Consider the following 51,140-nt stretch of genomic DNA (forward strand, 5'->3'; position numbering starts at 1 on the left):
TAGGTTTGTATTCAGTGAGCATATCTGCAATGTATTGAGGTCCTATTTAGTGATTTATAGACAAGTGAAAATATTTTAAAATCTATTCTGAATGTAACTGGGAGCCAGTGTAAAGACCTGAGGACAGGTGTGATGTGCTCAGATTTTATGGTTCTGGTCAGAATCCTGGCCGCAGCACTCTGGATGAGCTGTAACTGTCTGACTGTCTTTTTGGGAAGGCCGGTGAGGAGGCCGTTACAGTAATCCACCCTGCTGCTGATAAAAGCATGAACAAGTTTCTCTAAGTCTTCACTGGAAACAAAGCGTCAGATTCTTGCAATGTTTTAGGGATGATAGTATGCGGATTTAGTTACTGCTTTGACATGACTACTAAAAAACTACTAAAAAATTCTCAGACATTAGAACTATACACTAAAAGCCAGAACAAACCCTGCAGAAACATGTTTACTGGACTGTTTTTGATGTGAACTAATAAATGGGTATCAAGACGAAGGTTAGTGGGATTTTACCAAGTTGGACATGTTCCTGGATTAACATCTATGTTGATCCTGGAACAATATTTCAACCGGCCAATCAGAATTAAGAGATACGTTTACAGTTTATGTTAAATTTAGGTTTACAGTTAGGGTTTTATACTTCTACATGATTGTTATCCAACTATTATTCCCCTCTGATTTTGGGAATAACTTACAGTTAGGTTTGGGTTTAGGGGTAACATCAAAAAACGACGTTCCAAGATCAACATGAATGATAATCTAGGATTGTACTTGGCAAAATCACACCCACTAAGTAAAATGGAGTCATTAAACAGATGAAAGAGCACATGGCTCAATGAAGCATATTTAACATATTATTCTAACATATTTTTTATGCAGCGGATGCTCTTCCAGCTGCAGCCCAGTACTGGGAAACACCCATAAACTCTCACATTCACAAACGCACTCATGCACTACTGCCAATTTTGCTTACCCAATTCACCTATAGCACATGTCTCTGGGGGAAACCGGAAACCCCACACAGAAATGCCAACTGGCCCAGCTAGGACTCAAACCAGCGTCCTTCTGTGAGGCAACAGTGCTAACCACTGAGCCACTGTGCAGCCAGCCATGTTTATGGTTTTTTAAACTACTAACATTTAGACAAACCAAGCTATTTTTTTTCCTGGTACCTCACTCTCATGTTCAAACCTATAAAAGGTAACGATCCTATTTAAATCCTGCTAGCTTACACCAAATATTTTTTTTGTTTGTCTTTTTTTAGGCTCACAATGGTACTGTTGACTCCACATATGCTGAAGTTCTCACTGTGACCAAGCAGGATAATACGATCTCTGATGTTCAAAGTTTTTGTAAGAATGACCACAATACAGAGGAAGATTCAGCAGAAGATGAACATGAACAAGGTTCAGATGTAGTATATACGCAAGTGAATGTGCTACTCAAAAACACACAACCCATCAATGTTCAATGTGAAAGCATTTATGCTCAGGTGAAAATATAAATAGTACTTCTTTTATGTACCCAAAGCTGTAACTGGGGTGGTACTCTTTCAAAAGGCACACATTTGTACCTAAACACGTTCATATTGATACCTTAAGGGTATATAATAGTACCTAAACAGTACTAATATGTGCATTTAAAGGGCTCCTATTTTGGTATTTTTACAAGATATATATTTTACAAGAAAATAAGTTTTTTTGTGTCTACAGAATGTGTCTGTGAAAGTTCATATCAAAATACCCATCAGATCATTTAATTTGACCTGTTGAAAGTGTCGATTTTTGGGTCAGATGGAATTGTAGCTGCTTTGCACCAATGCCTTTAAATGCAAATGAGCTGGTTCTCTCCACCCACTCTGTGAACATGTCACTTCAGAGAATGATAACTAGGGTCGGCGTCAAATAAACAGCACAATGAGGGACAGCAACCCAGACATGAAGAAGCAGAGACCCACAGTAACAAATACCAAAGTGAAGACTGAACCACAAAGCTTTCCAATAGTTATTTGATCTAGTTGTTGTGGAGTTTATTCAGCCTTCATTCAACAATGAATGAGCCACACATAACGCAGTTACAATGTTTAAATGTCATATAAAATGGATGCGTGTCATGTTTGAGTTTTTGGAACGAAAAGTTTTATTAAGATTTTTTTTTAGATTTTTTATTTCATCTGTGGTAGTAAAATTATTATATATCAATTTGTTTATAATATAAATAAATATATATATATATATATATATATATATATATATATATATATATATATATATATATATATATATATATATATATATATATATATATATATATATGAAGAAGAAGAAAGAGCTTTATTGCCAGGTATGTTCACACATACTAGGAATTTGTTTTGGTGACAGAGTCTCTACAGTGCAACAGCATTACAGAGACAGGGCAAAAAACAGATAATAAATATACTTTTAAAAATAGAAGTAAGTAGTGAGTGCAAATATACAGATTGACAAGTGTATGTACATGTTTATTACTATATACAACGTTATATGTGCAGCTGTTATGTGCAAATTGGCATGTAAAGTGTGTTGTTAAATAAGTGTATATGTGTATAAAAGTGTATAGCAAGTAGTGATGTTGGTGTCGCAATTATTATCATCAAATATATATATATATATATATATATATATATATATATTAATTTGTATTATATGCTGGATTTTAGATAACAACTTCCTTTTTTGATCTGCTTTTCTGTTTGTTTCTATATTTATTTTTCCATCCTTGTTATTACACGTGTTAGATTTGTGGTAAGGCAATAAACCGTGTTTCTGGAGGTGTTTGTGTGGTTTATTGTTTCAGTTTGACAGAAAGTAAATAAGGTGTTATTTTGTGATGAGGTCAAATAAGAAGAACATTTATTTTTCTGTAATTTATTTGTTAAAATAAAGAGAAAAAGTGATAGATTTGTGGAACAGAGAAAAAAAAGACTCTTCCTGACTGTACCCATGGCTGCTTTTCCTGTTGCAGCCCAGCCGTACAAGCCCTTATGGTGCAACAGCCATACTGTATACACTCTCTCATTCAGACAAATTTTACCATAGTTGCTAAGCATTTTAAAACTATATTTATTGAAGACACGAATGTCAATTGTTCATTCTGTTTGTTACAACCAGAAACCTATTAACATTTATGTACATATAATATAGGAAAATGGCCAGCTTTAAATTTGTCACATATATTAAAAACCTATATTAAAACATATATGTATATTTGCCATAGTTAAATTCCATAACATGCCAATTACATGTAATACCAATTTCAAGTGATCGCACATACATACGTTTTTTGCATTTTTTTAGTTCTTATTTATTGCCTTGACAATAGAAAATATGAGCTAGGCATCATGCCAAAGTGAGATATGAGCTATATAGGAGACATATCTTGTATATAGGGCTTATACGTGGATATAAAGAAGCAATAAAGGAGACCTATATGGCTTGTATATATGCACTTCAATTTTGCTTATATGTGCCATACGGATATATGCAACACATATATTATCATATATATGCATATATACTGCGTATATGTTTCATTTATGCGCATATATACTCATATAGGTTCTTTCCATGTGGGAAATGATAAAGTGTTGTCTAAATTTCTTTTACTGTATGAACGTAATATTTGGTGTTTCGAACTATAAGAATTAATGCTTTAGGTTATTAATCTTTAGATCAGAAAACTTTAATTATATATATATATATGGCGTCAGCAAAAAGGTCACTGGCTGTGTGGAGTTTGTATGTTCTCCCCGTGATCGCGTGGATTTCTTCCGGGTGGTCCGGTTTCCCCCACAGTCCAAAGACATGCTATAGGTGAATACATGTGATTTTTCAGGTTTTTTATTTTTAATAAATTTAATTATAGGGTATTGTGCGTAGAATTTGGAGGAAATAACAAATGTGGAAAAGGTGAAGCGCTATGAATACTTTCCGGATGCACTCTATCCATCTATCTATCTATCTATCTATCTATCTATCTATCTATCTATCTATCTATCTATCTATCTATCCATCCATCCATCCATCCATCCATCCATCCATCCATCCATCCATCCATCCATCCATCCATCCATCCATCCATCCATCCATCCATCCATCCATCTATCTATCTATCTATCTATCTATCTATCTATCTATCTATCTATCTATCTATCTATCTATCTAAATAAAATAAATAAATAAAAATGTGAAAATTTGAAGCATGAATGTTTTTATTAACACATTAGTGGTTAAGACGTGACATTACGTGATATGCATCATCAGCTAAAGAAGCAAAAATAAAACCAAGAGAAGTTTTGCAAGATTACGCAACTATTGAAAATGATACAACCTCAACAACGAGAAGAATAAAAGTAACACAACGGAGACAGGATTGTGCTCTCAGTAATAGCGGTGATTCAAAATCATATGAGCGAGTGCTGATGACGTCAGGCGCCTCAGTGGCTTTTTACAACATTACCACACATGTCCACCAGGGGGCGTACAAATCTAACACAAAGGTTGAGGTTGAGCAAGCCTAGAGCGCTATTCTGAAACTATTTTCACGTAGAGCATTATACTTCTTCTATAATCCGTATATTTCGATATTTCTCTGTAAACCTCATGCAGAACAATTTATCACATTGAGGCCAAAACAATCAGTGTAACAGTTTGATTACGACAGCCTGTTTTGCGGAAAATGTAACATTAAACTCCAAGATATATAAAATATATATAAAAACGAGCACGTAGAAGCAATACTTCAGGTTTTTTGGTTTGTTCCTCCATAGATGAAAAGTGAAGAACAGCAACGTTACATATGTGATGAGCACAGGAAGGAAACAATCAGTCACACTTTAATTTAGGTGGCCTTGCATGTACTTAATCAACTGATACAGCGTACATATCATGTACATACATGTCGCTACATGTAATAATTACATTTAGACGTGAATTTTATTAACATGGCCGTTTCATTGTTAATTTTAGTCCTAACCCAATCCTTAATCTTAAAGGGACAGTTCGCCAAAACATTCACTCGGACTTTAATTGTGACAAACCCATTTGGTGACCACCATAGATATATACATTAGATGTCGCCTATGCTATTGTTGTCTATTGCAAAAAAAAAAAAAAAAAAGCATCAATTGAGCCGCCATTTTAGTACAGACTAGCGCACCTGTGGGACCAAGGTGTAGCGGAAGACTGGCCATCTGGAGCCAGAGGCCAGAGATATACACATATATCTATGATCTGGAGTTTTCCCGGTGGTCAGTATGCACATTTTATTATAATTATAATTTTACATCACTTTTCTACATCGATAGATAAGTGATCACATGGGCATTTCCGACAAAGAGCGAGTGTTTGTGTTTATGCAAATGTATTATCCTCTCTCCCTGTTAAATTTGATCCAATCTGTGTCTTAAAACACACCCCCCTCTCCTGCTTTAACTTCTAAATCTAACGGTGCGATTCGTTTGTAAATGAATCCCCATTATGAACGACTCGTTCACTTAGCCAACAATAATATAAGTTTCTAGCACCGCAGCATCTTGTTATCATATTTCATTTACACTGTTTACTTATTTTATTTAAGCAAACTAGCATAAGCCTAGAATTAAGCATGAGTTGGTGCTACTTTGCCTTATGGTCAGTGCAGTAAGTGACTGTATTATCATCAATACTTGTTTAGCATAAAAGTTCGTAACATAAAATCATAAAAAACTAAATCTTACCTATGAAATGTTCAGCCTTTATGCTTTGATTTCTTTGTTTGCTCATTACTACACCCGTACACAGCGCTAAAGTCCAGCATCTTCACATTGGCTTCAGTCTTGACTAGTGCTGTTGAATGACATTGGTCCTGGGAGCACTGTACAAATGTTAGCGGGCGCTATTGACACATGCTCAGGGTCCGTATGCGATATCTAGTGTATATATCTATGGGTGAACACAAAAGAAGATAATCTGATGACATGATCTGACAAAAGGCAACCATTGACTTAGTATGGATGTTGATGGTTTAAAAATTTCATCTATTCTTTTGAGTTCAACAGAAGAAAGAAACTCATAATGTTTTGGAAACACTCAAGTAAATAGTAAGTATATTTTAATTTTTGGACGAGCTATGATTCTAACTGTAACAAAGCCTAGTTAGCGAAGTGCTATGCAGGTAAACCTCACTCCTCTGACCTCATGAGGTGCTCTAGTGACAGACGCTAGAGGCCTTGGTCTTTAGCCTCCTTGTTAGAGCAACCGACTCCCATGCAAAGAATCGCCGGTTCGATCCCAGCTCAGCGTAGGCTGGGTCCAGTAGGACTGGTGGGTTACATAACCATAATTAAGAAATATGGGAACTTTCCAGAACAACCAGAACTGGTTACATCGTAAATCCTCAGTAGGACTAAAATAAAGTGTGACCAAGTGTTCTTCCAGTACAAGGAAACTACCTGTCCAACAAGTCTGTTGTTCATTTGATCAAGCCATGTGTTTGTAATCGGTTTCGTAATATTGCTATTGTCTGTTCATTATGCCCAACTAGCATACAAATATTCCCGAATACACATGGTATTCTTATTGGTCAGCACGCCTAGTCCCCATACCCTTAACAAAGAAGGTGAATTCAAGGAACTATGTTACTTGGACTAGTACAGTAAATCTCTCACTCACACACATTCATTTTGAAACAAATTGCTGCTAGAAAATATGCAAATACACACATGCAAACAGACACATTCATGATCTCAACATCTGGACTAGCATTACAGCATACTTGCTCAGGGCACCTACATACTGGAGATTAAACTACGTCAAAGAACACTCCAAATACTGTAATGGGGATGGAACTCTGTGGAAACCTGGAGAAAACGAATAGGGTTTGGAGAATCTGATGCTCTTTTGAGGAACCTTAAGTTCTTCAGGCATCAGTTCAGTGATTTTAGCAATAAGATTAGCTTTTTTTTGCATGGTCAGAATACTTCCTAGCCATCAATTATTCTGTTACAGCTTCTCTAATGTGCAAGTGTCCCTGAACACACATACAAACACACACAATAACACTAATCGCTGTCTCTGTCATGATCTTCCACCAGCACCAGCTCGTCTCCTTTCTCCAGCAGCGCTCTCATCTCAGGGCCGTCTTCTGTCTCGTCCTCGTCTTCTTCCACCATCTCTCCACCTTCCATCTCCATCTCTGCGTCTTCCTCTCCCTCCATTACCACATTCTCCCCCTCCTCTGTGTCGCCGCCAACTTCCACCATCTCGGTTCCCTGGATCTCTACTTCTCCTTCACGGATCTTCTTCACATGGAAGGTGAACGGTGGAACCTTGTAGACGGCCGTTTTGGAGCGGGCATAGATGGTGTGGTCAGGAGTAAAAGACTTCATCATCTTCTTCTGTGAAGTCTTCATTTTCTCCTTGCGCTCGGGGTTCACGGACATGCGGGTGCCAAGTTTGCCCATTTTCTTTTCTATGTTGTGACGTGTTTTCTCCAGGTTCTCTCGGGTCTTCTGTTTGGTCTTCTCAAGGTTTTCCTTAGTCTTCTGCCTTGTTTTTTCCAAGTTCTCTTTGGTCTTCATGCGAGTTTTCTCCAGGTTTTCTTTGGTCTTCTGTTTGGTCTTCTCCAAGTTCTCCTTGGTCTTTTGTTTGGTTTTCTCCATATTTCCCTTGGAGAAAACGGTTTTGATGTTCTGGACGCGTTGCAGGCTGCTCCGCTTGATGCGTTCTGCTCGAGACTCCTCAATAGTCTCCTCAATCTCCACCTCCTCTTCATCAGAGGACAGGTCCAGATTAACTTTCTCTTTGTCCTCTCCTCCTTCTTCTGCTGCCGCTTTGAGTTCACCCTCAGCTTCCCCTTCCACAGGCTCTGGAAACTTCATTGACTTGGCCACATTGACTTTCGAAGATACTTTCACTTCGTCCTGCAGACAGACATCAAAATAGTCATGTAAGTTATTGTGATAAGGCAAGGTACACAACACAACTGTAACTTCGCTATAGTTTGCACTTTATTTTTACAGTACAGTTTAGACACTGTACTAACTTTTTTGTAAGCAACTTTCTCACTACATGTAACAAATTTTAATTAGATTTTTGGTTGATTATTTAGTTGTAGGATTAGCAGAGCAAGTTAACGTTGAAGTTGTTTTCAAAATGCATACATTTGTAGATTAAAGATCCATACTAATACCTCAGATGTTCATCACTCATTTTCCCGTCTTCTTAGTTACTTATTTATCATGGGTTGCCAGAGTGGACCGAACAGCCAGTTACTCTGGTATATGTTTTATTTAATGTTTTGATGCACTTAAGCTGGCAAACCAGCACCAAGAGTCCACTAACTCAGGGGTTCCCAAACTTTTCAGTCGGCGACTCTCAAAGTGACTTGCGACTCCCAATATTCACTGAGGTGGTTATAGATATATAATCCTTGCACACAATGGCACACATGTACTGATAGGTCCAAGAATATTTATAATTTAATTTTGGAGAACGCCACTCGTAAACCATCCTCCATGTTTAGTCATGGCCTGTATTTATTTTTAATGTACAGTACATAAATGCCATAAAGGTGTCAGAAAGTTTAACCTGGTGCCATAAAATCAATGTACTGCATCTGACGCTATTGCTGTGTTTTTAATATAACGTAATCACCACAGATGAAACATGGCTGATTTTGCGAAAGCCCCTATCCCTTTTGTCCCGTGACTTTGGGAACCACTCCACTAACTCATGCGCCTCCAATGCCGGAAAATAACAATACACTTTTTCAGTCACACACACTCATACACTACAGCCATTTTAGTTTTGGCCGTAGAAGAACTTGCACAGATACTTCACATATAAATGCCACCTGGCCCAGGCCTCAAACCAGTGACCTTCTTATTGTGAGGTGACAGTGCTAACCACTGAGCCAGCAAATAATTTCAAGAGGTAGACTTGTTTACTTTCTAGGTACTTACTGTTGACCTTTTAAGTACAATATGTGCCTTTTGAAAAGCCGTCCCATTTGCACATCTTGTACCTTTATTTCTTAGAATGTACAGATAGTCTACTAATATTGCTAGTTGACATGTAGTACCAATGATACTAAAGTGAACTATCAAACTAAAGGTTTGCCCAAATTTAATTCATGTATTCATTAATTTTCTTTTCTGATTAGTCCCTTTTCTAGCAGGCACACAACATCAATACGTTAATATTAGGTTAGATATAGGTCATGATGTCATGTGACCAAAGGACAATGTTATTTTGACGTCCAATAACGACGCCAAATTACGTTGATATTTGGTTGATTTTAGGTTGTGTTGGAAAGTGACAAAAATCCAACATCCGATAGCTGTCATAGTGGTAATGTCCAAGGTGTAACATGATTAGATGTTGATATTTGGTTTATTTTAGGTTGATTATAGGTTTGACGTTGGACATAGACGTCGGCCTGATGTTGGGTTCTGACGTCAACCCGATTTTCACTTCCAAACATTATCCAACGTTAGCCAACTTTAGATCTTCATTAAAATATTACATTAGAAATTTAAAGAGTAGGTGACATGGTTAGCACTGTCGCCCCACAGCAAGAAGGTCACTAGTTTGAGTCCCGGCTGGGTCAGTTGGCATTTCTGTGTGGAGTTTGCATGCTCTCCTCATGTTGGCATGGGTTTCCTCCGGGTACTCCAGTTTCCCCCACAGGGACAGGCCATACAGGTGAAATGTAGTGTATGTGTGTGAATGAGTGTGTATAGATGTTCCCCAGTGATGGGTTGCAGATGGAAGGGTATCCACTGTGTAAAACATATGATGAATAAGTTGGTGGTTCATTCCACTGTAGCGACTCCTGATGAACAAAGGGACTAAGCCAAAGGAAAATAAATGAATGAATAAAAGAGTATTCAAGTTTGTTCATCTTTTAATTAGGTCATAACCCAAAACACTCTAACCACATCTTAGCAACACCCTCCCCCATATAATAGCAGTTGCATTGTGGTGGAGAGTTTTCAAAGACTTTCTGTTGAAAGCGCAATCTATTTTGCCCATGTTTGCACATCTCTCTAAGGAAATGAGAAATTAATAAGCTGCCTTAGCCAAAACTGCGTAATGGATCCCCAAACCATGTACTGCCAAACAATCAATGTCCTGTCTTTATTTATCCCGTTTAATGGCCCTATTGTTCAGCATCCGTACTAACATTGATGGTGACCTTACACACATTGACAAAAGCACACCCACCCACACGCTGAATTCATAACAAGAACATTATTAGAAAGAGGATTTTATTTCACTGGGGTCACTGGAATGATTTAATTATGTCCGTAGGGTCACTAAACACTTTACTAAGAAGTAGATAGAAATTGAAAGGTCATTTAATGAAAAAACTTCAGCATCCCTTAATATATGTGCATTTAAGTACTACTATGCTCCCTTATGGTACCATGAACATTTTAGGTACAGCCCTAGTGACAACTTTTATTTCTGTGCCTTTTTTCTGTGAGTGTAATAATAACTATTATTTTACTTTGAATATATTACTAAAAGGGCAACCCAGTGGCGCAGCGGTTAGCAATTTCGCCTCACAGCAAGAAAGTCACTGGTTCGAGTCCTGGCTGGGTCAGTTGGCATTTCTGTGTGGAGTTTGCATGTTCTCTTGTGGGTTTTCTCCAGGTGCTTTGGTTTCCCCCACAGTTCAAAGACATGCGCTATAGGTGAATTGGGTAAGCTAAATTGTCCGTTGTGTATGTATGTAAATGTAAGAGTGTTTGCGTGTTTCCCAGTGATGGGTTGCAGTTGGAAAGGCATTGGCTGCGTAAAGCATATGCTGGATAAGTTGCCGGTTCATTCCTGATGAATAAAGGGACTAAGCTGAAAAGAAAATGAATGAATGAATAAATGAATATTACTAAAAGGGTGTCACAGTGGCGCAGTGGGCAGCACGATTCCCTCACAGCAAGAAGGTCAGTACTTCAACTTTTACCAGAGTTGTTTTAAACTTGAGTATCTGTACTTCTACTTGAGTAAAGGATATGTGTACTTTTGCCATCTCAAACAAGCATGAGCAGATAATGCTAAGGAGCTATTTTAATACATTTAGCAAATGAACTGAGGTCTGCACGTGGAAATCATACACAACTCACAATGCACAGCCAGAGCTGTTTCTCCTATGTTCCTCAACAGAGTTGATGTTTTCTTTCTTCTGTTGTTCTTCCATTCTTTCATCGCCCTTCCCTTCCCTTCCGACCTGTCTCCCACCCACCCTCCTGCCCGACCCTAATTCCCAGCATTCCATCCTGCAAAGCCCCTCGTTCCCAAGCACACTCTTTTTCTACAGCACAATGCTCCGACTTGTTTGTAAAGGAGACATATTTTCCATCAGTGTGATACACTGAGTCATCCCGTTCCTCTCCGCTAATGCCTCTGCCAACATTCCCAGGCCAAATTAACTGATATAAGGATGTCTTGTTGTTTGAGTTGATTTATCTTCTGTCTGCATCTTAGATAAAAGATCTGCGCAGGGAAAACAACAAATGCGCAAGCAAAGTGTTGTGAAAGATGTTTGCATTGTGATTAATTGTACACCCTCTCATTATTTAATTATGCTAATGGCTACTATGCTACACATGGGAATGGATGGATGACAAATTAATACAGTAGTGTCATAATATTGTAGTTGTTCACTACGGATGATGTATTTCTGATTTTATCTAAGCTCAAGAGTTAATTTTGTGTCAAATAGAGAAAGATGCATTAGGCTAAAATGAGAGCAAACTCCAGTTTGTCAATGCCAAAACTGGATTTTTTTACCCCAATATATTTTAGCCTCTCCTTCCACCAAATTTGTGGTTAAAAAAAAGGTTTGCTGTCTATTGTCAGCAGTGGTGTAAAGCAATGAAATAGAAATACTCAAATAACTGTAATTGAGTATTTTTTCAGTAATTGTACTTTACGAAGTAGTTAAAAAATGTGTACTTTTACTTGAGTCCATTTTTAGTGCTGTCCAGTACTTTTACTCTACTATTTTCCTCCAGCCTGCAATCACTACCTTTGTATATTTATTTTTTATTGTCTACGGTGATTGTTTAATGCCAATTTAAAAAAAAAAAAAAATAATAATAATTGAATTCTTAGCATGTATTAACACTAAATATCCTATTTATCATGTATTAACACTAAAAATCTTATTTAACTTGTGTGTTCATTTGTTAGTTGTTCATAATTATATATTTATTATAGAAATGTTCTTGCCATGAAAATAGCCTTGGTTGCTGGCATGGCAATAAATAAAAAGAACACATTAAATTACATTCTAATGGCAATTTTCAAAATAGTCGTGTCACAGATGTTTTCACACTGCATGACTATCTGGGGTAGTGTTCTATTGGTGCTGTGTATACACTGTAGGATAGATCGGCGACAGGGGTTTTTACACTACATGCCTTTAAAATAGGAAGAATCGATGACAACTCTGTCTCGGTCCACGAACTACGTCTCACAACCAAACACACACGAGAAGTGACATGGAAACAACGTGAGCTCATGTGTGTATATTTTGTTATTAAGTACATAATGAGAAAGAAGGCTTTGGTGGGGTAGAAAATCTACATAGTTTGCTTAGTTTTAAAGGGAATTCAACCCAGTTGTGGTATTGCTTAGATTACACGTCAAACACACGGGTGCTCCTGCCAAATTTCCACAAGTTTTTCCCTCATTTCTTGGGTTCAAATAGACCGAAAATAAACCCTTTTAACTTTCCCCCCAACCTTCAGCTGACCTGCAGATACCCATATTAGTGGATGCTGCTCTCTTATTGGCTGTAGGTAATTGACAATGTTATTTTCAATCAGAACACATTTCACACGGCATGATTTTGAATCGCTGAAAGCTCCTGATATTTAGCATGCCAAATATCTCACTAATGCAAGCCAACACAAATCAGTGATTCAGCATGTACATTTAATAATGTTAAAAAGGTTTAATATGTATTATTTAGATAATAAACCTTACCATTTCGTTGGAGTGCAGTAAGTGCACTATTTTGTGCTTCTGAATGGCTGTATTTAAATTTCTGTCATGTTTCGTCTGCTGGTGCAAACCCACTCACCTAATGTTTACATTTGTAATATTACATTCGTAATATTTATATTATTTCCTAATTAGTAACCTAATTTTGAACTCTGAATCGGTGTTTCATTTCAGAGTCTGCTACTGTCCACCAGAGGTCCCATTTCGGTCCCGGACACATGATTTAAGAGCCTTTCTGACTGAATGAATGAAATATGTGGTTTTCCCACAAGGCAACCTAGTATGCTGAAATATAATTGGCTAAACTGTCATGGAAGAGTGGAGAACATGAGACTGTTTCCTATGACGCTCCAGAGACAGACGAGTCTTCGCTGAGGCCAGCTTCCAGCCTCCGCCACTGAGACTGCAGCTCTGCACAAGACGTTTGGCCAGCGGAGAAATTAAAATGGTCGTGCCCAACTGAGCCTGGTTTCTCTCAAGGTTTTTTTTCTTCACTTCCGCCTTTAGTGAAGTTTTTTTTCCCTCTCCGCTGTCGCCACTGGCTTGCATGGTTCAGGATCTGTAGAGCCGCGCATCGTTGGATTTGCTCTTCAGTGTTTGGACTCTCAATAGTGATTATTAAACCACACTGAACTGAGCTAAACTGAACTGAACTTAAACACTACAAACTTAACTACACTGTTCCTATTTACTGTGACCTTTTATGTGAAGCTGCTTTGACACAATCTACATTGTATAAGCGCTATACAAATAAAGGTGAATTGAATTGAATTAAACTGGCATTGGGTGGGTTAAAAGAACCAAAACAAAGACAGCCCTTCTGGCATGTAACACATTTTCAAAGCAGAGTATCTGACTTCAGCATTGTTTTTCAGATAAACAAGAACGTTCACTTAGCATGCTTCTTAAATATCTGCGAACATATTACGATATTTCAATGCTTTAGAAAAGTCAAAAACATACATACGGCACTTTTAAGTACTTTTAGAAAGGCAAATTTTTACTCAGATGCTTAGTACAATTTAGAACAGATATTTTTACATTGCTTGCGCTCCATTTTTTGGCAAGTAATGGTATTTTTTCTTGAGTATGATTTCAAAGTTTCCCAAAAAATATATAATAAATATAAATCCTAAATGTAAATTAGGTGCGTTTCCACCAGGCTGTTAGAGGGGCTCACTCTAGTATTGGTAACCTAGTAACCAGCAGTAATCAAAGCAAACATAATGTAGTCACAGTTGAGTAATGTCCACGACATCAGAGTTTATTCATTTCCATCTTCCAGTATTTGCATTAACACTTTTCCACACAAGTCCAAACCCACTGCAAGCGAGTGCTAAAAACACTCATTTCTTAGGCGATGCTTCAAAATGCACAACATAAGAATGTGCTGATGACAAACACTATATGCACAAACAGGGACAGGCACAGCCACAGAGGTATGTTGAATATATAAATACATCAATACATTTAGACAACTTAATGTTTTGATTGATATTGAGATATGAAGAGACTCTCAACCGACATAACAAAAATGTTTCTGACAACAACCACCTATTAACGCTTTAACTTTTCTTTTGCATCCATTAAAACACCTAGCTGTAGAGTCATCTTATTTCATATATGAGGTCAGATCATGATGAAGTTCAGAATATAAGAAGGGCACCTAATCTAAGAGCTAAGGATACAAAGGTCAGAAGGTCACTGATAATCTGTAAACAACCTTCTGCAAAAGCAGCTGCAATGGAAGAAAAGTAAGATGGAAAACATGTTAAAGGAAGTCAGGCAGTCACCTTGGTGAGCCCATATCCCACAGTGCCTCTCTCAAGTTAATGTTGCATTGTTCTGCCGAGCAGAGAGGAAGGGAAACACGCACTCCACCGTTAGAAACTATTGGAAAATTTGAGCAAATGCGTGTATGAGGGGAATGATAAGAGCTGGGGAGTTACATTTCACATTCCCCAGAAAACATTCCCTTTGAACTTGTTCCCTTTTGAAAGGCGAGATCCTCTCAAACCATGAAACAGAAATCACTTTGTTTATTATTATTAACTGAACGGTTCATATTTAGTCTATTCTATGTAAAATGCATGATTTGGGGAAGATATTTTAGCATACTTTTTAAATGAGAATGTATTATGTGAAATTAATATACAGAATTACTCACTAACTACGACATTCTTCAGCTTAGTCCCTGATTTTTCACAGCGGAATGAACCGGCAATTACTCTGGAATATGTTTTATGCAGCAGATGCCTTTCTAGCCACAACCCAGCACTGAGAATCACCTATACATTCTCTCATTCACACACACTCATACACTATGACCGATTTTGTTTACCTATTTTACCTTCACAGCATGTCTTTGGAGAGGACTGTGGGGAGAGTCAGAGCTATACTGAATTATTTAGAACTATTTTAATACATTTTTCAAATCACTTCTAATTGACGTTGATGCATAATAATTATGTACAACTCAGTATTTATGCTATGTTCCGTATATACAGAATTATACTGAAGTAAGAACTGAACGTATTTTTTTTCCTTTTTATTTTATGGACCTTAAATGCAATTAAAGTTAAATCCATTGTAGTTTTTAATTATATGTAGTAAATGCAATTAGTTGAAGATTAGAGTGCTGTTTAACCCACTTAAACGAGACGAAAGTCCATCCATATACGTAATTTCCTTCTCCACGAAAGTACAGGAGTAAAGTAAAGAGTAAAGGCAAAGTATAGAGGCCGAATGGAGGAGGCTCATTCTTTATTCACGCGCTGCAGATGGTTTTCTCGCTAGTGAAGTGTTCAGTTTTTCCACTTACAAAATCTGCCATGTAAATATCAAATGCGCCATGGCGTGACGCAACTGACTCCGAAAGGGAATGGGAGATGAAACTCTGATTGGTTTAATACACGTTACGCTCAAAACACCCATAACTCATTAAGAGAATAAGCACAACCCTGTTAGACCATGCACTGGGTTTCCATCCTTAAAATAGCAAAAGTGGATTCGGACACAGCCTTAATGCTTTTGCACTTCGGACTTTGCACCTAGATCATTAAAATAGAGCCCAATGTGCGATTAAAGAGATAGTTCATAAAAAAAAGTAAATTACCTCATTATTTAGTATATCTCATGGTATTTTAAACCTTTATGAGTTTCTTTCATCTGTTGAACAAAAAAAAGAAGATATTTTGAAGAATGCTGGTTACTGGCACCCGGTCATTTCTATAGTATTTCTTCCTGTGGAAGACAATGGGTGGTAGTGACCTTCAAAGTATCTTTTTTGTGGTCAACAAAGAAAGGAACGTAAACAGGTTTTGAACATGTAAAGGTTGAATAAATGATGGCAGAATTAAAATTAAACTATCCAATTAAAATGTATTCACAATATAAGAATGAACTAAATGATAGCTCAGAGGGAGGTTTAAGGATAGTATCTAGTATTACTCAGTTTATGTAATGACTATAAATATATATAGTGTGTACACATGAAAAAAAAGTCCTTCAATATAAAGTCCTAGCCACTTATTTTTCTCAAGGCTTGTTATTTGTTGTGTGAAATCATATTATATGAACAGGGCTCCCCTTTCATAAATAGATCAGTGATTCCTACCAAACATAATAAACAATCATTGTTTAAGCATGTCCTAAAAACTACCTCTGTCAGAAGAGAAGAAAAGAAGAATGTAAACCCACCATCCAATTACATCTACTTTCTTCCAGTTATAGCAGTTGCCTTAGTAATAAGTAACATACAGGGTTTCTGAGTCAGTCCAGAAACCAGTTTTATATACTTTATTCTTTCTCATTCTGTCTCTCTCATCTGGGAAGAAATATTATGTCATTCTGCGGCTCTCGCCCTTTTTTTTCCCCTTTCAAACACAAGGTGCTCTGCACGTACACACACACGCAACACACACAAATGAGTAGCTTACAGAGACTGCTTGACTTTTCCATGAGCCAACCACAGAAGCATGGAAGGCCGTGGGCTACAGAGATTGACATAATATATGAGCGCAGAGCACAGAGAAGCTGTTTGTGTGTCTCCGAGACAGTTAATGTGCGCATGTGTGTTTGTCACAGTGTATAAACACAAAATCAAACAACAAGAGCTCTTTTGACTCTGTATGTGTCACATGGTGAGAGGTTTGGTAAACTGTCTATCTATTCATCCATCCATCCATCCATCCATCCATCCATCCATCCATCCATCCATCTATCTATCTATCTATCTATCTATCTATCTATCTTTGTCACTCTGGTGTGTTTGCAGGTAGGTTCCTCATATGCTGATATCAGCTGGCTTCAACAGCAGCTGGTCAGCAGAATCGTCCTTTCTTTTATACTTTCATTCATCTGTTGTTCTCTTTTACAGCCTCTATCTGTCTTTTTTAGTCAAAATCTTTTACTTTTCTCTCTGACATACCACAACTTTATATCTCCACAAATTGGATAAAAGAATAGAAATGTCATTATGGTTCACCAGTAAATCAGCAAAGAATGAACATTATTTCATATCTTTCTAACCCCATACAGTATATGATCTATCACACTAATTTAGGAGACTTAAAGTGATAGTTCCCCCAAATTGAAAATTCTGTTATCATCACCATCAAACATGGGGTGCATTTCTCAAACAATGACAAAACTTGCGACTGAACTATTACAGTACGATGCATTGCTTGTGAAAAGAACAATGTAGTGACGAGTATTTTCTTTGTTGCATATACATAATTTGAACCATGTTAATTATAACGTTAAATGTCCATAATGATGCTCTAAATGGGTTGGAGTAACAACTTCTTTAGAGAAAAACCCCATACTTTTATGTGCAAATTATGTTTTACATGCACATGCATTTAAAAAAAATCCAATATTAGTTTTGCTAAAAACATGCACTTGCTTTCTATATTAATTGAAATATACACTGTAAAAAAAATCAAAAATTTTACGGTTTATTTCCGGCAGCTGGGGTGCCAGAAAAAAAGTAAAATAACGACCATTAAATTACAGAAATTTACCAGAAATTTAAATTTCAGAAACCGTTATTTTACAGTAAATTTCTGTAATTTAATGTCGCTTTATTTTACAGTAAATTTCTGTAATTTAATGTCACTTTATTTTATGGTAAATTTCTGTAATTTAATGTAGCTTTATTTTACGGTAAATTTCGGTAATTTAATGTCCGTTATTTTACAGTAAATTTCTGTAATTTAATGGACGTTATATTACAGGGTTTTTTTTCGGCACCCCAGCTGCCGGAAATAAACCGTAAAATTACAGATTTTTTTACAGTGTTTGTAAACCGCACATACAGGGCCAATATGTTTCCTTTACAAATATTATTAAGAACGTTTTTCTATTCTAAAACATAAAAACCACTTAGCTAACACGTACTATAATCTCATATATATAAATTGTCAGGCAAATGACTGTAGTTTACAGTAGGCTATTTATTAAGAAAATAAAAAAATCCTACTTAATAATAATAATAATAATTATTATTATTATTATTATTCATTTATTATCATTACTTTTTTGTTTAAAAGTTTACATTTACCATTTGAAACATTCAAACAACTGCAGAAATGTTCTAACCAACAGGCCATATCATATACAGATACATTTCTTAATGAATAACCTACTATAAATTAAAAGTATTAACGTATGCTATAGATTTTGTTTTCACAAGCTTTGGAGACATAACATAAATTCCACTTTTAAATAATAGGTCACCTATAGCTTTCTCATGAGCCACGGCTGCATTCAAAATGGTATAAATGTTTTCAAAGTGCACTGCGAAGAAGACACAATTGTCAATATGAAGATCGCTACAACTGAACTGTAAAAAATCATTTGAAAGCAAATTACACCTAAGAGGGATGACTTTAATGCCTTTTTTATTATTATTCCAAGTTTAAATGTTAAAACGTTCTAAATGAATAGGGCATGGGATAACTGTGTATAGAACACAACCATGAACTATGCTTAACTACAGCTCTAGAGGTGTAGTTGCAGGCATACAAGTTTGAGACGCAGTGTGCGAATGTTCGTTGGAATGACAGATTTGAGAAACGCCAAATCAACAAACTATGTTTGTAACAACTGAACTTGCAACCTTAGTTGGCTAACGATGGTTTTCGGAAACACACCACTGTTTGACTTTCTTTTTTTCTGTTGAGGTTGGAGTGTTGGAAATACTATAATTATTGACTTCTATAGTATTTGTTTTTCCAGTTATGGAAGTCAATGGTTACCAGTTTCTAACATTCTTCAAAATATCTTCTTATGCAACAGAAAAAGGAAACTCATAAAGGTTTGAAATCACTTGAGGGTGAGTAAGCTGAGAGTAAATTAAAATATTTCTTTGTGTGAACCAACCCTTTACGCTTGTTTTAGTAATGTGCCCTTTATTAAATTTTTTTAAAATATTACCTTACATGCAGTGTGTAATGTAGCTGTATTATAGATCAAAGATTATGATAAATGAAGTTATTTTCACCTAAAAACACAGAATTTATTCTGAACTGCTAAAATGAATCACTGGAGATTCAACTTTAATTACTGAAACAAATCTACTGTATTGCACATCTGCATACTTTCAGCTAATCCTCTTCATTGGCTTACATTCATATGCAAACACAAACTACTGCATCTATTAAAACATCGCAATCACAAATTAACTGTAGTACTGGGAAACACCCATATTTAGCAAATTTAGTTTATTCAATTCACCTGTCTTTGGACTGTGGGGGAAACCGGAACATCTGGAGGAAACCTACGCGAACATGATGAGAACATGCAAACTCCACACAGAAATGCCACCTGACCCAGCCCACTCAGTGACCTTCTTGCTGTGAGGCAACAGTACTAACAATGAATCAAACAAATCATATTAGACTCATTTAAAACATAAGGAAAGTAAAGAGACCTCCAGAATTTAGGTCAAAGGGAGTACTCACTTTTTTAAAGTATAGTCAACTAGTCATTTAAAAGCAATAGGTTTACTCACTTATTTTTGTTAAGTCAACTAATCACTTTTTACATTGCAAGTCTTCTTTATGCTTTTGTTCTGAAATAACATAACTGTCATAAAATAAAATCTCAAATTTGTGTTAAATAATCTTCATTATAGCAAGCACCCAAGCTGAAAATGTCTGCCACATGTTGCAGACTGATAAATGAAAAGCCTGTGTGTGGATGGTGGAATATTTCCACTGCCTCACAGAAGCGTCTCTTTTCAGTCACATGTGAAGAGCTCTTTCACATCTGCCTGCCTCCAGCCTGCCGTGTCTCCATGGCGATGAGGGATTCCCTCCCACAACACCCACCACCCCACCTTTCCATTGAGAGCAGCCACCACACCCACAAACTCCAGAAGCAGAGGGAAAAAGAGTGGGTGTGGGGGGTTTCCCAAGATTATAGCACTGGATGAGTGGAAGGGAATCCTCCGGACATGTTGCATAACCTAGTCATGGAGGAAATGGAAACGTGGAACACTGGGATGTGTGGAATGTGAATGCGAATGTGTTTTGAGGACGAATGGCTTTGTAAAGATAACATTAAAAAAGCAAAAGCGCACACACACACAACAGTTTTATTGTGATTATTATAGCAGAAAGACATAAACAGTTTCCTTTCCTATTGCAAGCTCATAAATATAAGTCATCTTCAAATTCTGCTCCTGGAAGGCCATCTTTGTGCAGATTTTTAAAATGTCCATACACTCAAAAATGACATTTGTTTAAACCAGTGGTTCTCAAAGTGGGGGTCGGGACCCCCTGAGGGGTCACGAGACCATGAGAGGGGGTCGCTTGGTGATTTCTAAAAATCTCATATATTTTATTTAGACTATTACAATGATCATATTTTATCAATTATTATATTTTATTTGCGACCCCTGGGGTTATTATGCTCTAGCATCTAACATCACAGCAATAGCGTTAGTTGCAGCAGATTTATTTTGCGGTACAATATTAAACTTTGACACCTTTATGGCACTAACATATATTAAAAATTAAGGCCACGACTGAACAAGGAGGAGGATCTCCAAGTGGCTCCATGTCTCCAAAATTAAACCAAGAATAGTCTTGTGCTATAAACAATGTGGTCACCATTCTCATTAAGTGAGATTAATATTAAATTAAACAAATGAATAATGATTATGAAAAAATATGGTCATAAGACCATTGGTTATAAGCCAATAAGCTTATGTTTATATAGTTCCTATTGGTGTGTGTGCGCCATTGTGTGCAATATTTGTATGCTTAGAACCAACTCCGAGCATAGTGGGGGTTGCGAGTCCCTGGAGTTGTTATTTTTGTGGTTGCGGGCTAAAAAGTTTAAGAATACCCCATAGATTCAACAAGGTACCAGAAATATTCCTCAGAGATTTTGATCTAAATTGACATGATAACATCACGCAGTTGCTGCAGATTTTTCAGAATCAGAATCAGAAAGAGCTTTATTGCCAGGTATGTTCACACATACGAGGAATTTGTTTTCGTGACAGAGCTTTCGGCTGCACATCCATGATGTGAATCTCCCACTACAACACATCCAAAAGTTGCTCTGCTGGATTTAGTTCTGGTGACTGTGGAGGCCATTTGAGTACAGTGAACTCGATGTCATGTTCAAGAAACCAGTCTGAGATGATTCACGCTTTATGACATGGCCCAATATCCTGCTTGAAGCAGCTATCAAAATATGGGTACACTGTGGTCATAAAGGGATGGACATAGTCAGCAGCAATACTCAGGTAGACTGTGGTATTGACACGATGCTCAATTGGTACTAATGGGCCCAAAGTGTGCCAAGAAAATATCCCCCACACCATTACACCACCAACACAAGCCTTAAACGTTGATACAATGCAAGATGGATCCATGCTTTCATGTTGTTGATGCCAAATTCTGATCCCACCATCTGAATGTCGCAGCAGAAATCGAGACTCACCAGACCAGGCAATGTTTTTCCAATCTTCTTTTGTCCAATTTTGGTGAGCCTGTGCCAACTGTAGCCTCAGTTTCCTGTTCTTAGCTGACAGGAGTGTGGTCTTCTGCTGCTGTAGCCCATCCACCACAAGGTTGGACATGTTGTGCGTTCAGAGATGCTCTTCTGCATACCTCAGTTGTAACGAGTGGTTATTTGAGTTACTGCTGCCTTTCTATCAGCTGGAACCAGTCTGGCCATTCTCCTCTGACATCAACAAGGCATTTGCACCCACAAAACTGCAGCTCACCGGATATTTTCTCGTTTTTAGACCATTTTCTGTAAACCCTAAAGATGGTTGTGCATGAAAATCCTAGTAGATCAGCAGTTTCTGAAATACTCAGACCAGCCCGTCTGGCACCATCAACCATGTCACGTTCAGTCACTTAAATCCTCTTTCTTCCCCATTCTGATGCTCGGTTTGAACTACAGCAAATCGTCTTGGCCATGTCTACATGCTTAAATGCATTGAGTTGCTGCCATGTGATTGGCTGATTAGAAATTTGCGTTAACGATCAGTTAAACAGTTGTACCTAATTAAGTGGCCGGTGAATGTAATGTAGAATTAAACATGGCAATAGAACACAGTAGTAGTGTGGATGAAATCCAAATTCTGAATAATTTTTAATCCTCCTTTATCACATTATTGGATGAACAGGAGGAGAAAGAATGGGAAAATACTGTGTGGACAGACTCCAGGGAAAAGAACAGTCTTTTCTTTTCAGCTGTTCTTTTGCTGAGTTATTTTCTCTCCTTTAATGTTATAAAGAGAGAGAGAGAGAGAGAGAGAGAGAGAGAGAGGGAGAGAGAGATATTTGACTATATAAAGTGATGGTATGCTGGCTTTCCCTGCAGGGAATATTGTTTGATGAATCAGAGGCTGTTGTTGAGATAGAGAGAGCTGCAAGGCTGTTCAACTGTTACAACACCAAATTAAACTGTTTGATGTCATAAACACTGAGCGTTTCCGTGGCAACCGCACAACATTATCCTCATGGCGACTGTCGTGTTTAACAATCGCTGGTGTCCTTGAAGATCCGCATGCGTGTGGAGCTCCGAGTACACTTTAGGAAATCACTCACGCTGTAACATGGCTGGAACACGCTGCTCTGAAAAACCCAGCACTGGCATCTGGAGCTCACAAAGCAATTCTTTATTTCTATGTTCATCAACAACAGACTGTTCAAAAATGTTTCCTCAAGGTTTGGGGCATGGAGAAACTCATGCATCCGTTGCCATGTTGAGCTTTATAAGCAAAGCAGGCAGTTTCCAGTCTGTGGTAAGCTATTTAAAGGGATAGTTCACCCAAAAATGAAAATGTACTCAGTATTTAGAGTACTTACCCTCAAGTGGTTCAAAGCCTTTATGAGTTTCTTTCTTCTGTTGAGCACGAAAGAAAATATGTTGAAGGAAGTTGAAAAGCCTGTAACCCATCTTCTTTTTGTGATTAACAGTAATTAAGGGCGTCACAGTGGCGCAGTGGGTAGCAAGATCGCCTCACAGCAAGATGGTCACTGGTTTGAGCCCCGGCTGGGTCAGTTGGCATTTCTGTGTGGAGTTTGCATGTTCCATGCACTATAGGTGAATTGGGTAAGTGTATAGTAGTGTATTTGTGTGAATGAGTGTGTATGGATGTTTTCCTGTGATGGGTTGTGGCTGGAAGGGCTTCCGCTGTTGAAACATATGCTGGATAAGTTGGCGGTTCATTCCGCTGTGGTGACCCCAGATTAATAAAGGGACTACGTCGAAAAGAAAATGACTGAATGAATAACGGCCAATTAAATGATGATAGAATTTTCACACAGATTTTTTTGGTGAACTACATGGAGTCAATCTTGGGACATATATACTTGCAAAATAAAATGAAAATTTTTTTTTTGCAAACAATAAAATAAATTATTGAACAAAAAAAATTATTGTTTTTAAATATAACCATGCGGCGAGAGCAAGCGAGAAAGCGAAACACCTCGTGCTTTAGACGGCCTTGTAAACAACTAGTGCGGGGGGCACAGGGTAGATTCTGCCCTTCTTCTTGGCTTTGTGGCTGTTCATCAAGACGACGACAAAATTTGTTTGCGCTCGGGTCGACCATGGCTCGTTATTATATGTATATATTATTACAGTGTAATGTCTTGGCTGTGTATTTGAAAATGACGGTGCCTTTGTTTTCATTCTACTGCTTGTTCGCTAGTGACGTATCTCTGTAAACTAATAACGATCAGCTGTGCGTCTTGCTCTGCCTTTTAGTACACTTTTTTTGTGCTAGGTACCCTTCCGAAAGGGTATCCCAAAAGTGATACGGTACGGTTCACTTTTAGGTACCTTTTGACAGTGGAAACGGCCATAAAAGTGTACAGAACCGTACCATACTGTACCGTACCCACTCAGTGGAAACCAATAGTCTTTTTTTTTATTGCAAATACTTTAAAATGTATATATATTACATATTAAATATGTACATATTTAGTATGTATATATATTTATATTTTTTTGCACTGCTTGTTTTTTGCAGATCTTTTTTGTTTATTTTTTATTAATTTAATTATTCAAAAATGTATTTTTCGCTTTGCGATTTTTAGAGATTTGCATTTATTTATTTTTTGTTTGCAAAACTTTCTTTTATTTTGCAAGTATATATGGCCCTACATTGACTTCATAGAACTAGCTCTTTTTTTAACTGGCTTTGCCCATAGGAATACTTAGTTTGTAGGACAGTAAAGAATATTTAGTTTGGTATTCAGAACATGTAATCACCTTTGGTTCATACTGCTGATTTAGAGTGTGCCCGGCACCACGATCCTGGTTGCCATGGTGCAGCTGAGTTACTCTTTCCAATAACAATGGGGAAGAGAGGTTTGTGTTTACACAGAGATTTATGACTGTGTGGAACATCAGCACATCCTCTCTGTACAGCCGTAGAAATGTACCAAATTCTCCCAGCAGCAAAGAAATGACTGATTTAGACATTTGCTTCTCATTTTTTACAACTTTTTTTTACTTTGTACCAAATTCTGAATTGCTACATGAACTCTGAAAAGTAATACATATGCTTTGATGTTTTCAAAGGGTCATATAGACCATTTTGAGGGGTGTAAACAAAAACAATGGTCGTAACCTTTTTCCTGTATTACATTTTTAATTTCTATACTGTAGCTTCAGAGAATCCAAAAAGAGCCACACATTAATAAATAATATTATAACAGCTGTTTTAACATTAAGATATGATTCAATTGCCTCTTGTTACAGTTACTAAATAGTTTCACAACAAGCAGAAAATGTTCATGGTCCAATGACATGACCACATTGAAATGGTCTATATTGTAACAGCTAATTTTTTATTGAACCGCTTATAATGAACATTAAAAAGATGTTTCTCTTAGTATTGTTAATGAGTCAAGCAAGCAATGCTACTAAAGTTTTCTTCATTTTTCAGAAAAGTAGATTCATTCTGTGGAGCCTTTTTACATTTACATTTACATTTAGTCATTTAGCGGACGCTTTTATCCAAAGCGACTTACAAATGAGGACAAGGAAGCAATTTACACAACTATAAGAGCAGCAGTGAATAAGTGTTATAGACAAGTTTCAGGTGTGTAAAGTCTAAGAAGCAAAGCATTAGTAGTGTTTTTTTTTTATTTATTTATTTTTTTTTTGAGAGAGAGAGTACAGTTAGTGGTATAGCCAGAGAGGCAGTTACAGATTAGGAAGGACTTTTTTTTTTTACATCCTTTTACATCTATCAAAATAATTATGTGACTATTTACCACTGATGCAGCTGATGTGCTTTCTTGTCTTAGTATTATAGATGTATTTTTATTTATTTATTTATTTTAATACTTTTTTCAATTTAAATTTGATTTTTAAACACTTTTACTGCTCACTTTAAAGTCCTCATTCTGTTTTGACAGAAGTAGAAATGCTAGTGTATAGCATAAAAAAACATAATTAGAATTTTAAATGTAGTGTTTATTTAATAATAAGGTTAATAAAAAGCTGGTCAAAACAGTTTTGTAACTGCTTTAAGTGTAAATTACAGTATATATTAAGGATGCTCAAAATAACCGAGTAACCGTTAACCGAAAGGGTGCGTTTTTAACCGATTAATGGTATCAGTTAAATGATTAAATAATATTATTTTCATTCATTTATTCATTTTCTTTTCGGCTTAGTCCCTTTATTAATCCGGGATCGCCACAGTGGAATGAACCACCAACTTATCTAGCATGTTTTTTACGCAGCGGATGCCCTTCCAGCCACAACCCATCTCTGGGAAAATAATATTATTTTATATATTTTTAAAGTTTGGCTGCATAAGGGGCCGATCACAGCGAACAAACTTTTTGCATTGAGAGGGGCATCTTTTGAATGGTTTACTAACGGCTCAAGTGTTTTGCGTGCTGCTTATGCGCCCTGCATGCCTTGCGTTTTTGCAGTTGCGCGCTGTGCGCTCGCAATTGAAATAAAAGTCAACTCTGAGCGGAAAAAGCGCATTACACCCATACCTGCCAACACTTCTGTTTTTCCTGGGAGTCTCCCGTATTTCAGACCCATCTCCCGCCACCCTCCCGTTTTGTTATTTCTCCCAGAAAACTCCCGCAGTGCACACACATGAACCGCAAATGATAGAGGAAATACATACAAGGTAAAATCAGATACTCAAGACATGATCTTTATTCTTTAATGACTTATATTAAAAACTCCATTAAAGGTGAAAACCCCAAAAATATAATTATAAAAAAAATGTTGACAAGAGGCTTGTGGTATAAGAATTAGAGCAGAGCATTTATTAAACGCATAGGCCTATTTTCCATGGAGCGATGGATTTGACGTAGCCTGCTATTTTTATTTGACAGAAGAAAAGAAAACACATGATTGGATATAAACAGCCTATGTCGGTTCCTAAAAATGATTTAGTCAGTGTTTTCGTTTTTTGATCTAAATTTGTCATTTAAGTGAAAAATATCTAGGGCAGGACTATTTATTTTATTCTTTTTTTTCTATGCTGTTGAATGCTGAAGATGTTCTGTTATGTTCTGTATGCTGTTGTTCGCATGTTAAAATAAATCAGTATTTTAAAAAGCAATATTTAATGTGTCACACAAAATAGACACGTCAATTTTTTTATTTTTTAATTAAATAATAATTTAACATTAATCTGACCAGTTAGCCGTTAATATTCAGTTAACGAGCGGCAGCTGTCGGTTGACAAAATTAACCTAAATGAGCATCCCTAGTATATATATATATATATATATATATATATATATATATATATATATATATATATATATATATATATATATATATATATATATATATATACAAAAAGTTAGGGTAACTCAAACCATTTGAGAAAACCGATTGCAACAAACCATTTAAGTTAAAAAACAAATCTTAATGAGTACTGTTAACTTACTCCAATTGAGTAAACAAAGCAGTCTGAGCACAGTAAAACCCAATAAATGAAGAGAACTCAAACCAACTGTAAACTGCAATACTGTAAGATCCAATTAGTTAAGCCAACTCAACCCGTTTGAGGAAACCGATTGCTACAAACCATTTGAGTTGAAAAACTAATCTTTAAGTACGGTGTGCTCCGTTTAAGTTGAAGTTATGAGGTATTTAATTAACTCATTACTTTCAACACTGAGTTCAAAACTCTTTTCAAATGAGTAGAATTAACTTTCAGTAAATTTTGAGTTAATGACACTCATTTCATTGGATAAAGTTGACTGTTGGGTTTTACAGTGTAATTAATGGATGGATTAGTTTGTGAAAAAAGAATGTTTTGACAATGTTTTTGTTTCAATTTATGGACTTGTCTCTGAACCAATGCAGGAAGGTCAGACAGTTCTTGGATTAGTTAGCAGAGTAATAGCACAGCATTGCTTAAAATATTGCAAAACCTTCTATAGCCAAACCTTTGGTCAATTGTGCTAATGCCAAACGTTAGTTTCAATGGTGCCAGGAGCGAAAATCTTGGCCTGTGTACAATGTGAAAGATGTATTGTTCTCTAATGTGTCCACCTTTACTGTCTTTCCCACATCTGGGAGAGTTACGGTGTGGAGAATCCCCAAAGAAGTGTACCACCCAGACTGTTGCATGTCCAGAGTGAAGCATGGCGGTGGATCAGTGATAGTGTGGACTGCAATATCATGACATTCCCTAGGCCTAATACTTGTGCTAGATGGGCGCATCACTGCCAAGGACTACAGAACCATTCTGGAGGACCATGTGCACCCAAGGCAGTCTCGTGTATCAGAATGATAATGCACCAATACACAAAGCATGACTGGTGACAGAGTAGTTTGAGGAACATGAAAATGAAGTTGAACATCTCCCATGGCCTGCACAGTCACCAGATTATTAAGCCATTTTAGGGTGTTTTGGAGGAGGGAGTCAAGAAAGGTTGTCCTCCAGCAGCATCACATAGTGAAGTGACCCTTGCCACTATTTTGCAAGAAGATAGGCTCCAAATCCCTCTGCCCACTGTGTAGGACTTCTATCATTCCCAAGATGAATTGATGCAGTATTAGCTGCAAAAGGAGGCCATATACCATACTATTGATTTATTGTAATCTAAAACCAGGCGTTTCAGTTTCATTGTCCAGTTTCATTGTGTGTGTAACTTAAGGTGGAACAAATCCTGGGAAGTAGCTGAAAAGAAACGATGGAGGGTAGGAGACAGAGAGCGAACAAGATAAAGCCTCTGCCAGACGGAGAAACATGGGCCAAAAGCCAAAGTCATGCTGCTACGCCTCATGCCCGCCTGAAGATTAACTGCACAGAAACAACTCAAAAAGACACACAGCACCGGGCCATGCCAGCAGCGGATATAGCCATCCACTTCAGCTTTACATGAGCGTCTGCTCCAGATCAATGACAGAGAATAACCCAAACTGGTTCACGAGCCCTTTCCCCCTCATAATCAAACAACTATGCAGCGGATCCTATTTATAGCAGCCACTAGTGCCTTTCCTTCCCTTCTAGCAGATGTGTGTGTGTACTAACTGTGTTTTAAGAACACAGATGTCTTTCTATTCTTATAACTTTACACACTTCTTACTGTCTGTTTTACACACTTTTCCTCTAATTCTCTTGCTTTCCTGGTCTCGTATGTTGCTTCTTTCTCTCTCTCTAATTTCAGTCAATGAAGGAAGCCACTGCCCTGCTGAAAACTGCTTCTAAAGCAACAAAAGACAAATGAGCTTTTCTAAATGACGTCGACCGCAGGAGTATTTTTGGGACTTTGCCATATATGGTCTACCAGTGTAACTTGCAGATAAAATACATCAACTTTCAACCCCTGTGTGATCAGTTTTCATTACGCAAGTTACATAATAAAGTTAAGCATTTCAGTCTTTTTAAGGTGGACAAGAGCCAAGTTTTACCTTCTAATTTAAAACAGTGTAGCCCATTTAATCACAGATTTCTGATTGACGGAAATATATAGCAATTATGATACGCAAATCACCATCTCAATTACATACAGAACAAGAACTTCTGAATATAATCCAAATAATTTTACCTATCTTTCGGCTTATTAACCATGCTGGGGGGAAAAATGCAGCACATGCTGCTAGTTTTGACACGTGGCTGCTGTTTTAAACTGGTTCTGGCTGGTTCTTTCTTGTCATGAATGGTTTTAAGCTGGTTCTTTGCTGGTCATGCTTAAACTAGCTCAGAAAGAACCAGTAAGAATCTACTACAACCATCTGTCACCGGGTGTCAAGGGAGCGAAGACAAGAGGTTGGATCCAAATGCATTTTTTTATAAAAATAATTATTTGTGCAATCAAAAACAAGTGAAGTCAAAAAGCAAGAACTCAGGTATCATGAAGGGCATCAAAAAATGCAAAAACAAAGTGATGATCAAAGTACAAAAAGTAACAAAACAATCATCAAAACAGAACTAGAAAAACTGAACAAGACGACACTCACTGAAACCATACAGGTACTGAAAAACAAAGACTCAGCATCGACTGGTGTGTGCAATGTGTATAAATAGTCCAAACAATTCATGATGACGGTGTTCAGCTGTGTGTGATTAATGGTGAATGGTGAGCGGTGTGTGCAACGGCATGCTGGGATATGTAGTTTCTGAATGATGTGAGTGTAGTATGCCAGCGATGTTGGATCTATTTGTTTCTCCACTAAAAAATCCAATCATAAAATCAGATCTTTATTTTTAGACCTGGTCATCTCAAATCCTTCTTCTATTTCTTATTGGAACAACCTCTTTGATGATATTAAATGGTCATATGTCTGGTCACTCCCCCAGAATTTTTTTTAAACAAATAAAATTAAAGAAATTTCTTTTAAATTTATTCACAGGTTTTATCCAGTTAAACAATTTTTACAAAAATTAAAAAATGACACTGACATCTCTTGCTCTTTCCGTGAGACTTCTTCTGAATATGTTGCTCACTTGTTTTGGGAGTGTCCCTATGTTAAATCTTTTTGGTCTGATGTTAATTCTCTAATTGTCCAAAACGTTTGTGGAGATTTTTCTTTAACCTATAAACCAAAAAGTAATATTTCTATTGATTGTACCATATTTATTTTAGTTTTGTATCTGTATTGGTGTAATGCACTGTTGATATTGCAATAAAAAAATAAAACATAAAAAAAGTATGCCAGCGATCTTCCAGGAGCTCGTTATGTGACACCAACAGCCATGTGTCAAAACCTGCTTAACCTAACCAGCTTTTTTAGAAGGAAACTTGTCCACATTTCCATTCCCTGTGGATCCAATCTTCAAAGCAAAGTGCTGAAGGATCTACATGTATTTTATTAATTACTGCTATAATCAGCCATTGTAAATGAGAGATTTTAATAAGACGGTTGGATTGGGTTTAAGTCCAAATTCTCTTTTCACGACAGATCCTTACCCTGTCCAGCGATGAGCGGTTCCAGCTGCATACTGTAAAATATATCCATTAATTAACAGTTTCCTTATTTCATGATAAACAGTATTTTCCTGTTTATTTACGGATGTTAATTGTATTATGGGATGTTGATCTCTGCTCTTTTGATTTTTGATAATGAAAATTCAACTGTAGATTTGATCAAAGCACCTATTACTAGAGTTTTAGTGGTTTGAAAAAATAAATTGTATTTAAATAATATAGAGAGAATTAAGTCTGTAAAATAGCAGAAAAATTACTTGCAGTTTATCAGGTTTTTGTATTGTAATTTACAACGCCCAACCAGAAAATATATCCCATCAAAGTATTAATAATGTCCATAAATGTCACTTTTGCAAAATTTTCAACATCAAAAGTTGTTGCAGAAAAGATAAAGGTCCCACAATAGAATTAAAACGCATAAACAAATAATAATAATACAAAATAAATATAAATCATAAAATACAATAAATTGCAATTTATGTATATATTTTACAGTGTGTTGAACCAATTATGATCTCCAGATTTTCCCACATTATCCTGCCTTTGCATTCATCTGTCTTAAGTGGACATCCAACATTTTTGGGGCAATTGGTTTTCTTAAATTGCAGCACATTAAGCTCTCTCGGCCACTGTAGTCCTGTTATAATATATAATATATAATTATAATTATAAAAAATTTAATAAATAAATCACAGGAGGGCGAAAAATTCTGACTTCAACTGTACATATGTAATAAAGATAATTAGATTTATTCTTATTTAAAGAATAATATAATATTTTAATATAATTTTAATATATTAGTTAATTTATTCATTGCTATATTTTTAGAAAATTCACACCTTCATTTAGACAGTGCATTATAGGAGGACAAACAGAAAAGAATGGGAGAGGGAATTGGACTGGTAAAAGACCTTGAACTGAGACTCAAATAGCACAATGATTGCCTACAAGGCTATGGCTTTAACTTTTAAATGATACTTTTAAGTTCAAATTAATTATCTTGCATACCTTATTATTTAGACCTTTCTTTGGAAGCAAAACAAACTTCTCAGATAACAGCTATCAGATGCAGCAGTGGCTGATGTATTCAAGAGTCTGAGGTAAAGTTCAGGCCACCAAGCCTTCAGGATTTTAGAGGCAGGGAGTATCAGGGTGTGAAAGGTACTGGCAGGTTTATAAATGCGTGATGTACTGGGAGGGTGGAACGGGGTGGTTGCAAAATGGGATGAGAAGCAAAAGAGCTGGATGGAGATAGGGGAGTTAAAGGAGTCGGGATGCCTGAAGCATGAATCAGCACGGTAAAAATGAGCTCCACTTTGTTAAAGCACCACACCCAACCACACAACCCTCCTCTCTCATTCCCACTCCTGCTTTCACAGAGGAGAAGATTAATAATAACTCTATATACATGCCCCGAGGATCCATAATGACACATTAATCTACAACATTTAAAGGAATATGTATTTAGATTAATCTTTTAAGTGAGAATTTTAAATGTGACATCTGTATTTTTCCTGTCAGGCGAAAAAAATAAACCATTTACTGTGATTAAAAAATAAGATTATTTACTGATCCTCTTTCCTTATTTCTATCTTGCATGCTTCTATCCATCTGCATAAACACATTTCAATCCATAATTTTATCACAAATATTTTCCACATAAGAAGTTTTTGCACATATAGTAAATTAAGTATGACTGAAAACAAGATTCATTTGATTTACTACATTTTTTAGGGTAATTGGTTGCTAAAAACTAAAAAAAAAAAAATAAAATTGTGTAATGTTCAACTTTGTTTGTTTAAATTTTACCCATATGAATTATTTGCAACCAATTACCTTAAAAAATGAGTAAATCCAATGAATTTTTTTAAAGGGGGGTCCTAAGTGTACTTTTATGGCCTGGTTGTGTTTTTAAGATGCAAAGCAATGTGTGCTCATGCTTCACTTGTAAAAAAAAAATCATGTTATTTTTTCATATATTTACTTTGATTATATACAGCATCTCACCTAACATGAAAACGACATTTTTCCTAGCTCTCCTGAAAGCCCGCCCTCAAGAGGCTCTGATTGGTCAGCTAACATAAATAGCTGTGATTCTTGGATCGGCTCCACATCACCAGCAAAAGCATCACGCCTCTGACAGACAAATATGAATTTGTAGCTAAATTGATAACGGTTCCAAACAGCATTCCTGTTGTTTACATCCTTGTTTATGTCCTAGCTACAACAAATTGTTAAGGCTAGACACTATGCGTGTAATAGATCGTTTTTAACAAATAAAAATACTTACAGGTTGTGGCTCACAATCTACAGCTTCGTCTATTATGGTTGAAGCTGCTCCTTCTCTGTGGAGTTTTTAGCCAAATCCAGCAACTGAACTGGGAGAGATTCTGGAAGCTGTCCTTTGTCACATGCTAGCTATATATTTTTTTATAATTCTCTGGAATATAATTAAATTGAAATTGTAAGCAATTCTCTCTTTGTGTTGTGTCCTTTGGAAGCCCAAATACAAAAACAGAAGAATCTCTGTGGAAAATAGCAGCATTTGGACTGCATTTTAGCTTTCTCTGCTATAACATTACAACGCCTCTGGTCAGGCTCCTTCGCTGTGCGGGGTGTATGCATGCGTGTAACCTGAAGCATTTGTGATCTCAATAACCCGGATGTATTTTTTGTAACCTCCATACTTTGTTCGCTGTAGGCTTTGCTAAGCTAACTCTGTAAAAGCCAATGTCTCACTTTGCATTGAACTTTGAGCGTCTTACATTAATAGACGTTGTTTATGTTCACACAGCTACATTTCACATCAACTAAAGTTTAAAATATGATATTGTAGTGGACCATACCTTTAATGTATAGCAATAAAAATGAGATGAAGATTATCATCATATTACTGGACTATTACAAAAGTTTATGTAACATGAAATAAATAACATTGTATCATGAAACCTGACATCAGAGATCCCAAAATGTACACTCTTTTTCATAATAACCTCTACTGTTTTTCATTTTTTTCTGAGTGGCTGAGTGCAATAGAACATTTTTAATATGAGTTTAGTAATTGATAAAGTACAGGTCAGAATTCTATCAAAGCAAAATGGGTTGCAAACATGGCTTCATGTTGAAATTCATTCAGTCATTCATTTTCCTTTGGCTATGTCGCTTATCAGGGGCCGCCACAGTTGAATAAACCACCAACTATTCCAGCATATGTTTTACACAGCGGATGCCCTTTCAGCCACAAACCCAGTACTGGGAAACACCCATACACCCTCACTCACACATACTCACACTATAGCCAATTTAGTTTATCCAATTCACCTATACCGCATGTCTTCGGACTGTGGAGGAAACCGGAGCAACCAGAGGAAACCAACGTGAACTCTGGGAGAACATGCAAACTCCACATGGAAATGCCAACTGGCCCATCCGGGACTCGAACCAGTGATCTTTTTGCTGTGAGGCGACAGTGCTAACCACTGAGCCACCATGCTACCCCATGTTGAAATTAAATATAGATATTCTATAAACAAAGACATTGAATATAATTACAGATGTTTGTACTTTGACAACTAACCAAAATAAACACACACACACAACGAGAATGTTTTGTTGGTACCTAAAAACATGTTGTTCCACACAACATGAATATAAAACTTATAATGAAATGCAGGATTAATTATTTTAAAAGCACATTCGAGAGAGTTGCAGTGGCAGGAGATGGCAGGATACATATTTGGGATGATGTAGTGGGGTCAGAAGGTAAGGACTGGTAACACCTCCGGGCAGCTAGTATAAGGTAATCAGCTGCTATATCTGCTTGAAGAAGAAAAATCCAACTAAAATCTCCCAAAAAATGAACTTAACTATATTTAAAAAAGAAATCAATTCAAAACAGCCAAATCATAATGCCAATTTCATAACTCTCAAGTTTCTCTAGCTAAAGTATATACAGTACACCAGTGTTTTCCAACCCTGTTCCTGGAGGCACACCAACAGTACATATTTTGGTTGTCTCCATTATCTGACCCATTCATTTCAGGTTTTGGAGTCACTTCTGATGTTATGAGAAGATGATTTAGGTGTGTTTGATTAGGGAGAGGTTGAAAATGTGGACTGTTGGTGTGCCTTCAGGAACAGGGTTGGGAAACACTGCAGTTCACTGTAAAAATGTCTATTAATTAAGTGTTTTTCATTTATTTACAGTCTTGAATTGTATTATGGGGGCTTGATTTCTGCTCTGTCGACTTTTTATGTTGAAAATTCAACTCTACAGTTTAACAAAGTGACTTTTATTGGCAGTTTTGTAGCTAGAGATAATTTAATGTAGAAGAAATAATACATAGAGAAATAAGTCTGTAAAAATAACAGAAAATGTACTGGCAGCTTAGTAAAACGGTTTTCGTACCGTTATATACAACACCAACCAAGACAATATATCACTTTAAACTATTAAAAATGTTAATAAAAGTCTCTTTTTCCAACTTTTCAAGGTTAAAAGTTGTTGTAAGAAAGATCAAGGTTCCATAATGCAATTCAAAAGCATAAATAAATAGGGAAAACTGATAATTTATGGATATTTCAAAAAATGTAGGTAATAGTGTAATAGTACAGTATTGATCGCTGTGATTGTGTTATTCTCCAAATAAATCTCCTCCTCATACAGTCTCTGCTCTGCTTTCCAGTAGCTTGGCAAGTAGCTTCAGTAACATTGTTTTTGACAGTCCCTGCTGTATAAAAAGTGGAAAAGAGTAGCTCAGTGGGGTAATCACAGGGGCGTCTCCTTTGGCATATAAAAACTCCCCTAAGCAGCCTCTAACTCATGACCCTGGAGTGTCTGTCAGACACACATTTCACAAATTATGAAATATGGAAAGTTGGCCTACTGTGCTGAAGGAGACAAATGATTAGATTGCTCTTTGTCCTATAAAACATTTCAACACGTCCATGAAGTATGCAAATCAGACATGTATGTAATTATCTAATGGTTAGATTTGCATGCCTTTGACGGAATGTTTTGGCTCTTGTGAGTTCAGCACGGTGCATTTGCCTAGCAGAAGGCCTCAAACATACGCCATGCTACAGTATGTGCATAAATATTAACTTCTCTTTACAATCTAAAACAATTATGGATGATCATTAACACAAATTTTGTTGAAATGGAAAAACACAAATGCTGGGTTACATTTCAATCTAATGGCAAGATTTATCTAAAGGCCTTTTTCACAACAAAAATAACTGTATAGGTAACTATATTACAATTATTATGCAAGTTTTTATAATTAAAAGAGGTATAAAAACTTCATACACTGTAAAACTGCTGGGTTCATTTAACCTAAATTTGAGTTAAATATAAAAAAAATTACTGCTGGGTAAAAGTTTAGGCTTTTTTGATGAAAAGATTTTGGTTTGGGTTGTCCATGTTTTACTCAAATTTGGGTTGAAACACACCATATCCAAAATGCACTTAAACTTAAAAAGCTCTAAAAACTTAACCCAATGTTGAGCCGAATATGGACAAACCCAACGTTGGGTAATTTGAAAAACTGTTGAAAAGCATTTATATATATATATATATATATATATATATATATATATATTTTTTTTTTTTTTTTTTTTTTTTTTTTTTTACTTTGTTTCTTAGCTTTAATCACTTGCATTTGACCTCTTGTGTACAAGTTTGCTCAAATGGATTGCCAGTCATAACAATCTCTATCCCAAACAACTTCTATTGGCAATTCAATATGCTCATTTGGCTAAAAAACTATGGAAAGGAGAGAGAATAGGCACAGTGGTGCACAACACACCACAAAACTAGGCAGACCATTTCAATGATAGCTGCTTTTGGTCACATTTTTTGCATCAACTAGGCCTACTGTTTTGAAGAAAGATTGATTTACTAAAGTTTTGTAGGTTTGTCCTGCCTGTCCTCCAGCTTGTGGCCATCGGCCATATCGGTTGTTTGTCACTCACCTACATCATCAATGCAAAAATGTGTAATTTGTTTATATTTCTCTGTCCAATAGCATTCTACACTCACTGGCCACTTTATTAGGTACACCTGTCCTACTGCTTGTTAACGTAAATTTCTAATAGGCCAATCACATGGCAGAAACTCAGTGCATATAGGCATGTAGACATGGTCAAGACGATCTGCTGCAGTTCAAACAGAGCATCAGAATAGGGAAGAAAGGTGATTAAAGTGACTTTGAACGTGGCATGGTTGTTGGTGCCAGACAGGCTGGTCTGAGTATTTCAGAAACTGCTGATCTAATGGGATTTTCACGCACAACCATCTCTAGGGTTTACAGAGAATGGTCCAAAAAAGGGAAAATATTCAGTGAGTGGCAGTTCTGTGAGCACAAATGCCTTGTTGATGCCAGAGGTCACAGGAGAATGGCCAGACTGGTTCCATCTGATAAAAAGGCAGCAATAACTCAAATAAATACTCATTACAACCGAGGTAAGCAGAAGAGCATCTCTGAATGCACAACACGTCCATCCTTGAGGCAGATGGGCTACAGCAGCAGAAGACCACACCGGGTGCCACTCCTGTCAGCTAAGAACAGGAAACTGAGGCTACAATTCGCACAAGCTCACCAAAATTGGACAATAGAAGATTGTAAAAATGTTGCCTGGTCTGATGAGTCTTGATTTCTGCTCTGATATTCGGATGGTAGGATCAGAATTTGGCATCAACAACATGAAAGCATGGATCCACATTGCCCTTTATCAATGGTTCAGGCTGGTGGTGGTGTAATGGTGTGGCGGATATTTTCTTGGCACTCTTTGGGCCCATTAGTACCATCGTGTCAACGCAACAGACTACCTGAGTATTGTTGCTGCCCATGTCCATCCCTTTATGACCACTGTGTATTATCTGATGGCTACTTCCAGTAGAATATATATGACATATATATTCGTGAATCATCTCAGACTGGTTTCTTGAACATGACAATGAGTTCACTGAACTCAAATGGCCTCCACAGTCACTAGATGTCAATCCAATATAGCACCTTTGGGATGTGGTGGAACGGGAGATTCGCATCAAGGATGTGCAGCCGACAAATCTGCAGCAACTGCGTGATGCTATCATGTAAATATGGAACAAAATCTCTGAGGACTATTTCCAGTACCTTGTTGAATCTATGCCACGAAGGATTCAGGCAAAAGGGGGTCCAACCCGGTACTAGTACGTTGCACCTAATATAGTGGCTGGTGAGTGTATTTTTGGTACAGTCCAAGTCAGCCAAGCCAACCTACTCGGCAGTGGTTGGCTAGTTATTACATCGTTCTCTTCCTTTCTAAATGGGTGTGGTTCTTGATCAAAATAAGCTGCTATATAGACCAAAATGTACGGTAAATCCAAAAGCCTGAGAACTCAGGACAAAAAAAGTGAAAGAATTCAAGTTGTACAGTGAAAAGTTCTTAATCTATTTGCATACAAGATATATTTCTGATCTTATCCTGTCAAATTACCCAATATACAGAAGAAAAAGGAGAGGAGTGAAGTGAATAAATGAAGGAACGAACAAATTAAGAGTGTAATTTGATGTCCCTAAACTTGCAAAATAACAGTGTGTGATTGGTACAGACCTTCCCTCTCTGATGATTAAAGGAAGGATATTGGGAAGAGTAATTAGTGAAGTGTGTGTGTGTGTGTGTGTGTGTGTGTGTGTGTGTGTGTGTGTGTGTGTGCGTGTGTGGGGCAGGCAGCTCCAGCCTCTTCTGACTCACTTTGTGGAAACTCTGAATGTTCTTGCGCCACTGTGCAAAGCTGCAAGCTATTACACATTGCATTATACAGCCAAAGAAAAAACCCTCTAACTACAGACAGACTGTCTCAGTAAATCCCTCTGACTATTTTTGCATGAAGCTACCCTTTTCCTTGCTTTTCCCACTCCCCTCTTCTCTGTCCTTACCCTCTGTTCATGTTCTTCCATTCCCTCTTTCCCCCTAAAAAACCACTCCCACCCTTTTTAAAATAGTCTCTGGATTTTGCTTGTGGTATTTTCCATCTCTGAGGAAAAGAAAGAAACCCTCTCTACATTAATCCAACATGACTGCCGTGTTGGAGAGAGAATGCAAGTAAAAACATGTCAGCGTTCGTTTATTCAGCGACCATCAAACAGAATTGTGCTTTTATAAGGCAGCAGGCAGCCCAGCTAAGCATCACACAGTATGTGTGGATGTAATACCATATATCAGTTCACACCTTAAGAACAAATCTTATTTTCTTGTTACACACACCATAAATGATTTTACAAAAAACGTTCATTTACTGTAAGAGGTTACACCTTAGAGTGCAATGTCATGTGAAAAAGAAGCTGCTTTAGCTTTTAATCATCAGGTGATTTTAGTAGATTACGAAGTCCTTCTGAGTTAACATAGACACCATAGCAGGTGTATCTTTATGCATTATTATTATCAGTATTAATACACTACCTGACAAAAATCTTGTCGTCGATCCCAGTTGTAAGAGCAACAAATAATAACTTGACTACTAGTTGATCATTTGGAAAAGTGGCAGAAGGAAGATTTTTCAGATGAATCATCTGTTGAACTGCATCCTAAATCATGGACCCAAGATTATCACAGAAATCAGTCAAGTTTGATGAAGGAAAAATCATGGTTTGGGGTTACATTCAGTCTTGGGGCGTGCAAGAGATCTGCAGAGTAAATGGCAACATCAACAGCCTGAGGTATCAAGGCATTTGTGCTGCCCATTACATTACAAACCACAGGAGAGGGCAAATTCTTCATCAAAGTTCCTGACAGCAAAGAAGGTCAAGGTGCTCCAGGATTGGTCAACCCAGTTACCAGACATGAATCTTATTGAGCATGTCTGGAGGAAGATGAAGGTGGCATTGAAGATGAATCCAAAGAATCTTGATGAACTCTGGGAGTCCTGCAGGAACACTTTCTTTGCCATTCAAGATGTCTTTATTAATAAGTTATTTGAGTTTTTGCAGAGATGTATGGATGCAGTCATCCAAGCTCATAGAAGTCATACACAATATTAATCGTATTTGTATACTCTATACTGTATATTCTATACTGTACATTATTTCTGTTTCGTCTAAGCAAAGTCAGATCTAATTAATTAAAATTAAGGCGTGATCATATTTTATTTTGGTAAAATAAGCGTGATCTAGAGGCCTTTGCCTTTCATATAAGCCACTTCTGATACTAGAAGTCAAGTTATTATTTGTTGTTCCTAAAACTTGGATTGGCTACAATACTTTTGTCAGGGAGTATATTTTCACACACAAAAAAGCAAACAAAAAAAAAACATACGTTGAAGGAAATGACTGTAAACACAAATATTTTTGGGCCAGGAATTATATAGAATTTTTTTTCTCCCTACAGTTACGGTGTATTATTTTTAAAGAAAAAAAAAGTGTGTTTAGGCTTTAATTTTTTCCTTTTCTTTTCTACATGTAATGTTTCGGAATTCATGCATTTTTAGTATGCAAGCGCTTTTTTTGAGCAACATTAAAATAGCTATATCTATTATCAGTAAGACATTTACCCAAGACCACACCCAACCAATTATGCCTATGACATGATGCATGCTACACTTTGCATTATACTCAGTAAGAAAGAGCTTCCTCTCAATCATTTCCACTAGTCATTTATACTTATAAACTGAGAGCAAATGGATATTTTTGCTTTCTCCTAGTCAAATAACACAATTATTGTTTAATCTAAAATCTAAGGAGGGATGTCTACAATGTCTTACAATGTCAACATTGTCTTAATATGTGCAATGATGAGCTAGGAAACCAAAATCTGCAGTTAAAAGTAACATCATTCTAATGTTTCAATAAGAGCATGCTTTATCAATGTCCTCCAAACACTTGAGCTATCAGCTGTCTGTTGTGCATTCATTTTATATCGTACTGTATGTCTCTGTCTTTTTTGAAATGATGATATAATGTAATATCAAGTAAAGGTTTTTACTTTAACTGTGTTTAAACTGTGCTGAAGTCTCACCTGATAGATCATGACTTTGAAGTTCCTTCTCTTCAGGAGCTCGTTCTCGTTGCTCTCCAGACGTTTGATCTGGCCAGCCTGTTTCTCCAGGTTCCCCCGCACCGACTTCACATTCACGCTCACCTTACGCACCTTCTCCAGCATCTTATTGACAGTGTTGGCTGTGGTGGTGTGGCTCTTAGACAGTTTAGTGAGCTCCCCCTGGATGCCTGTCACCGATCTCTCCATGTCCCGCTGACGGGCTTCCAACCCAGCCTGCGTCTGCTGGATCTGGTCAACAGCGCCAATGATTTTGTCAAGCAGCGTGAGGACCATGACTCCATTCATCTCGCCACCCTCCCCAGCCTCTTCTTTCTCTGTAGCATCTTTAGCTTTGTTCTCGGCGGTGGCTTCGTCTTCATCATCAGAGGCCGGGAGGTTGATTTCATCTTCTGAGATCTCAGTAAGAGACTTGCGCAGCTCGGGCACCTCCAGATGCAGGCGGCTGTCTTCAATCACCTCCATGTTTAAAAACTTGAACGTGTTTGTAAAATAAAAGTGGAATGTGAGGAAGATGCAAGCAGTGGAAAGTTCTGTGTCCTCACTCGCCTTTCTTTCTGCTCTCAGGATTCCCCTCTGTAGAGTTCACCTAACTGTTCCCTCCTCTGTCACACTCACCACATCTGCTCTCTCTCTCTCTCTCTCTCTCTGTTTCTCACTCTGTGTGTGTTTGGGATCTGGCCAGAGCAGCGGAGACTGGCAAGCAGGTTGTGGACGGTCTGTACTGCATGAGAGCTGGGTCGTCAATGCCACACTTTCCTGTGAAAGCCTTCAGACAAATCAGCTGCATGCCAGCTGCCTTCCTCTTGCCCGCTGACACTCCCCCTGCACGCACACTGTGAGGCTCGGGCCGTGCTGGAGAGCAGTGCTCCACCCTGTGGCCTCCAATGAGACCCTACAGGAAAGAAAAAATCAATCACAAATGAGATCTCTGTGGAGATAAACTTTTTTCCACTGTCAAAACAGTTTATATTTGAAGATGAAGACTCTACTCATATCAATGCTGTAGAAATAAATGGCTGTGTTATCCATGAGGATTATTCTACTTTGTTGTGTTCTGTACTCACATGATAACTCATCCAACCCTAAAATCAAGGTGGATACATTTTAGTAAATTGTAGACTACTTCTATACAGTGCTCAGCATAATTGACCACACCCCATTTTGAAAATGAATATTTTAGGCAGTGTATTTTGGTGCATTTGAACAAAACAGATTTATTAAACAGATATATTCTGTATATTCTGTGATGTATTCAAATAATACTTTAGTCACCAAACATATTTAGAAATTATATAAAGTAAAAATATTGCAATAAAAATTACAAACTATAACATTTCAACAAAATTGTATACATTTTGTTTATTTAATTTTTTTCCTAACATAGAAATTTGGGCGATTCATTTTTGGACCATTATTGTAAGTTATTTTGTTAGATAAGCTCCAGATTTGGCTTCAGTACAGACTCATCTAATTAATATGCACAAATATAATATTGTAAAGCTTCCTATTAAAAATATGAGTTTAAAAGAGAGATTTGAGAGGGGTGTACTTATATATGCTGAGCACTGTGTATGTATATATATGTGTGTGTGTGTGTGTATGTATGTATATACGTTTCTGTGACCTTTCACTAAAAAAAATGTTGTTTGCGGAGTTGAAATGACATAAATCTTGAGGTTTATTTGGGACAACTTAATATTTTTATATTTATATTTTATATTATAAGCTAATAAGTTAACTTAATGGGGCGACGCAGTGGCGCAGTAGGTAGTGCTGTTGCCTCACAGCAAGAAGGTCGCTGGTTCGACCCTCGGCTGGGTCAGTTGGCGTTTCTGTGTGGAGTTTGCATGTTCTCCCTGCATTCGCGTGGGTTTCCTCCGGGTGCTCCGGTTTCCCCCACAGTCCAAAGACATGTGGTACAGGTAAATTGGGTAGGCTGAATTGTCTGTAGTGAATGATTGTGTGTGGATGTTCCCCAGAGATGGGTTGCGGCTGGAAGGGCATCCGCTGCGTAAAACAAATGCTGGATAAGTTGGCGGTTCATTCCGCTGTGGTGACCCCAGATTAATAAAGGGACTAAGCCGACAAGAAAATGAAGGAATGAATGAAAGTTAACTTAATTCCTTCATGTTGTGCCAACACAAATCGATTGTGTGGAACCTGGGATTTTCTACAGTGTTGACCACAAAACCAGTCTAAAATGTTATGAGTTAAAAATATTGTTTCAAGAGTTCACACTTAGCTGATGATTGATAATAAAGTGTGTTTGGCATGCTGTCCCGGGAGAGAGGCCTGCACTGTAAAAAATGCAGGGTTCCACACAATGGATTTGTGTTGGGGCAACATGAAAAAAGTAAGTTAACTTATTAGTTTTTTACAAATTTAAGTAGATTGAACATAAAACAATTAAGTTGTCCCGCAAAAACTTAAGAATTGTGTTGTTTCAACTAATTTTAAATAATTAGTTTGAAAAGTCACTTTTTTGAGTGTGAGATCAAAAGATCCTTGACCCCTCTCTCCCGATGAAATGGGAGGGAGCCCCGGGCAGTCTGAGCTTCGGTGGGTTTCGAGAACTCCCCCAAAATTGTTCGCTCCGCTTATTCCTTGATTATTATTATTGTATGGCGCTGATTTTATATCATATTGCAGGAGATCAGCGGAAGCTTGAACCAGACACGTCTTGCTCCTTTGCCATGCAACCAGAAGCCTCCCTATTCCTTGATTATTAGGGCTTTCCACATCGGAATGAATCGCCAACTATATCAGCATTTGGTTATGCAGTGAATGTCCAGTACTAAAACACTTACATACTGTGCCAATTTAGTTTATTCAATTCACTTATACTGCACGTGTTTGGACTGCAGAAGGAAACAGCAGTATCCGGGGGAAACCCACGCGAACATGAAGAGAACATGCAAACTCCACACAGAAATGCCAACTGACCCAGTCGGGGCTCGAACCAGTGACCTTCTTGCTGTGAGGCGACAGCGCTACCCACTGCACCACCATGCCACCCTGCCCTGGATTAATCTAGAAAAAAGGAGAAGGAGTAGGGGTGGATGGGGGATTCTTCAAGACGAAGATGACTAATGTAAGAAAATCTGGTCATTTGTGTGTGTTTTGATTCGTCTGATTGATAAATCATATGAAAATTAATGCGGGACCAGCCGTGGTCAATCATAAGCATGTGATCTTCTTGAAATTAGTTCATTAATAAACTTTATTTTTTTATGGCAAAATCATAAGAATGTTCATTCATTAAAAGGATCATGTTCCATGAAGCTATTTTGTACATTTCCACTACTTTATTCATTCATTCATTTTCTTTTCGGCTCAGTCCTTTTATTAATCTGGGGTCGCCACAGTGAAATGAACAGCCAATTTATCCAGCATGTTTTACGCAACGGATGACCTTCCAGCCGCAACCCATCACTGCGAAACACCCATCCACACACACGCTCATACACTACGTCGATTTTCAGCATACCCAATTCACCTGTACTACATGTCTTTGGACTTGTGGGGGAAACCGGAGCACTCAGAGAAAACCCATGCGAATACAGGGCGAAATGCCAACTGACCCAGCCAAGGTTCAAACCAGCGACCTTCTTGCTGTGAGGCGAACGTGCTACCTACTGTGCCACCGTCCACTACTTTAAATATACCCAAACTTAATTTTTGATTAGTAATATACACTGCTAAGAGGTTAATTAGCACAAATTTAATGAAAATATCTCAATATATAGAATTCTTTGAACCCTCAGATTTTCAAATTACACAATCTACGTACATTTTAAAAAAGTGCTACAGCAATAAAGATTCATTGAAATAGTTGCGTTTTGGCCAAATATTAAATGAGTAAATATCAAATTAATAGATCGGAAAAAATGACACCTATGACAGTTTTACATATTGATATAAAAGAAGCATTTTCTATGTATATATATATATAAATATACAATTCCACACTTGTGCTATAAATATATATAAACTGGTATTGCCTTCTCACACCTTGCCATATTTCAGAAACAATATAAAAGTAATGCATGTTGATATGTTATTTTGAAATGTATTATTGTAAATTGTATAGCTAAACTTAACACATGTCTACTTTTAAAGTCTAATGATCTGATCACATTCAATTTGTAGCTGGGGATTTCTACTGCATAACAACAGCAGTCTCCTTTGTGTCTTTTATTTATACCTTCTGATTAATTCATTAGAAAAAGGTCTTGAATTTATACAAAACAGAATTCCAAACTCTATTATATCTTTTGAGCAAACTCTATGAGTAATAACATTTTCCTCCGGGACAGATCTGTATATGAGTGAAGATAACATACGGTTCTGGAGAGTGTAACAGTATTAGACAGGCACAGACACAGCGAGAGCTGGAATGTGATCCAGACCTGCAGGGTTTTTCAGTTCCCTAAAGGCCAATTTTTTCCCATTACAGCACGTAAATAAAGCTAAAGGAAGAGTTTACCAAAATAACTTGTACTCTCATGTGTGTGGCCCTTGCATGTGTACACATGTGCAAGTGGGTGTATTATTCCAGCTCATCCCTTAGTGATAGACTGCTGTTATTTACAATTTCACAGAGAATAATGTAATATTAAGTCGAGAGTGATTGATGATAACACGATTTCCACTGGAATGGAAAAATGGTTTTGTCGATTTGGAATGACTCCAAATTATGAGCTAAAACACATAAATTGAAACATCAGAGAGGATATACATCACTTTCAAAGCTTTATCTGTCCAGGTGCTCAGTTAGTTTGTGCTTTTATCAATCGTAAGTTCTGAAAACAGGCTTTACGAGTTACTATAGCAAGTTTCAGATGTGTGTGAATTGGTCAGGGGTACGTATGTATGTTTCTCACCTCTGGTTCTTCAGTAGTTCCCGGCTCTAAATATGCACTGGTTCATTACAGAGTCTGTGCTACATTCTTCAGAGGTCTGCCCTCTCACCTTTCACCGTTACACAACACACAGAGCTGCATCATATCCTTCACAAAAAGAAGTATAGTTCAAGTTATTATTTTAACATAAAATTAAGTGTACTTTCAGTACAACCGCAAATCAGAAAACAGTATGGAAAAAGCAAATAAAAAAGAAATGAGTGATTTCCAAATTTAATGTGACTTGTATTTCACTGCAGACAATATGAACAAAATATATTTCATGTTTTTTCTGCTCAACATCATTTCATTTGTAAATATATGCTTTCCTGTCATTCAGACCTGCAACACATTCCAAAAAAGTTGGGACAGGAGCAGTTTTGGGCTAGTAATCAGGTAAATTGGTAATAATAATAATATTAATTTTTATATAGTGCCTTTCCAGAGTTCAAGGACACTTTACAAAGAATGTGACAAAAAAAGATACAAGCAGATAAAAGATACGCAAACATACAGGAAGTCAAATATAACAAACAGGAAATACAAAAACAAGACCTAAAAGACAAATAAGCAGAGTGCAGGTGGATCAGATAAAGTGGTCAGTTTGGCAGATCAGAAGTGAAGCATTCAGAAAATGAGTTTTAAGTAAGTATTTGAATTCAGAGATATTATCAACAGAACGGAGTGAGTGTGGTAGAGAGTTGCAGAGTTTGGATGCAATAACACTAAATGACCCCCCCCCCCCCCCTCTTGAAAAAAGGCGGTACCGAGGGAAAGCAAGAAGGCCAGAGTCAGTGGAACGTAATGAACGAGTTGGGGTTAAATAATGGTGGTTAAATTGGGGTTAAATGGGTTAAATAATGATGTGATTAGAAACAGGTGATGTCAACAGGTGATTGTAATTATGATTTGGTACAAAAGCAGCATTCAAGGAAGGTCTAGTCCTTTAGGAGCAAAGATGGGCTGAGGATCACCAGTTTGCCAACAAATACATGAGAAAATTATTGAAATGTTTAAAAAGAATGCTCCTCAAAGAGAGATAAGAAGACATTTGGATATTTCACCTTCAACAGTGCATAACTGAATTAAAAGATTCAAGGAATCTGGAAGAATTTCAGTGTGTAAATAACAAGAGTGCAAGCCTAAGCTGAACAACTGTGACCTCCGATCCCTCAAGAATCGTCATTCATCTATAAGCTATCACTACATGGGCTCAGGACTACTTTAGCAAACCTTTGTCAAGTACCACACTACATAGTTACAACCACAAATGCCAGTTAAAACTGTACTGTGCCAATTTATTTTTTTATGTGTTGCAAGAACCAAAACTGGAATACGTGTTTATTTTGAAAGAAAAAAACAATAAAGATCATGAGGAACAGATTTAATGTTTTTTGTATTGTCTGCAGTGAAACACAGTCAAAGTAAATTTAGAAATCACTACTGTTCCAACTTTCTGATTTGGCGTTATAAATCTAACAATAATTTAGTAATGGACTCCCAATTGTACTGTGTACATGGGATGAAATGCCAAGTTGTAAACTTTTCAGTATATAACTTGTATACTATACAGCTAGTTTGACATTTGTTACCTATACTGTAACTATACACCATTTTGACGAATGTAAACAAAAACAATAGTCCCAATGTAGTTCCTGCTTTGCATTTTTAATTTCTATACTGTAGCTTCCGAGAATCCAAAATGAGCCACATATTGATGAATAATAATTATGATAGCTGTTTTAACATGAAATTATGATTGAATTACCTCTTGTTACAGTTATGAAAGAGTTTGATAACCACCAGAAAATGTTTATGGTCCAGTGACATGACCACATTGAAATGGTCTATACTAATAATTAGGGGCGGATTTAGTCATCTAAATTTAAGCAATTCCAGGCAATGGGGCCCAGAAGTCATAAAAATGCATCTTAAATGTACTTTAATTTATTTTGCAGTTTTTTTCTCACCTTTTCTACATTTTATCTTAATGAAAACTAATAATGTAAACATGTAAAGCATCTTGTAAAACATTAAATGCTTTGTTTCCTTAAACTAAAAATAATAAATTAACTCTGTTTTTTTTAAAGTAAATCTTTACTGATGTGACTAATGGGTCATGGTTGAGGGAGGGGGTCATATTTGCACAGATGTAATAATTAGGTTCTAATTGCATTTTGTATACCCTCACAGAACAAAATATGATAGAAAATGACATTATATATAATTTATAAATAAAATTTATACTTCTAGGTATTTATTTAGGAGGCTTCAGATTTCCTGGGGCCCTAAGCGGATGCTTACCTTGCTTATTTATCAAATCAGCCCCTGCTGAAAATACTGAATGTTTACTTGTAGAACATTTTTTTGTTTATGAAAGTACATTTTGAAGAACGCATCCAAAAAACTACTAGTTTTTTTTTATTTTTATTATTATTATTCTACACGCTTATTTTCCTCAAGTTAACTAAATATCCTATTATTTTTACTATTCATACATTGTTTTTGCACTTTAAATAGTCATCTTTGGTGTAATGTCCATATGTATTAAATTGTGCACTTATAAAAAATATATAATATTAATTGTAAAGTCTTATACATTTCCTCAAAATTAAAGAAATGGATAGAACTAGGGGAATTCAGACATAAAAATTGAACTTGAAGTACAATGCCAAATGTAGTGAAGTAAGTTTCACAGGATTTGGCAAATTTTGGATGAATAAATCAAAAGTAGTCATGTACACCTAATGAAATTGTGATATGGAATAAAAGCTCAGCTTTAGAATTATACTCCTATTGTATAGAATACACTTGCCAATTAAAATGTATGGGGTCCTAGTTTAACTAGGCAGTTTTTAACTTGAATTCAGTACCAGTGGCCTACACAAAAATTAGGAACACACCTGTTTATGAGCAATTCCATGCAAACGTCCATCTTGCCAATAAAAAAATTATGTTTTCACCAAAATAGCAAAACCCTTTCCAAGTGTTTGTGTAGGCTTGTATTTTACAGCACTGTAAAAATACTCAAAAATGAATCTGTCAATGTTTTTAAACAATTATATTTCATTAACCAAAGTCACAAGTGCCAATTTCACATCTGTCACATCCATAACAAAGAGATGCCACATCCATAATGAAGCTTTTTCCTCATAAATGCAAAAACAGTCAAATAAAATAAAATCAATAATATTTGTTTTATAGAGAGCCAACTCTTATCCTTTTGATTTGCATTATTTTCTTGGGGTTGTGCTGTTTAATTCACAAAATGTCTTCAAAGTACATTGTATACTGTAAACTTGCTAACTTTTTTTGCTAAATGTTTATTTTCCTCATTTAAAATATTAAAAAAAAGTTTACGGATTGATATTTTTCTGATTCCATAACTCTGTGGTGAGTTGTTGGAAAATATGAACAGATGTTTCGCTATAATGTTAACATATACTTTATTTGTGAATTTATGTTTTGAGATTTTACTGCAAATGTCACATCCATAACGCTGGAAATGCTCTTATCATTTTGCTGCTGGATTATAACAAAACCAGACTGAATCAAGTCTATTACACAAAAACATCTGCAAAATTCTGATACATTTCTGTGTGGATTATTGTCACGTTCATCATCAAAATGCTCTATTTGAAGATAATTTACCCATAAAACCTACCTGGGCTACATTTTTTCTCTTTAATGGAATGGGAAAAGATTGTCACCCTTCCAAAACGACAAAATATATGTAAAAACACAATTTATAACCCAAAGAGCTGTACAATAAGGGGTACATGACACGTTTTAGGATTTACCGTGGAAAGGTCAGTCATCTTGAAAAGAGAAACAATCACGTGACGCTGTAGCAGCAGCAGCGAGAGTGACGTCACACAGCAGGTCTCACCATCATCTTCACAGAGGTGAACTGAAATCCTAGTGAGGACGTCGAGGACGGTAAGAGCGTTTATCTTTATTTTTCGTTTTTTTTCTCTTCACACCTTTAACAAATACAATATATATATGTAATAAAATATGACGTTTTATACGAACAGTGATTCATTTTATATGTTACCGCTGGAATGAGATGGTGATGCTAGTCTATAGGCTATCTATGTCTACCATTTGTGTTGTTAAATTAATTAATATTTGTTGTAAATATGACTTCAATATTATATTGTGCTCGCGTCGAAGAATCCACAGTTAACACCCTGTTATTGATTAATAAATTGAAAATCTGCGTTAATCAGAAACATTGCGTTAAGGCGTTTACTGTTTCTTTCATACATTCATTTATGATTATATGTTCGTTCTATATGAATGTTAGTTTAATTAAACATAGTTATCAAACGCCGATAAAACACATATTGTCTCCGGGAAGATAGACATAGAAGCCTGTAATGGCGCCCTTCAAGAGCTGAAGGACAGTGCGGCAGAGATGGTGAGAGTTGTCGAGTCTTCAGCCAATCAGCTCTCAGAGCTGTGAGGAACGATGAGCCTCTCGGCCAATCAGTAAATAGAGATGGAAGGGATGTTGAACTCATCAGAAAGGATGCTGAGCTCTCAGCCAATCAGCTCTTTGATATGCTAGGGATGCTGAGCCTAGCCCAAAGATTTTTGAATTAGAGGAGGCTGCCTCGGTCTCTGTATAATTTAATAAAGTGTCATATTCTGTTTGGTTTAGTTTGCTTGTAAAACGATCAGATTAGAATACTTAATTTACATTTTTACATTTACATTTAGTCATTTAGCAGACGCTTTTATCCAAAGCGACTTACAAATGTGTTTAATGCTTCTGAAAGATGTGTCTTATGCATTTTAATAGGACAAAATATACATTAAAGATAGTTTTGTGAAGTATGGTTACAATTTACACATGTAAATTCAGTGCTCAAGCAACAATTTCAATGTTGTACAGTGTAGGCATAATATATTAATATACACTACCATTCAAAAGATTTTTAAGAGATAAAATTATTACTTTAACTTTTTTTTTCAGAAAGTGCTTAAAAATGTCAGTAATAACATTTAATGTTACAGAATATGTATGTTTCAAATATGTGTGGATTGAACTTTCTAAATAACTAACTAAATAATCTAAACTTTCTGTTTAGCAAATGTTTTAAACACTGATAACATATATTGATATATGTGACCCTTGACAACAAAACCAGTCATAAGTGTATCTATTTTTATTTATCTAGAATTAAAATAATCTGAAAGCTGAAATCTGTAAACTGTGGGATCAAATAAACTAAATTCCTAGAGAATTGACATTTCTAATTAAAA

At 36.6% G+C, this 51,140-nt stretch overlaps 2 protein-coding genes across 2 annotated transcripts in view; one reads left to right on the forward strand and one right to left on the reverse strand.

Moving 5' to 3' along the window:
- Positions 1–2,169, forward strand: part of LOC130218262 (B-cell receptor CD22) — a 4,366-nt gene extending 2,197 nt beyond the window's left edge. The window contains exon 7 of the mRNA XM_056450404.1: positions 1,261–2,169. Coding sequence (XP_056306379.1) covers positions 1,261–1,500 — 240 coding nt within the window. The 3' untranslated portion in view covers positions 1,501–2,169. The remainder of the gene's footprint in view (positions 1–1,260) is intronic.
- Positions 2,170–4,227: 2,058 nt separating this feature from the next.
- cavin1b (caveolae associated protein 1b) lies at positions 4,228–41,731 on the reverse strand. Its single transcript, XM_056450170.1, has 2 exons — positions 40,927–41,731; positions 4,228–7,935 (listed from the first exon to the last, which is right to left on the reverse strand). The coding sequence occupies exons 1-2, from the start codon at positions 41,428–41,430 to the stop codon at positions 7,075–7,077; spliced, it is 1,365 nt and encodes a 454-aa protein (XP_056306145.1). The 5' UTR covers positions 41,431–41,731; the 3' UTR covers positions 4,228–7,074.
- Positions 41,732–51,140: the final 9,409 nt, after the last annotated feature.

Source organism: Danio aesculapii, chromosome 24 (genome assembly GCF_903798145.1).
Source record: "Danio aesculapii chromosome 24, fDanAes4.1, whole genome shotgun sequence".
In the NCBI taxonomy this organism is placed as follows: domain Eukaryota; kingdom Metazoa; phylum Chordata; class Actinopteri; order Cypriniformes; family Danionidae; genus Danio; species Danio aesculapii.

What these genes read in the sequence shown, in the direction of transcription:
- cavin1b (XM_056450170.1), bottom strand. Translation starts at nt 41,430, where the DNA reads ATGGAGGTGATTGAAGACAGCCGCCTGCATCTGGAGGTGCCCGAGCTG. An exon ending in TCAAAGTCATGATCTATCAG is followed by an intron (nt 7,936 to 40,926) that starts GTGAGACTTCAG and finishes GTCTGTCTGCAG; the next exon opens with GACGAAGTGAAAGTATCTTC.